Source organism: Marmota monax, unplaced genomic scaffold (assembly GCF_021218885.2).
Source record: "Marmota monax isolate L192 unplaced genomic scaffold, Marmota_monax_Labrador192_F-V1.1 WCK01_AAM20220418_F8-fsc00252, whole genome shotgun sequence".
In the NCBI taxonomy this organism is placed as follows: domain Eukaryota; kingdom Metazoa; phylum Chordata; class Mammalia; order Rodentia; family Sciuridae; genus Marmota; species Marmota monax.
In genome coordinates this window covers 1499960-1572048 of record NW_026692478.1, presented here as the reverse complement: position 1 = coordinate 1572048, position 72089 = coordinate 1499960, and positions in this window count along the sequence as shown.

Below are 72089 nucleotides of genomic sequence, written 5' to 3'. Positions count from 1 at the left end.
GATTTTCTCTCTCTCTCTCTCTCTCTCTCTCTCTCTATATATATATATATATATATATATATATATATATATATACACACACATTACACATATTTATACACACACATATATACACATATATACACATCAACAAGCAAAAGCATTATCTTGCAACAATTTTTAAATAGCATTCATGACAATTAATTTGTAGATCTTCTTTCACAAAGGCAGAGATATAGACAAACCCATGTAGGACACCCAAAAGCAAGTTCATCAGATTAGAGAGAGGCATTTTTCTTGTGTCTACCAAGAAGGCAATACTGTTTTTAAACATCACTTTAATCAGAAAGCAATTTTTTTCAGGTCCATGAACTGGACCTGAAATATAATGGTAACATGAACAAACAAAAAATACTACTCTATTAAATACATAATTCTGAGTAATAATAGTTTTAAAGTACTTGCAAAGGATTGTTACATTGCTTTGTAAAAAGATGTGTGCAAAAAAAAAAAAAGGAGAGTTGTATTCCTACAATTTGTCAAAAGCATGTGTCTGTCACCTTTCTTGATATGTACCAATGCAGGCTATTGATACCCGTCTTGGAAATCAGGATCAGGTCCTCATTCTCCTGTATTGATTATTAAACACGGGAGAAATGCTAAGTCAAGCATAAAACACAAGTTTTATTTAAGAGACAAAACAGAGAGACAGAGATGGACTTCTCTGGAGAAAAGCCAGGCTCCAGAGCTGGTGCCAATGGGAGTGGGGATGTCTTGTCTTTTATAGACCCCACCCTTTCTTTCTTTCCTGCCTAGGTGATTAAAAGCAAGAAAACAGCTGCCTGGGAGGTCACTGCTTACATTGGAAAGTGCTATCCTTCCTCTCCTGTTGAGGTGTTAGCAACCCATTGATGGGGAAGTGCTATCCACCCATTTCCTTTTCTTTGATAATTAGCTACATGCCCTCTGCCCTAGTCTCACTATCAATGTTTATTTTCAATTTGTGTGTTCAAATAAATTTTGCTCCAACCTTGTAACCTGGGCATACACAGAAAGAATACACAAGTTCTAGAGGAAAAATAGGAAATGTTCCAAGGTGACAAAAAAAAATGAAACTTTATTTTGCATGTAAGTATCTAATTATTGTTTTAGGATTGAAAGAATGAGCATAAAATACAGGCAGCAGAGTGAACATGAATTTAGAGTTCACAAAGTTTAACCTCCATGCTTTGAGATAAAAGGCGTTCTTAATGGATATACCTCCTCTCAGATCATCCTCTCTCTTCCTTGTTTTTTAAGACCTGAATCATTCTAGTAGAAGATCTTGTCCTGTCTTCTTTAGTCCCCCCCACACACCCCACCCACCCCCCTTGCACTGCTGTGACTAGAAACTAGAACCTCATGCAAGCTAGCCAAGTGTTGTCACTTAGTTCCTCTCCTAAATTATTTTCTTCTTTCATTTCTTCCTTTGTTGGATTTCTTCTTTCTTTCTTCTTTTCTCTTTCCTTGGGTTTTCAATCTTATTGTATTACATTGTACATAATATTTACTTACAATCTTATAAATTGTAAAAAAAAAAGTTTTAGGATCCCTAAAGTATGGAAAATGACGACATAAAATCAAATACCTAATATTCATATTTGTCAAATGTTCACAATTTTTCAAACATTATGTGACAAAATATTTGCCTGAGAGGACATTCAAGTCACAGCTTAGGGATGATTTCTGCGAAGGAAAAAGGGGTGAAGACTGGGAACTCAGCTTTTAATTGTCTTATAAAAATGGATAACACCAACAAAAACATCCAGAAAACTGGTTCCTGTCTCCCCCTCCTCTGCTTCACCCTCTACCCTCCCACTTAACAATCAGAGTGCTGCTTTTTTCTCTGACTGAGTCTGTCTGGCATTGTGATGCACTGTCCCCATGTCTGAGTGTTATCTCAACAGTCAACGTGATTGCAAGCTTCTGGAGGGTAGGGGCATGTCGTACATCCATTTGTCTTCCATTCAAACCAGAGCCATATGGAGCACATTAGAGACTTATTGTATTAAATTATGCAATTCCTGTGAATATGGCATATGCAGCTCATTTTTTATTTTAATAAGGGTTTCTCTCTCAAATTATTAACTTTGCAATGTCTTCATTTATCATCCCACTCCTAATCTTCCCAGGAATGTTTTAAGTATAGCAAGTTAAATTTACATATGATCTCTAACTTGTTTCCAAGGGATTCCCATTATAATGAGGATGAAAAATTGCTAAAGACCATTTCCAACCCTATCTGTACACACGATGCTTTAGGGATTCATTAGACACATTTTCTTTGCCTATTTTCAATATAAACTATTGCAGTGTCTCCATGGTGGGACAGATGTAATCTTCCCTGGCCTGATCCACTGCAAATGCTTAGCTGCATGGTGGAATTAAATGTCTCAAAGGTCAATAACTCTTTCTCATCATTTTTCATTAAAGTGCTGGGAGCAGGCAGTTCCTGAAGGAATAATTACTTGGAATCTGGCATAGAATTCACCCCAATAAGCTAACCTTCAGAATTCAACTCCAAAGCCAGCCCTTGACAGGTTTTTTGTGGGAGTTTCATCTCACACCTTGAAACAACTGAAATGTTTTAGGAAATTTCATATTTTCAAAGCCAGGGTTTCCAGGCTGGGTGCAGTGAGTGGCATGAAACACAGTAATCAACATGCATGAGAAGGGGCAGACTTGCCAGATGGGGAAGGGGAGAGAAAATGAAGGACAGAAGCAACAATGCTATCCTAAGGGACTCATCATTTCAGATTGCACTTGAACATGACCCATTGCGAGTGCTGGAAAGGTTCTTCTGTCAGAACCTCAGAATCCAGTATGACAACCCAAGGAGACTGGTTCAAGTCTCTGATTACAAATGATCAGATTCCTCTGGTTAGGATGAACTCAAAAGGGAACATGGTAGAAGACAGTGATGTTCAAAGAAGCAAAAAGCTGACTACCTAGGCCTGAGAAGAATGTGAGCTTCTCAACCCCCAGGGCTTCATGGGCCATGTCTCCACAGCAGTGCTGTTGAAATGAAATAGAAATCCAATTACATACATAATTGAAGATTTTATAGTAACCACAATTTTTAAAAAAGTTTTAAAAAACAGGAGGAATTAATTTTAATAATATGTATATTTTTAGGCCTGGGGATGTGGCTCAGTGGTTAAGTGCCCCTGAGTTCAATCCCCAGTACATATATATATATATATATATATAAACAACGTATTCAAAATGTTATTATTCCAACCTACAATCAAAGAATTATCAATGAGATTTCAAGAATCCTGTTTTCATAGCAAGGGTTTGAAATCTAGTATGTATTTTATTTTCACAGTGCCTCTCAATTCAGACTTGCCACGTCAAGCGCACCTTAGCTGTATATGGCCCTTAGAATAGACAAATGCAGTACTAGTGTTGCCATTGATCAGAGGGATTCTCAACATACTTGATACCAGTGGGAACTCAACTCAAAATTCCAGTTTGGGAATAGATAGCTCATGGATAAGGAGTTCTTGAAACAGGCAGCTACCTCATGAAGTGGTAGTTAGAGTGGATTTGGGCTAGGCACAAGGTTTTTGTTGTTGCTGTTGTTGTTTTAATTTTATGGTAATTTATGATGGCACAGGTTCAAAAAGCATCGATCCAGGGGTTGAACTCAGGGACCCTTGACCACTGAGCCACATCCCCAACCCTTTTTTGTATTTTATTTAGAAACAGGGTCTCACTGAGTTGCTTCCTTGAGGCTGACTTTGAACTCATGATCCTCCTGCTTTAGCCTCCCAAGCTGCTGGGACTACAGGCATGCACCACTGCGCCCGACTATCCCTCTTTTTCACAGATTAAGAACTGAGGTTGAGGGGTTGGAGTTGTGGCTCAGTGGTAGAATGCTTGCCTAGCATACGTGAGGCCCTGGGTTTGATCTCCAGCACCACATAAAAATAAACAAATAAAATAAGGGTATTGTATCCACCTACAACTAAAACAGATATTTTTAAAACAACAACAAAAAAGAAGTGAAGCTAAGAGTGTCCATTTAACTAGTTCAAAACCCAGTGGCCCCTTTTGACCTACCATACAGCTGTAGTTGGGGGGTGAGAGTGGACAGCTTTGATGATTTATTTCTCCATTCAGTAAGGTGGTCTCAATATGTTTCCAAAATCCCAGGGAGGGACTGGCCTTCCTGAAATCCATAGAATTGGGACACTTGCGTAATGTATGACTGCATTCCTAAAAGCATCATAAAGCTGCCTAGACTAATCAGTCCTTCTTAGCTAGCCTTCGACTCCAAGCCTCAGGGTACCTTTACTTGGCTTCCCTTCTTTATTTCCAGTCACAGCACTGTTACAGCAAACCAGATGCTGAGGGATCTCTGATTTGCAGTATTTGCCAATATTTGCAGTATAAATACTCCCACTGTGGCCAATTTCAAACTACTAATGTGACCTGTCTGCAAAAATCCTGAAAATTTCATGACCAGGTCTTGCAACCCAATCCAAGCTGGATCCAGCACACCACTACAAAATTATCAAAACATTTTCACCTCTGCATCATGCCCATTCTCCACCTAATTATCTATTCTGTAAAGAAGCAGCATGATAGATATATGTTCTAGCTTCAGACCTATCAGACCATGCATGGTCTGACACCTGGGTCTGTCGCTCCCACCCTAGTACCTTTCTTTGACATTTGAATTCATGTTAACTAACTTACAGGATGTTGGTGCAGATTAGAGAAAATCCCTGTAAAGCCTGTTCAAAGGAAGTACTCCATAAATGCCACTATTAGTACTTTGTTTTTCTTTTCCTAATTTCTAACAACTAAACCCACACAGATAGACTGGACTAGAGCCAGTATTAGAATACAGAAAATCCTTTCAAGGATTCCAAACTAAATCGCTACAACTGTCTTGTTCAGGAGGGTGTGGACAGGTGAGGCACCTTTTAGATCTTTGTGTACGTTGTTGGAGAAAATCAGGGAAAGATCACTGGGAAAGGAGTTGCAGTTGCCACCATTATGAGTTGGGATGATAATAAAATGAGAAATAATATTATGACCTGTGTTTGTTTCCTAGGACTACTATACTGAAACAACAGGCTAGATAACTTAAAACAACATATTTATTTTCTCAATCAGTTCTGGAGGCCAGAAATCCAAATCAAGATGTTGGCAAAACCATGTTGTCTACAGAATCTCTAGGGATAGATGTTTCCTTTCCTCTTTCTGGAAGCCCCTTTATTCTGAGGCAGCTTAATTCCACTCTGTCTTTCTGAGGCAGTCTTGCCTCTCTATGTATACCTTCCATCCTCTTCTTAGAAGGACCCCAGGTGTATTGGATTAGGGCTCACTCTAATGACTCAATTTGACTATACCATTTCCAAATATACTCACAGTTACAGGTAACAGGGAGTTAGGGCTTCAACATATGTGGTGTGTGTGTGTGTGTGTGTATGTGTGTGTGTGTGTTGCTGGGGATTGAACCCAAGGCCTTGTGCATGTGGGCAAGCACTGTACCAACTGAGCCCTCAACATATCTTTTAAACACAATTCAGTCCATTAAAGGTACTTTCTAAAATTTAGAAACAACAACATTAAATCTTTAGAGGGTGTTCTGAACTCTCCAGCCTCCTTTCTCAGCCAAGAGAAAAGCATTTTTTAATATACATGTCTAAGTTAAACTAAAGGATTACAAATCTCTGTTGACAATGTTGGAAAATCTGTGCCTCTCAACTAGTTACTATTGACAAAACTTGCCGCAGTCTGGCTGGGCACACAATCACGAGCCACCACACAGCTTGTAGATTCAAACAGCAACTCTTTATTCCCGAAGGCACACCAGCCGTCTACAATCACGTTCTGGGGAAATCCACGTTCTCTGCCCAAATCCACTGTCACTGGGCTTCTGTCTCCCAAAAAATACTGTCTGAATCCCGTGAGAACTCAAGGGGAACTCAGGCAGCAGGATACGCCCTATTCCCAGCAGGAATAATCTTAAACCTGGAACGCCCTAAACCCTATTATCCTAAACCAGGAACACCCTAATCCGCCCTGGTCCTTGAGCAAGGTCACCTACATGCAATGTCACTGCAACATGGGGTACGCTGGCAAGGAAATTGTCATACCTACTTGGCTAATGGCTCCCAGCAAAAACTTCCATCTGGTAAAATGTAGTCAGTAAGTCTCTTTTTCAGCAGGAAGAGCCTGAGCACCCAGAGACCGAGAGGTTTCCCCCAAGTCACACCCTATTGAAGCCGAGTCGATAAGTTCAGATTAATATAGAGTATTTTTAGTTTCTACTACAGTTTGGGTAAGTATCCCTCAAAGGCCTATGGTTTAAAGTCTTGGGCCCCAGCCTAGCACTATTGGGAAGTTGTAGAACCTGAGATGTGGTGCCAGTGGAAGGTCTTTAGGTCATTGAGGGTATGCCCTTGAAGTGGATTGTGGGACCCCAAACCCCTCCTCTTCCTGTCCCTTTTATTTCCCAGCTATGATGTGAACAGTTTTACTCTGCCATACCCTTGCTGTAATGTTCTGCCTCACACAGGCTCAAAGCAATGGGGTCAGGGTTCACGAACTAGAACCTCTGAAACCATGAGCCAAAATAATCATCTTTATGATGAACTATCTCAAATGTTTATCATGGTAATGGAAAGCTGACTAACACAGATCCTTTACAAATTCTTTCCCCCCTTCCTGTTCCTTGGCTGTCTCACAGAAATGTCCATCCTTCATTCACCCATTCATTCAGCAAGTAAGAATTTGGTGCTTATCACTGAGTGGCAATCTTGCACAGAACTTATGTCCTGCCTGCATTTAAATTCCAGCTCTACTTGCCAATTGTGTGACATGGGACAAGTTACTTCACTTTTCTGTGCCATTTGTAAAAAGGGAATGATAACAATGCTATTTCATGGAGTTAAAAAGAAATGAAAGTTATAAGTTGTATATGGAAAATTTAGGCACTCGATATGTGGTAGTCATCAATGCATGCAGGTTACACTGAGCCTGGACCTGAATCAGATGCTGGAGATCTAGTGACAAAAGACAGACAAGGCCTGGTTCAAGGAGTCACAGTCCAATGGAAACAACCATGAACAAATCAATGTAATAATTTCAGATTTAAACATAAGGTTGTGTAAAATCTCATTTCCACAACTATTATCTGGAACCCATCTGAGTTTTTGTTCAATATTTTCCAATCCTTCCAATTCTATGGTTTGATAATATATCAAACCATATTTGTGCAGGTATGCAGAAAGATGGAGGGGTGGGAATATTCATTTATTTTCCTCATACAGCTTTCAAGTGTGGATGTTCTTAAAGAAAAAAAAAATAAAGAAGTTGAAATAACTGTCCATGTTAGAGCTTCACCAGTGCAAACCTAAAGCAATTTTGATATATTCTATTCATTTTCTAGGAACATTAACAACAAAAGTGAGTGACTGTGTATGTGTTTGTGTTTGTGTGTGTGTGTGTCCCTCTCCACATTCTGATGTGCATATTGATTTGGACACCACTGAGCTAAGCCCATCCCCTCATATGACAGGTAAGAAACTAAAGGCCCAAAGAGAGGGAGAAAGATAGACTTGATACACCATGCAGGGAGTGTGTGAAAGTTGCATTCTCCAAAACTCTGCTCCAGAGCCTTCTGTAGTTGGATTAAAATGTAGAGAGATACCTTCATGAAGACAGATCAGTAATAAATGACAGAAGACAATACCACACAGAGATGAAAATCCCCAACTTTGGAGCTGAAAAATCGTGCCTCAGTTCCTTCCTGGGCCACTAAGCAGTATGTGCAAAGCCACACTGGAGGCAGGTGCCAGGCAATAAATAGAAAGCCTTGTCTCTGCCCCTCCACATTCCCAAGAAGGATTCTAATTAATATCTCTGCAAAACTACAAATGTCACAGGCCATCAAGGTCACTTGTAAATCTTTGGAACCACAAATGTTGAATTCATCCATATAAAATATTGCTGAAATTAACAAGTGTCCAGTCTCTAACAAAGCAGAGTCCAAGGGGCTTTGTCTGAGAATGTAACAAAGCCTCTGATATAAGAGTGGTCACTCTTTTGCAAGTTGTCCTTTGCAAGGTCACATCCCTTCCCTTTGCTCTTCTCAAGGTCATGTCCCCTCCCTTTGCCTGGCATTCTAAATTCATAAGAGAAGCTACCTAAATGATTAAGATGTTAACTGCTAGATAATCTTTCTTTAGGTTGAGAAAACCCAGAACATATGGTGACCTTCAGATAGCACCAGCATGTGTGAAACCCCTCCTTATTCTTCAGTTCTGTGCACCAACTAACACAAAGCATATAAGTGAGAAGCAAATCTTGGTCCAGGGTTCTGATATTTACAGAGGTACAGTAGCTACAGGCTGAACTAGAGGTGGAGTTGGGGTGGGGTTTCCCAATTTCACAGCAGTTTTCCTGGCACTTGTGCAGTGCCCTTGCATGCTGTGTTCTGTGAGAAAGGAGGAGGGTGCAAGGATGCAGGCTCATAAGTTGCTCATTTTGCATTTCCCACAATTCCTGGGCATTCCAACAGTTATCCCCACATTCCTATCTCAGTTCCAGGGGATGGACAAAATGAGTAGTGGCTCACAGGGCATCGGCCAGTGTCAGAGGTCACCTGAAGGGGAAGGCACAAAAAAATCCTATCCTACCCTTTGCCAGGGAGGCTGAGTGGTGAAGTTAGGTGAAGGACTCACTTTCTGTATCTCTTTTTAGCCAGGAAGAAGCTGCAGCACCGTCAGGAGTGCCTCCTTGCAAAACCAAAAGCAGGCAAGGGGGTTTGTGATCTGTGGCTCAGCAGTCCATGAAGAAGGGAAAAGAAAAAAAAAAAAAAGCTTTCTATTTTTATTTACTTATTTATCTATTTATTTGCATGGCTGCTGTCTGACTTTGGGCAAATCATGCCACCCTCAGGCCTCCTGTCTCTCTTATTCCCTCCCATCATCTCCCAGGTGGTTTCTAAGATCCTCTTCCTTGGTCAGGCACTATGGGATGCCTCCATTGTGCCTGGGAGCTCCCTTGTGATAGATTTGTATTTGAAAACTGAATGCAGATCCCTAAAAGAGCTTTCAAATGCAAGGGTCACCCCAGGTTCCTTCCCTTTCTCTCCATATTTCTACCCAACCTCTTGCAATGCCTTTTCCAATAGCCTCCAGATTAGAAAGCTAAAGGCAGACAAAGGTGAGGAAAGGCCTGTTTCTGCTCCTGCTTCTACTCTCATCCCAATTTCCTTAGGCCCTGGAGCATCGCCAGGCAGTGACTAATCACCCCCTTTCCCACTCTCCATTCTCTTCTCTCTGAGGCAGGCAAAATCCTCAGGCTTTCAAAGTTCTTAGAGAGAGCACAGCCTTCAGGGCTTTTTTTTTTTTTTTTTTTCTGTGCAGGGATGAGGATAAGAAAAGGAAAAAACAATGGAGGCCTTTGTTGCTGCTAGAGGCAGCAGCTCCCTTGCTGGGCCCCAGCCTGGGTGAGGTTTGCAGGCATTTTGAAGGGAGCCTACCTCCTCCTTCTCAGCCTCCTATCTTGGGAAGGGGTCTGGGAGGTTAATTGATGGAGATTCTGACAGGCAAGAATGCACAGTCACTCCTCCTTAGCCAACTGTGCTGAGAGAAAAGCACAGCTGAGGGGAGTTCTAGTGATTTCTTTTACTGTTCTAAAATCATCCTTTTCTTCAGGGCAGCTCGTATTGAGCACCTACTGCTGGCAGTTAGGGAGAGAAAACTACAATGTTGGCTCACAAGGAACTCAGGCAGATTAGATCTGCAGTACCTAAGGAAACAGCAATGGCCTCCCTTGCGATTGCCTTAGGAGATTCTGCTGCTTCTCCTCAGGACCCACTTCCAACACCCTTCTTTGCATCTAGACTTATAACTAGATTCAATCCAAAGGCCATTCCTCTAGAACACCAGTTGCAGTACAAGACTAAAGGGTGTGAGCTGGAAAATTCCCTCTCTCAAAAGAGGTCAGTCTTTTGTTCTATTCAGATAGTCCACTGCTTAGGCAAAGCTCACCTATATTATAGAGAGTAACCTGCTTTTCTGAGTTTACCAATGCATGTTAATCTCATCAAAATCTACACTCAAAAACATCTAAAATAACATTTGACCACATATTTAGGTACCATGGCCCAGCCTCCTGACCCATAAAATTAAACACAACAAGACTACTTTAAATCATACTTAATCCCCAAATAAAGACAAAACAGGTCATGATTCCACCTAACATGGTACAGATATCCTGCATACACCCTGAATGTGTTAATTTTTCCCCAGAAAGGGATGCAAAGTCCTTGGGTGATTGCTCTTTTTGATATTCTGTAACTTAATACTATGATAGAAAGTTAAAAATATTTAAACATTATAAAATAAAGTCAATACATCTTATATTACATAAGGAGATAAAAGCTAAAAACCAAGCCATTTGATGTACATACATACACATTTACATATGTATATACCTACATATCTACATATGTACACACCTACATGTCTACATATGTACATACATATATATCTATGACACATAAGGAATACTCATTTTTTAAAATTTATTAATTTTAATGGTTCTTTTTAGTTATACATTAGAATTTATTTTTTAATTTTTAATTTCTATTTATTTATTTATTTGTTGGTTATACATGACAGTAGAGTATATTTTGACATATTTATATACAAACATGGAGATTTCCAAGTATTTTAGCATCTCAGTCTTGTGGTTGTACATGATGTGGAGATTCACTGTGGTATATTTATATATGTACATAGAAAAGTTAAGTCAGATTCATTCCACTATCCTTCCTATTCCTATTCCCATTAATTCTCTTCATTCCCCTTTGTTTAATCTACTGAATTTCTATACTCTTCCTCCCCACCTTGTTGTGTGGTAGCAAATTCACATATCAGACAGAACATTTGACCTTTGATATTTGGGGATTGGCTTATTCCACTTAGCATAATAGTCTCCAGATCCATCCATTTTTCCAGCAAATGTCATAAAGTCATTCTTTCTTATGACTGAGTAATATTCCATTGTGTGTGTGTTTCATTATCCATTAGTCTGTGGCAGGGTACTTAGGTTTATTCAATAGCTTGGCTATTGTGAATTATGCTGCTATGAACATTGATGTGGCTGCATCACTATAGTATTTTCTTTATATATTCATCTGTTGAAGGGTAATTAGGTTGATTCTATAGCTTAGCTATTGAGGGTTGTTTTTTTAACATAATTATAAAAGCATGGAATATAATTTGTTGAAATTCAGTTCCTAGAACTTACCCTTTCCCTCCCCTCTTCACTCCTCCTGTCCCTTCCCTCAACTCTACTTAATCTTTCTATTATTTATTTACAGGTTGGTTTGTTTTTTACTAATTTGTGTCTTATGGATGTGTACATGATGGTGAGATTCACTGTGGTACATTCATATATGTACATAGGAAAGTATGTACATATATGAATGTACCACTCATTCCCCTTCATCAACTCCACTGATATTTCTTCCATTTTCTAACCCGCCCCCCACTTCTTTTGGATTAGTTTCGCTTATTAGAGAAAACATTCAATACTTGACTTTCTGGAACTGGCTTATTTCACTTAGCATCAATACTGTCAAATGTCATGACATTCTTCCTTATGAATATGAGTAATACTTCAGTGTGTATATATGCCACATTTTCATTATCCATTAGTCTGTTGAAGGGTACTTAGGTTTATTCAATAGCTTGGCTATTGTGAATTATGCTGCTATGAACATTGATGTGGCTGCATCACTATAGTATGCTGATTTTAAGTCCTTTGGATATATAACGAGGAGTGGAATAGCTGGGTCAAATGTTGGTTCCATTCCTAGTTTTTTGAATCTCCATACTGCTTCCCAGAGTGGTTGCACCAATTTGCAGTTCCACCAAAAATATATGAATGTACATTTTCCATATACCCTGGCCAACATTTATTGTTATTTGTGTTCTCAATAATTGTCATTCTGATTGGAATGAGATGAAATCTCAATGTAGTTTAATTTGCATTTCCCTAGTTGCTAGAGATGTTGAACATTTTTCATTTTAGTTGGCCATTTGTATTTCTTTTTCGAGAAGTGTCTGTTTAGTTCTTTTGCCCACTTTTAATTGGGTTATTTATTTATTTATTTATTTATTTATTTATTTATTTATTTTGGTGTCAAGTTTTTTGAGTTCTGTGTGTATTTGAGATATTAATGCCTGGAGTAACAGGTGACAAAGATTTTCTCTCATTCTGTAGGCTCTCAATTCATGCTCTTACTTGTTTCCTTTGTGTTAAGAAGTTTTTGAATTTGATGCCATCCGACTTACTGATTTTTTAATTTTATTTCTTGTGCTTTAGGAGTCTTGTTAAGGAAGCTGGTTCCTGTGCCAACATGTTAAGAGTGTTGGGCCTGTATTTTCTTCTAGCAGTTGCAGGGTTTCTGGTCTAATTTGTAGGTTTTTGATTTACTTTAAGCTGGCTTTTATGTAGGGTGAGAGATGAGGGTTAATTATCATTTCACTACATATGGATTTCCAGTTTTTCCAGCATCATTTGTTTAAAAGGGTATCTTTTCTCCAGTATTATTTTTTGGCAACTTTGTCTAAAATCAGATCATTGTATTTATGTGGGTTTGATCTCTGTGTCTTCTACTCTATTCCATTGGTATTTCTCTTCATTTCTGTTTTGGTGCCAGTACAAAACTGTTTTTATTACTACAGCTCTGTAGTATAATTTGAGGTCCAGGATTGTGATACCTCCTACTTTATTTTTTTGCTAAAGATTGCTTTGGCTATTCTGGTTGTCTTATTTTTCAAAAAAAAAAAAATTCATAACTGCTTTTTTAGTTTTGTAAAGAACATCATTGGAATTTTTATGGGAATTGTATTGAATCTATATAGTGTTTTTGGTAGTATGGTCTTTTTGACAATATTAATTCTGCTGATCCAAGAACATAGGAGGTCTTTCCATCCTTTAGGAGATTAATTTCTTGCTTTAGTGCTCTATAGTTTTCATTACAGAGGTTCTTCACATTTTTTTTGTTAGATTGATTCCCAAATATCCTACTTGTGAGGCTATTATGAATGGGTAGTTCTTCTTATATCTTTTTCAATGGATACATCATTGGAGTATAAGAGCATGATTGATTTATGAATATTGATCTTGTATCAGGCTACTATGCTGAATTAATTTATTAGCTCTAGAAGTCTTCTGATAGAGGGTTTTTTTTTTGGGGGGGGGTCTTCTATGAATAGGATAATGTCATTAGCAAACAGATAATTTGAGATCTTCTTTTCCTATTTGTATCCCTTGAATTTCCTTCTCTTTCCTGATTGGCTAGAGCTTCAAGGACTATATTAAATAGGAGTGGTTAAAGTGGCATCCTTGTCTTTATTCTGTTTTTAGAGGAAATGCTTTCAATTTTTCTCCATTCAGAATAATGTTGACCTTAGATTTGTCATATATAGCTCTTACAACTTTGAGGTAAGTTTCTTCTATCCCTAGTTCTCTAGTGTTGTAAAGATGAATATTTTGTCAAATGCTTTTTCTGCACCTTGTGAGATAACGATGTGATTCTTGTCCTTAAGTCTATTTATGTGGTGAATTACATTGATTGATTTCCATGTGTTGAACCCCTCTGGGATAGAATCACACATGATCATGGTGCATTATATTTTTAGTGTGTTTTTGCCAATATTTTATTTAAGAATTTTTGATTCTATATTCATCAAAGATATTGGTCTGAAGTTTTCTTTCCTTGATTGTCTTCATCTGGTTTGGATGGTGATACTAGCTTCATAAAATCAGTTTGCCAGTTTTCCCTCCTTTTCTATTATATGGAATAATTTGAGGAAGATTGGTATTAGTTCTTCTTTAAATATTGTAGAATTTCTCTTAGAATCCATCTAGTCCTAGATTTTTCTTTGTTGGAGGTTTTTTGATACCTGCTTCAATTTTATTACTTGATATTGATCAGCTTAAGTTTATTATATCCTGGATGATTCAATTTGAGTAGGTCATCTCTCTGGGAATTTGTCAATATCTTTGAGATTTATTGTTATACTCTAATGTGTTGGAGTATGAATTTTCAAAATGATCTCTGAGGATCCTTTGGATATCATTAGTATTAGTGGTTAATGTTTCCTTTTTCAACTCAAATTTTGTTGATTTGAGTTTTTCTTTCTTCCTCTTGGTTAGTTTGGATAAGGATTTATTAATCTTACTTATCCTTTCCAAAAAAACTCTTTGTTTTGTTGATTTTTCATATTGTTTTTGTCTTTGTTGTTCTTATTCTCAATTTCATTCATTTCAGCTCTGATTTTAAGTATTTCCTGTCTTCTACTAATTTGGGTGTTGGCTTGTTATTTTTCTAGTACCTTGATATGTAATGTTATTTGTTATCTCTTTGTTCTTCTAATGTATGAGCTCAGTGCTGTGATCTTTGCTCTTGGCACTGCCCTTGAACTGTCCCAGAAATTTTGATATGTTGTATTATTCTTCTCATTTGAGATTTTTAAAATTTATCCCCTTATTTGTTCTGCTGTCTGTTCATCATTCAAAAGTGTATTATTTAATCTCCAGCTGTCAGAGTGATGTCTGCTTTTATTTTATCATCAATTTCTAATTTCATTCCATTATGATCTGATATAACGAAAGGTATTGTATCTATTTGCTAAGATTGGCTTTGTGACCTAAAATATGGCCTATTTTAGGAAATGTTCCATGTGCTACTGATAAGAAAGTTGATTTAGCTATGGATGGATAAAATATTTTATAGATGTCTGTTAGGTCCATATTATTAATGGTATTTTTAATTCTGTAGAATCTATTCTTAGCTTATATTTGAATGATTTATCCAGTAGTGAGATAGGTGTGTTAAAGTCACCCAGTGTTATCGAATTGTGGTCTGTTTGAATCTCTTTTTTTTTTAAATTTTAGTCCTGTAACTCCAGACCTTTTTTTAATTGATTTTTTAAAAGAATGACAGTAGAATGCATTACAAATCTTATAACACATATATACCACAGTTTGTTATATCTTTGTTTGTATATAAAGTATGTTGACACCCAATTCGTGTCTTCCTATGTATACTTTGGATAATGATGTCCATCACATTCCACCATCCTTGCTAATCTCCTGCCCCCTCTCTTTCCCTCTCACCCCTCTTCCATATCTAGAATTCATCTATTCCTCCCATACTCCCCTCCCTACCCCACTATGAATCAGCCTCCTTATATCAGAGAAAACATTCAGCATTTGTTTATTTGGGATTGGCTAATTTCACTTAGTATTATCTTCTCCAATTCCATCCATTACCTGCAAATGCCATGATTTTATTCTCTTTTATTGCTGAGTAAAATTCCATTGTGTATATATGCCATATTTTTTTTTTATCCACTCATCCACTGAAGGGCATCTAGGTTAGCTCCACAGTTTAGCTATTGTGAACTGTGCTGCTATAAACATTGATGTGGCTGTGTCCCTGTAGTATGCTGTTTTTAAGTCCTTTGGGTATAGTACAAGGAGAGGAATAGCTGGGTCAAATGGTGGTTCCATTCCCAGGTTTTACAGGGAATATCCATGCTGCTTTCCATATTGGCTGCACCAATTTGCAGTCCCACCAGCAATGTATGAATGTGCCTTTTTTCCCACATCCTCGCCAACACTATTGTTGTTTGTCTTCATCATGGCTGCCATTCTGACTGGAGTGAGATGATATCTTAGAGTAGTTTTGATTGGCATTTTTCTGATTGCTAGAGATGATGAGCATTTTTTCACATATTTGTTGATTGATTGTATATCCTCTTCTGAGAAGTGTCTGTTCAGGTCCTTGGCCCATTTGTTGATTGGGTTATTTGTTTTTTTCATGCTTAGCTTTTTGAATTCTTTATATACCCTAGAGATTAGTGCTCTATCTGATGTGTGAGGGGTAAAAATTTGCTCCCAGGATGTAGGCTCTCTGTTCACCTCACAAATTTTTTCTCTTGCTGAGAAGAAACCTTTTAGTTTGATACCATTCCACTTATTGATTCCTGATTTTAATTCTTGCACTATAGGATCTTATTAAGGAAGTTAGGGCCTAATCCCACATGATAAAGATTAGGGCCTAGTTTTTCTTCTATTAGACGCAGAGTCTCTGGTTTAATTCCCAGGTCCTTGATCCATTTTGAGTTAAGTTTTGTTCATGGTGAGAGATAGGAGTTTAATTCCATTTTGTTATATATGGATTTCCAGTTTTCATAGCACTATTTGTTGAAGAGGCTGTGTTTTCTCCAATGCATGTTCTTGGCACTTTTGTCTAATATAAGATAATTGTAATTTTGTGGTTTAGTCTCTGCGTCTTCTATTCTGTACCATTGGTCTATCAGTCTGTTTTGGTGCCAACACCATGCTGTTTTTGTTACTATTGCTCTGTGTTATAGTTTAAGGTCTGGTATAGAGATGCCACCTGCTTCATTCTTCCTGCTAAGGATTGTTTTAGCTATTCTGGGTCTCTTGTTTTTCCAGATGAATTTCATGATTGCTTTTTCTATTTCTATGAGGAATGTCGTTGGGATTTTTATCAGAATTGCATTAAATCTGTATAGTGCTTTTGGTAGTATGGTCATTTTGATAATGTTAATTCTGCCTATCCAAGAGCAAGGTATACATCTTTCCATCTTCTAAGGTCTTCTTTGATTTCTCTCTTTAGGGTTCTGTAATTTTCATTCAATAGATCTTTCACCTCTTTCGTTAAGTTGATTCCCAAGTATCTTTTTTTTTTAAGGTTATTGTGAATGGGGTAGCTTTCCTCATTTCCTTCTCAGAGGATTTTTCACTGATATACAGAAATGCTTTTGATTTATGGGTGGTGATTTTATATCCTGCTACTTTGCTTGAATTCATTTACTAGTTCTAAAAGTTTTCTGGTGGAGTTTTTTGGGTCTCCTAGGTATAGAATCATATTGTCAGCAAATAGAGCTAATTTAAGTTCTTCTTTTCCTATATATATCCCTTTAATTTCTTTAGTCTATCTAATTACTCTGGCCAGTGTTTCAAGAATTTTGTTGAATAGAAGTGATGAAAGAAGGCATCCCTGCCTTGTTCCAGTTTTTAGAGGAAATACCTTCAATTTTTCTTCATTTAGAATGATGTTGGCCTGAGGCGTAGCATAGATAGCCTTTACAATGTTGAGATATGTTCCTGTTATCCCTAGTTTTTCTGGTGCATTGAACATAAAGGGGTGCTGTATTTTGTCAAATGCTTTTTCTGCATCTATTGAGATGATCATATGATTCTTATCTTTAGGTATATATTGATGTGATGAATTACATTTATTGATTTCCGTATATTGAACCAACTTTGCAATCCCTGGAACAAATCCCACTTGATAGTGGTACACAATATTTTTGATATGTTTTGTGTATTTGATTTGCCAGAATTTTAGCATCTATGTTCATTAGAGATATTGGTCTGAAGTTTTCTTTCTTTGAGTGTCTTTGCCTGGTTTTGGAATCAGGGTGATATTGGCCTCATAGAATGAGTTTGGAAGTGCTGTCTCTTTTTCTATTTCCTGCAGTAAATTGAAGAGTATTGGTATTAGTTCTTCTTTAAAGGTCTTGTAGAACTCAGCTGTGTATCCATCCGGTCCTGGGCTTTTCTTGGTTGGTAAGCTTCTGATGGCTTCTTCTATTTCATCACTTAATATTGGTCTGTTTAAATTGTGTATATCTTCCTGACTCAATCTGGGCAAATCGTATGACTTAAGAAATTTGAAAATGCCTTTAATGTCTTCTATTTTATTAGAGTATAAGATTTCAAAATAACTTCTAATTATCCTCTGTATTTCTGTAGTGTCTGTTGTGATATTGCCTTTTTCATTATATATGCTGGTAATTTGAGTTTTCTCTCTCCTTCTCTTCATTAGCATGGATAAGAGTCTCTCAATTTTATTTATTTATTCAAAGAACCAACTTTTTGTTTTGTCAATTTTTCAAGTGTTTCTTTTCTTTCAATTTCATTGATTTCAGCTCTGATTTTGATTATTTCTTGCCTTCTATTGCTTTTGCTGCTGATTTGTTCTTCTTTTTCTAGGGCTTTGAGATGTAGTGTGAGGTCATTTATTTGTTGTCTTTTTCTTCTTTTAAGGAATGAACTCCATGCAATAAATTTTCCTCTTAGTACTGCTTTTATGGTGTTCCAGAGATTTTGATATGTTGTATCTATGTTCTCATTTACCTCTAAGAATTTTTTAATCACCTCCTTGATGTCTTCTGCAACCCATTGTTCATTGAATAGCATGTTGTTTAGTCTCCAGGTGATGGAGAAATTTTTATTTTTTATTTTGTCATTGATTTCCAATCATTCCATTCTGATCTGATAAAATGCATGGTACTATCTCTACTTTTTTGTATTTGCTAAAAGTTGCTTTGTGGCATAGAATATGGTCTATTTTAGACAAGGATCCATGTGCTTCAAGAAGAAAGTGTATCCGCTTGATGCAGGGTGAAATATTCTGTATATGTCAGTTAAGTCTAAGTTATTGATTTTATTATAGAGTTCTACAATTTCTTTATTCAACTTTTGTTTGGAAGATCTATCTAGTGGTGAGAAAGGTGTGTTAAAGTCACCCAAGATCATTGTGTTGTGGTCAATTTGACTCTTGAACTTGAGAAGAGTTTGTTTGATGAACATAGCTGCACCATTGTTTGGGGTATATAAATTTATGATTGTTATGCTTTGCATGTATAGTTGCCTTGAGCATATGTAATTTCCATTTTATCCATTTTGATTAACTTTGGCTTGAAGTCTACTTTATTTGATACGAAGATGGAAACCCTTTCTTGCTTCCACAGTTCATGTGAGTGATATGATTTTTCCCAACCTTTCACCTTCAGTCTGTGTATGTCTTTTCCTATCATGTGAGTCTCCCGGAGGTAGCATATTGTTGGGTCTTTTTAAAAATCCAATCTGCTAGCCTATTTAAGCCATTAGCATTCAGGGTTATTATTGAGACATGGTTTGTATTTCCACCCATATTTGTTTATTTTTGTTATTGAACTTGACTTGGTTTTCTTCTTTGATTAGTTTTTCCTTTAGGGTACTACCTCCCTCTGCTGGTTTTCATTGTTGTTTTTCATTTCCTCTTCATGAAATATTTTGCCAAGGATATTTTGTAGTGCCAGTTTTCTAGCTATAAATTCTTTTAACTTTTGTTTATCCTGGAAGGCTTTTATTTCATCTTCAAATCTAAAGCTTAATTTTGCTGGATACAAGATTCTTAATTGGCACTCATTATCTTTCAGAGCTTCATTATATGTTGTTCCAGGATCTTCTAGCTTTTAGGGTCTGTGATGAAAAAAATCTGCCCTTATCCTAATTGGTTTTCCCCTATATGTAATCTGATTCATTTCTCTCATGGCTTTTAAAATTCTCTTCTTATTCTGTATGTTGGGCATTTTTATTATAATGTGACTTGGTGTGGATCTGTTGTGATTTTGTACATTCAGCATCCTGTAGGCTTCTTGAATTGGGATTTCCAACTCATTCTTCATGTTTGGAAAGTTTTCTGATATTACTTCATTGAATCATTCCTTTGATTTGGACCTCTGTGCCTTCCTCTATCCCAATAACTCTTAAATTTGGTCTTTTTATGTTATCCCATATTTCTTGAATGTTCTGCTCATGGTTTCTTACCATTTTCTCTGTGTGGTCTATGTTCTTTTCAAGATTATATGTTTTATTTTCATTGTCTGATGTCCTTCTTCCAAGTGGTCTACTCTGTTAGTGATGCTTTCATTTGAGCTTTTAATTTGGCTTATTATTTCTTTCATCTCAAATATTTCTGTTTGGTTTTGTTTTGTTTTTAGAACCTGTTTCTTCCCGTTGAGGTGATCTTTTGTGTCTTGGATTTGTTTATGTAGCTCATTGACAAAGTGATCTTTCACTGCTTCTATTTGCTGTATTATATCTTCTTTTAGTTCACAGAACATTTTAACCATGTATATCCTGAAATCTTTCTCTGTAATTTTTTCTGCTGTAGCTGCCAATGATTCTAATGATGTGTTGTCTTTATTTGTTTGTGGTACTTTCTTCCCGTGTCTTTTCATGAGTCTTCCTTTCCAGCTCTGTGGATCTGGTGTGTTATTGTTTTTATCCTATATATTTGTAGTGCTCTTGTAGGGTTCCAAGATCCCTCCTTTGTAGGGAAGGACAATGGTAAAAGATCCCAATATCAATAATATATCACCTATAAACAATTTGTTGTTATTAAGACATTTACAGTTTAATCTCAATTCCAGAAATGTTGGATTCAATTATTATTTAAAATATAATTAGTAGTTTTGTAAAAAGGTTTACAGTTTCTGTCAGTGGACAATGAACTGGGGATTGGGCGTAGGATAATATGCTGAGGGGAAAAGATGTGAGGGTATAGAGTTAATATATCTTAGGAAATGTGAAAGAGAACTCGAATGAAGAGGGTTAGTAGCAGGGGAATAGAACACGGAAAGACAGTAGGGTACATAAAACAAACATATATATGTATTTAGAAAAATACAGGATGTAAAAATAGTAAAATTTGGGGGATGAAAGAAGAAGAAAGAAAAAAGAGAAAGAAAGAAAAAAGGAGAAGACAAAGAAAAAAGGGGGAGCTTATGCAACTCCTCTATATTATATTATTCAGATGACTCAGTCCTCAAAGTCCTATTTCATGCAAAGTTCTTAGTTTCACATATGTTGGGAATGTGAGGGCCAGAGGATAGAAGGGTAGAAGAGAAAGAAAAAAAGGAATACTCAAAAGAAGGAACCAGGGTTGTTGGTAGTCTTAGAAATCCATTTCTTTCCTGCTTCTCTTCTCATCCAGTAGGTGGGGTTGTCTGTTTTAAGCTGGTGTCTCTGCTCTTAGGATGGTGTAGGTAACCAGGGTGTGAAGACTGGACCCAGTGTGGAGCATCTGGAAGCAGAGAGTGCTGCCCACCAGTCCCAGCAGAGAAATTGCACCTCACAGGTCTCCTTTTGGGACCACTCATATGACTTGAGCCCCTAGTATTGTCTCTCTCTCTTGCCTGGAGATTTCCCAGATCCTGGTCTCTCTGTTATGCTCCAGAATTTAGTCCTCTTCCCTCTCTTACTTAGCATATTCCAACTTCAGAACCTCTCACCCCCAGGCTCACACCAGGTGGGCGGTGCCCTCATTGCACTGCACACCTGCCCAACTGAGAGCTGATTTTGTGTTGGGTGGTCACTGTACCAAGTTATCACTGCTGGGGAGGGGAGGGGGGATGGAAACCAGGTACCTGGTCAGATGGAGATCCAATCTAAGAGCCACTCCCACCAAATATGGCAAGAAAGGTTATCCAAGATGAAGTGGATATGCTTCCAGTGCCGGGGTGTCAGGTGAGGTGGGGGTAGCTGGGTGATGGCCTTGTGCTGTGAGCAGGTAGCAGTTAAGTAACCTGTGTGGGAGTGGAGTGCAGTTTGGAGTTCTGCAGAGGTGCTGATAGGTGATTCTTCTAAGCTGCTTGAGAGCTGTGCGTGAGCTAGAACTGCGTGCTTTGAGGTCTAGAGTCCGTAGTCCTACTTGAATGCAGAGGCTCTGAGTTCTGCGTGGGGGTCACAGCGCTGGTGATTTCTGTGAAAGATCCATTGTATAGGGGTTGTCTCACATTCTCTGAGATGCTGTATTCTGACTAGGAGAGACCTGGGTCACAGAGCAACACAGGATGCTGACTCTTGTGGCCCACCATCTTGAAGTCTTCTATTTGAGTCTTAATATTAGAAGAATTTGTGTGATATACATAGATGCTCCATTGTTTGGAGTATACATATTTATGATTATTATATCTTGTTGATGATATATCACCTTAAACAGAATGAAGTTACCTTCTTTGTCTCTTCTGATTAATTTTGACTTGAAGTCTACTTTATCTGATATGAGAATAGCTACCTCTTCTTGTTTATGAGCCTCATTTGAATGCTATGTCTTTTCCCATTCTTTCACTTCATCTTTGGATGTCTTTGCCTGGGATATGAATCTTCTACAGGTGGAATATTGTTGGGTCCTGTTTTTAATCCAGTCTGCTGACTATGTCTTTTGAGTGAAGAGTTTAGGCCATTTACATTCAGTGTTATTACTGAGAGAAGACATTTATTTTCTGTCATTTTAATTTATTTTTAGTGTTTAAATTGAATTTGATTCCCCTTTGGTTGACTATTTTTCTAGTACACTTCCTCTCTGCTGGCTTTATTTTCACTTTTTATTTCTTCTTCATGAAATATTTCGTTGATTATGTTTTGTAATACAGGCTTTCTAGTTATGAATTCTTTTAGCTTCTGTTTATTGTGTAAGGTTTTATTTTCATCTTCAATTCTGAAGCTTAATTTTGGTAGGTATAGTGTTCTTGGTTGGCTTCCATTTTCTTTTAGGGCTTGGAATAATATGTTATTCCAAGTCCTCCTGGCTTTTAGGGTCTGAGTTGAGAAATTGGTTGAAATTCTGATTGGATTACCTCTAAATATGACCAGCTGGTTTTCTCTTGCAATTTTTTAAATTCTAACCTTATTCTGTACATTAAGCATTCACATTATAATGTCTTAGAGTGGATCCATTGTGATATTGTATATTTGGAGTGCTATATGACTATTGTATTTGAATTGTCATCTCACTCTTAAGGTTTGGAAAATTTTCTGATATTATTTCATTGAAAAAATTATGCATCCCTTTAGCTTGTATTTCAGAGCCTTCATCTAACCCAATGATTCTTAAATTTGGCCTTTTAATGTTATCTCAGATTTCTTGAACATTCTGTCTCTTAACATATTTTCTTTATGGTCAACCTTATTTTTGCAATTATGTACGTTGTCTTTGAGGCCTGAAAACTTATCTTCAAAGTCATCTAATTGGTGATGCATTCCATTGAATTTTTACTTTAGTTTATTGAGTCTTTCATTTCCAGGATTCCTATTTGCTTCTTTTTCAGAATCTATTTCTTTATTGACATGATCTTTTACTTTCTGTATTTTCTTTCAAATTTTATTCCTTATATCTTCTTTTAGTTAAGAGAACATTTTAACTATGGACATCCTAAATTCTTTCTTTGACATTTTCTCCACTGTGATGTCAGTGAAGTCAGTTGTTGAAGCATTTTGGTCTCTTTGGGATGGTTTCTTTCCTTGCTTTTTAATTATCTATCCATCTATTGGTATAGTTTTTACTTCTTCTTTTGAGCAAGGGATTACTTCGTGTGCTTGTTATTGTAAAGAGTCCTGGGTTGAATGAATATCCAGATATTGAAATTTTATATCAGTGTGTGATCTCTGCTGATCCCAATATCAGGACCACTTTAAGAAATTTGACTGAACCCTATTTGCTATAATCACTTCAGAGCCAAGCCTCATACCACTCAACCTTGTGAGAAACAAAAACTTGTTGCTATTGTTCTCCATAGTTCCTCAAATCCAGATATAAACTTGTAATATCATTCTGGAATAGGTAAAAAATAGTTATTAAATTTAGTAAAATTACTATAACCATAAATGAAGGCTAAAAGAGGGTTGGGGAGATTGGGTAAAAAGGAGAGGGAGGGAGGAAGAAACAGAGAAAGAGAAAGAAAGATAGAAGAGATGTAAAAGAATAATTCACACAAGGTAGAAAGGAGAAATTCATGGGTATTTGAGGTGTAGCAGACAATGCAAGAGGATGAATATGGGTTAGGAAGAGGAAGCACTAACTACAGCTAGGAAAACAAAGATTAGAAGATTGGTTGCAGTTAATGCTTTATACTACTGGATGGAATACATTCAAGTGGATTGAATGTACAATGTCGGCTTTTGAGGTAACAACTATCATTCAAGTTAAAGAGTCATTTATATGATAAAATTTGGCATTACAGTTATTTATTGTAAAACATGCCAAGGGGAGGAAAATTCTTGCTGAATCTGTGTTTGTATTTCATTGGGGTTTGGACATTGAGCAGAAATCCTTCAGTCTGGCTGTGGATCTTTCTTAAGTGGGAAAACTCTTAAGCTTACCCACTTATGGAAAGGCAGACAATTTGTAGGGGCACAGGACCCTATTCAGTAGTTGCTATGAACCTCCCACCAGTTCTGGTTTTTAAGTTCAGGAAGATATAGCTGACTCCTTGGAGGATGTAGTGCTATGGCTTGGTTATTTCTATTGTGTGCAGGAGTTAAGGGTGCAGGCTCTGGAGTGCACCTGTGATTGCTGTGGGTCACCATGTACCTGCTCCCCTCCATAGGCTCCTTTCCAAAGTGGTAAAAATCCTGGTGGCTGTCTGTGAGTACAGGAACTCTGGTTGTGGGTTTTCTGTGGGTGCTCTGTGGAGCAGAAACATTCCCCTGGCTCTAGTTTCCACTGCCCCAGGTTGTGAATTGCAGGCATTGATTCCCTCTGTTTACCATGTCTGATGCAAAGTTCTGTCAGTATCCAAACAATGCTCATTCACTCATTAGTTGTGATCATGGGTCAGGCTGGGCACCAGTTAGGGCTGGGAGCAGCCACTTTCTATTGTGGCTCTGGTAATTTTCTAATTTAACTTATTTCCCTCTGGCTATATTTGTTTGTTCCTTCCACTATATTTGTGGCATAATCAGAGAACTTATTCTAGCAGCCTTCTGTCCTCAGCTGCCACCACCTGAGAACAAGGTCTCTATGTTGCTGGATATTCAGGCAACTTCCCTCCATCCTGGGGACTATCCTTAAGCTTCCTATGATACCTCCTTTCAATATCAGTGGTTGGGGCCTGGTAAATCAATTTTCCTCTGTTCATTGCCAAAGATGCTGCCTTGCTGTCTCTGTCTGAGTTGAGCAGTCCCTGCACAGAGCTTTTCACGCTTACCTTGGGTCACTGAATCTGAGCAGGATTAGGTGCACTTTCTGGCACCAGTCTGACCAACCCTCTTCCCCTTTTCATAGTGAGGAGGAGGAGGAGGGGGAGGGAGTTTCAGTGACTTTTGGCCAGTAGTGGTTCTTCTAGAAGTTCTTTCTGGCCAGATTCTTAAGAGGCCCCACTGCAGAAGACTTCCTTCTGGTTTAATTTGCAATTGTCTGTGCTGATTCAAGGGGATGACTAATCAGCTGAGAGCTGAGGGATGACTAATCAGCTGAGGGCTGATGGTTTCAGACCCCCAAGCTCAGTTTTCTTTTCATGATTTGATGCTGTTTGCTCTATTTTAAGGACCCTGCTGTTACTGTCACACTTTAAAATTTGTCTGCCTTTCCAAAAGTGGGTAAGAGTTATCCCACTCCTTTTCTTTCTCTGTGTCCTTCCCCTCTTTTCCCTGGTTAGGGTTCAAGGTTAGGGAAGTCTGCATTATTTTATACTCTAGTATTTTCAAGTCTCTTCAGGTCTCAGACTTTGTTATATCGTGTCTTAGGTCTTTTATTTTGTCATTGACCTCTCAATTCTGCTTTCCTTTGCTGCCTTCTTTCTGTGTTGTGATATCTGCTGACTAGCTGTCCTCCACTGTCTTCACACTCCCTGAAATACTCATATTTTTTACTAGCTTCTATAACCACATCTTTATAGCTGGTCTTGGGGTGATAGCTTAAGTTTAATTTTTCTTCTACCACCCATTCTGTGTTCCCTATGCCCTCCACAAGAACTTTAGCTGGTCATGGTGGGCCACCCCACACCTTCATTCCCAAAGAGTCTGGGCCATTGTGTAGTCTTTCTGGATTGGGTTGTTGAAATTTTCCATTGAGGGTGTGTCAACACCAAAGATGACCTAAAAGATCTCCTACATTTTAGACATGTTTTCCTTATCTCTATTTTGGGTAGCAGTCCAATTTCTCCTAGTCAACTCTCTAAAAATAGCTAATGGCTGGATTCACTGCAGACAATTTAGGCCATGTCTTTGGTGGTAGGGCCTGGTGACTAATACTTGAAAGTTCTCTCTAGTTGGTTTTAATATGCATCCAGAGTGTGATCAACCTAACCTAGTGGGAGAAGCAGAAAGGGAAGCAAGTAGAAGGAACACAGTGCAGTTAAGTTAGATAGGGAAACACAGCAGGAAAGGCACACCATCCCTTCTATCAATGCCAGGTGTAAATGTGCATATGTGCCACACTACATTGGAGGAAATCCATGGTGGGAAAGAAGGAAGCATTCATAAATGGAAGATCCCCATCAAAAATCTAATCTAGACCATATGTCCAAAGAAATCAACAATATGGGGAAATTTGTGAAAGAGGGAAACTAGCTCTAAACTTGAAGTGTGTGAGAGGGGATGGTACAATTACTGGGACCATGATTTAGAAGCTAGTCCCACATCAGCCCAATAGTTAAGAAAAGATGCCTATAAGCTACATTTCTTCAAGTACAAGGAGCTTCGGTTCTGTTGGCTATAGGACATGGTCTATCTTCTGCTCCACAAGAGATAATTCATTTTCAGAAACTTCTCAGAGTGCATAATGCATGAAACTGTGGTAAATTGAAATAAATTCCCTTTCTGTACCAGTGGCAGATAGTCGCTATGGTAGAGGGTGGTCAACTGCCTTAAGCATGTAAATCTGATGCTGGCTTAATTTACTCTTGGAAATATAGTTTATTCACATCATAAAATGAACATATAATAAAAGTTTAAGAAATGCAGAATATAAAAATATGGGCCAGGTGCAGTCGTGCACACCTGTAATCCTAGCAGCTCAGGAAGTTGAGACAGGAAAATCACAAGTTCAAAGCCAGCCTTAGCAACTTAGTGAGGCCCTGAGCAATTTGGTGAGACCCTGTCTCTAAATAAAATATGTAAAAGGGCCGGGGATGAGGCTCAGTGGTTAAGCGCCCTGGGTTCAATTCCCAGTACAAAAAAAAAAAAAAAGAAAGAAAGAAAGAAAGAAAGAAAAATGGAAATAAGTTCTTGAATAGTATTGCCATGTAAAATGATTTTGTGTAATGTTTTTTCTTTTTTCTAACACTGCATGAGGAAATTTCTCTGAATTATTATTAAACACACTAAACTACTGATACTTTTGCTTGTTTTGAAATAGCCATTGGGTGACTAAGCTATTTTGACAATAATTTCTATATTCCTAGAACATTTTGATTGTTTTTAATTGCTTACTAACAAAAATAAGTGAACATTTTCACTCATGAAATTGGTTTTTCAGTTCCTAGGAAAAGATTCACTGGGTCAAAGTAAATGTCACTTGATGTACTATCTTGTAAAATTGTTTCTCTGAATAACAGTCTCAGCAAATTTCAGTCTCATTTTATAAATTGTAAGTGCATGATAAAAGAATAAGGGGCTATGTTGAGGTGAGGGATAAAAAAATGATAAATAAATAGGCCATACAAGTTAAAGTAAAAAAAAAATGTGCCTAAAGAATAGAGCTACAAAAGGACTTAAAAATAGCATACTATAGGGACATAGCCACATCAGTGTTTACAGCAGCATAATTCCATAGCTAAGCTGTGGAACCAACCTAGATGCTCTACAGTTGATGAATGGATAATGAAGATGTGGTATATATACATAATGGAATACTATTCAGCATTAAAAGAGAATAAGATTATGACATTTGCAGGTAAATAGATGGAGTTGGAGAATATAATGCTAAATGAAGTTAGCCAATCCCAAAAAAAACAGATGCCAAATGTTTTTTTCTGGTATAAGGATGCTGATTCATAATGGGGTTGGTGGTGGAAGGATTAGATGAACTCTAGATAGAGCAAAGGGGAGGGAGGGGAAGGGAGGAGGCATGGGGGTAGGAAAGATGGTAGAATGAGATGGACATCATTACCCTAAGTACATGTATGAAGACATGAATGGTGTGACTCTACTTTGTGCACAACCAGAGATATGAAAAATTGTGCTCTATATGTGTAATATGCATTGTAATGCATTCTGCTGTCATACATAACAAATTAGAATTTAAGAAAATCCAGAAAAAGAAAAAAATAGGGCTACACAGAGTTAGTAAGTGGTTTGCCAAAAGCAGCTGTCTGTGTGGAGAAATTAAAGTTGAATCTTCTGTATCACAACATAGACAAATCTTAGATGAATTAAAAACCTAAACGTGAAAGGCAAAACCAGGACACTGAGAGAATACAATGGGTGGGAGAATATCTCTAAGCTTTCAGGAGACACAGGATTTCTTAAGCTCTCAAAAGTATAAACCATAAAAAGGAGAAACAATAGATGTAATTCTATTTAAAAATTCTTCTTCATCGAGGGCACAATAGACAAAATTAACAAATTGGTGGCCATCTAGAAGATACTTACAATTTATAAAACCAACAAACGATCACATTTAGAGTACAAAAGGAAGTTTTAGAAATCAAATAAGGTAGAAACCCTCAAGAAAGTGAACAACTGGTAGCAGAAAGAAGCAATTCCCAGAAAGGAAAGCCTACCTGACTACCAAGTAGGTGACCTTAAAGCAGTCACAACCTTACACTCATCAGAGTAGGAAGAAATAGAAAGTCAGATAATGCACTCCAGTGTGCTGGTGGATATGGGAACAAGGACAGCCATTTGGAGACACACTCTGGCAGTCCATCACGGTACCAGGAATGCCTACAACTTCGAATTGGAAAGTCCTCTCTCAGTATGCCCCTGAGAGAGCTTGCATATTTCTACAAGGAGTTTATACATATATACTTATCCAAGTATGGGTGTTAAACACATCAGACTAGGTGCATCTGGGGAAAGGAGGTAGGAGTTGGGATAAAGAATAGAGGAAAAAATTTAGAAGACCAAAATAAAGTAAGAGAACAAAGAACCCTATAAGTCTGGTTATGACAGTATCCCATGAACTGAAGTGTTTAATTAAACTAGACACTCTCAATCTGAAGTCCAATTTAATTAATTACTTGTTTAATGAGTTAATTACCTGGACTCAACCTCTTAAGGCCAGATCATCCCTTGGTACTGATAAAAAAAACATGCCTTCAAAGCAGGACTAGTTTTAGTCAAAAACCTGCCTTGGATGATGTCATTATACATCATAAGTGCAAATGATTCCTGAAGGTATTGATATTTTTATCACTCATGAGTGGAAATGGATAAATGGAATTTTGAAAGATATCCAAGGATTTAAGAATTTGATCTTTCTTTAAAAGTCTTATGTATTTCATTTTATATAGAGCAGATTTAGGGCCCCTTGTTAATTCTCCCCAAATCCTTGACTATCACAGGGTAGGGCTTGGTAAATACTTTAGGCCGAAAAATGATCCCCAAATGTCTCAGTCCTAATTCCTGGAATCTGCAAATATGTGACCTGACATGGCAAAAACAACTCTGCAGGTATGACTAAGGTCATGCACCTTGATGGGGGAGATTCCGCAGTATTACTCTGATGGACCCAATGTAATCACATGTTACTTTTAACACAGAGAACCTTTCCTGACTGTCATCTGAGAGGGAGATGTGACATTGATTATTTGATGAACACAGACACCTCTAGAATCTGGAAAAGACAAGAAAACAGATTCTCCCTGAGGGCCTCCAGAAAAGAATTCATCCCTGTGGACACCTTGATTTCAGCCAGTGAGATCCTTTGTCCTCTTGATTTATAGAACTGTTTGACAAGACATTTGTGTTACTTTAGGCCACTGTGTTTGCCATGTTTTGTTATAGCAGCAATAGAAAACTGACACAGTGTATATAACCTGATTTATCTTTACCTAGACAATCCAGAATTCACTTTTTTTTTCTGTTTCTTAACTTTTCCTGCTAACCCCCTCCAGAGTCATTAGCAGTGTGATTCAGGACAGAAAGGACTGTGGGAAGTTCACATTGTTGGCATTAGATATCATAACATGAGCAGCCCAATACAACTGTCCCACTCAAAGATGTAATCTTTCCTGTAACATTTCTGACCATTGGGCATTCAGTCTCTGCTTAAACCCCAGGTGAGGAAGGGACTTCAGCATCAGGTGGGCCCCCATTTGCAAACTGAATTTTCTCTTTGTCACTTAGTTCTGCCATGAGAGAACATTCCTTATGAGGAAGTCCATGGTATTAATGAGAGCTGTGTTAAAATGTTCTCTTTTCGTGCTATGCACAAACGTCTACTACTCTCAAGTGTCCAGGCTTTGACTTAATTCTCGTTTCTAAGGTGACAAAGAACAGAAAATTCAGGCTATATGTAATAGGGCTCGAGATAAAAAGGATCAGAAGAAAAGCTAGGACATTATTGAACTGCCATATAGTCTATTCACCCTGGCCTGGCTTGCCAGGCTACTCCAGAGAAGAGCCAGCTTCACCCAGCACGGTCCTATAAAGAAAACCCTTGTCAATTCCCTGTCCCATCTTGAGACTACAGGACATCCATCCATCTCTGGTGATCTGCTAGAATATTCAGAAGTTCTGTTCTTCCTCTGGCCAACTCTCTGAGAACTCATTCCTCTTAGGACCAAAATATATTGATTTGAATATCTATATAATTAACATTATCCACAATGATACAGGTGGCATTGTTGGTGGAAGCAAGGAATAATATATAATGGTAAAATTTCCCATTTGCTAAGATGGTGTTTAAAATGCACATACAATCACGTATCACTTAACAACAGGGATGTGTTCTGAGAAATGTGGGGGTTTGGGGGTTTTTTGTTGTTATTTTTGTTTGTTTTTCGTACCAGGAATTGAACTCAGGGGCACTCAATTACAGAGCCACATCCTCAGCCCTATTTTGTATTTTATTTAGAGACAGGATCTCATTGAGTTGCTTAGCACCTCACTTTTGTTGAGGCTGGCTTTGAACTCATGATCCTCCTGTCTCAGCCTTTTGAGCTGCTGGGATTAAAGGCATGTGCCACTGCGTCTGGCCCTGAGAAATGTATTTTTAGTTGATTTTGTCAACATGTGGACATCGTAGAGAGTACTTACACAAAGTAAGATAGTTATGACATCACCAGGAAATATAATCTTATAGGACTACCATGTTATATTGACCAACATGTTATTATGGGGCAAATAATTGTATACTTAAATGAAACAAAATGTCAAAATACATGAGTCAATTTTTAAAAAATATTCATTTTCAGAGAGAAATAGTCTACCATCATAATGGAATATATCAATCTATATTCTTTGTTTATGATTGAATCATAAAGGAATAAATTGTCATGAATATAGATGATCTGAAAAACTCAATGAACAAGCCTCGCCTAACAGGGATACACATTTTCCTTCTCAAGAATAGCTGGTATATTTCCAAAAATTGATCAGAAGTGATATCACACACACACACAAAAAAAAAAAATCTCAATAAATTTCCCAAAGTAAGTATGATCTATACCATGATGATCATACAACACAGCTAGAACTAGAAGTTAGTAACATATTGCTCAACTGAAACAACTAAGAACTCATCAAAGAATAAATACAAGATAAAATAGGTTATAGTATGATATGTGGTGAATCAGACCAGGAATCTCCAAAATGGTTCATACTTTGGGTACTATAAGACTTCTGTCATCACTACTCAATTCTACCTCTGCAGTACAAAAGCAGCCATGGTTGGCAATGCATAAAGAAGGGGAATCCCTGCCTGTATTCCAATAATATTTACTTATAGATACTGAAAATTTAATTTCATATATCTCAAAAATTTTTTATTCTTTTTTACCATTTAGAAATGTAAACATCACTCTCAGCTCATGGGCCATATAAAAACAGGCACCAGAGCAGACTTAGACCACAGGCCATCATTTGCTGACCATGATATACATGCATCTTAGTAAAATGATGTTAGATTAGGGAAGTCTCAACATATTATAAGTACAATGTGACTCTTTTGTAAGTTAAATTTTAAAATGATTCAAATAAAACCTCTGCACACATATACACATGCAGGTTTATATAGATACATATATTGCTCTAATGCTTCTCCTTTCTCATCCACAGTCAACCCACTGATTGCAAAAAGAAGATTGTTTCATACCGGTAACAAGGATCTTGGGTTACAAATTGCACATAGGAACACACATAGGTATACATTTTTTTTAGGAATATATGAGACAAGAAAAAGAAAAGGGAATGATGAACACAAGATTTGTACGTACACACACACACACACACACACACACACACGCCCAGTTACTACAGGTGGAGGGAAGCAGGGACAAGAGATGGAAAGACCATAAATATGGGTTGTTGTCAAAAGCCTGGCTCTCGTTTTGTTTAGTGTGTGCTTTTACAGTCTTAAAAATGACTGTATAGGGCTGGGGCTGGGGCTCAGTGGTAGAGCGCTTGTCTAGCATGTGTGAGGCACCAGGTTCAATTCTCAGCACCACATAAAAATAAATAAAGGTCCATCAACAACTAAAAAATAAAAATGACTGTATAAAAATAAGCTGTGCATGGACAAATGGTGAAAATGTAAGTTAGAATAAAGATTATGATTGACTCTGTGTATCTAGGACCCACTGAGGGGGCATGGAGAATTATGCAGATATAGGCCAAGAAGTATGTGGGAGAGGTAGGAAAAATGGTTCAGCTTTGTCCGTGGTCAGTACAGACGGTTAACTGTTCGGTCACACAGGGAAATTCTCAGGGAGTTTCCAAATGAAACACAGACACACAATTTTACCTTTAAATCAAAGCTCCGGGATGGCTCCTACCTTGCTCCCTGCCTCAAGCTCCCCAGGGGGGAAGCGAGGATCTACAGGAGAGGCCAGCGAGAGAGAGCGAGCACGCTTGGGAGTGGGCTTTTATTGGGGAACTCTAAATTCTGGGGAAAATCCCGTCCAATGAGGGTCAAGGGGGGCAGTGTTGCAAGGTCAGGTGAGGTGATTGGGTCCCTGGGGTAGTGGAGAGACACGCCTCTACACAGAGACACCGTCCTCGAACCCAAGAAGGGCAGGGCAGTCTGGCTGCATTTCTGTTACTGGACGCCTCAAACACCCAGCCAGGGAGTAACTCAGTCATGTGCGAGGGTGGTCTCCCCCAGTTCAGGTAGATAAAATCATGTGTACAAGGAAGCCTGCATGACTGCTTCTAAGAGGCAGAGGAAAGAGATGAGGCGCTCTAGTTAGGGTGGTAAATGTCACCTAAGGAGCCATGGGTTCAAGGTTTGATACCCAGGGAGGTGCTGTAAGAAAAGAGTGGAACTTTTAGGAGATGGGCCTTAATAGAAAGTCCTTAGGTCACTGAGACCATGGCCCTGAAGGGGATGTCAGATTCAGCGCCTTTTTCTTTCCGTCTTTATTTCCTAGCTGATGAAGTGAGTGTTCTTTGCCCTACCACATGCTCCTGCCATGATGTCCTCCCTCACTACGGTATCAAAGCAATGGGATCCACTGATAATGGTCTAGAACCTCCAAAATTGATTGAAAATAAGCCTTTCCTTTTTATCAGGTAATTGTCTCAAGTATTTTGTTGTAGTGACAAAAAGCTGATTAATTCAGTGAATAAGAGAGTAGAGGGGATGGGGCAAGTTCACACAAGATTTTACCAGCATTTGGGTTTGGATTTGGATTTGAGTTTATGTGCTAAGATGGAGGGGAAAACCAGCGAAGGGTTTTAAGTAGAGCGGTAACATGATCGAATTTACACTTGTTCATGGTCCTAATGGCTGCAGTGGGGGAGCCAATCATAGGGGCACAGGAGTGGGTGAAAGTGATTAGTTGATAAGGTCACAGGCTCATGGTTTTTCTTTTTCTGGAAATCCTTGCAGCTTGGGTATTTAGTGGATGTTAATGGGATTTTTCTCTGCTCAGGATTCCTCTGACTCTGAGGAGAAGAATGACCTTCACTAGGTATAGACCTTGGAATTATAGGGCACAGGGAACAAATGGTATGTGGTAGACCAATTCTAGTTTCCTCTTTCTCTATTAGCAATGGCAGTATTCTCTCCTCAATTACTTAGAGACAACAACCCATCTCACTAGTGTGAGGTTAATTTCCTTTTAAAGGCCATGTAGTCTAATACCCCATAAAACACGAGAAATATATGTCCTTCATATTCATGTACTTGGATTTCTTACAAAATCTTCACTTTACCACTATTGTTCTGAAGGTACTTGATCCTCCTTCCTGGCCTCTTTTCTGTACACAGGCCCCCAAGTGACCCCAAAATGAAAAAGTTTATCATGTCAGAGATACCCCCAGGTAGTTTCTCTTTGCTCCACAATTTTTTTTTTCTCTTGTAAAGGAGGAGTAGGAGCTATTTTTGCTCATCTCATTGTAAGGAAATTCTTTTTTATAAGACCTTCAGACTCAGAGGAGGATTAGGATTTATTGATGATGCCAAACTGGATTGAATACACTGAACACTGATAAATGCATACAGATATCTAAAACAAGGAAAAGAAAAGCCAACCACACCTCAGTGGCAATTGACATGGAAATCTAGGGATGTTCTTTGCCATCCTATAACAGGTAAAATTGTTTCTAATAAACCATTTAAGTAGGATGGAGCTAACTGATCAGCAGTAAGTGTTAGTGGTCACAACTCATCAACATTAATGTCTGGGAACTTGGTAAGGCCTTCAAAGGGTCTCCCCTAAATGAGACTACACGTAATCAAAGTTGACAGCTGGTAGGTAAGTATAGGGAGAAGTTCAGAACTAAATGCCCAAAGTTCCCTGGAAGACTATATATATAAGTTCCCTGGAAGACTAATAAAGTAATAAGAACTGATTTATAGATTTAAGGGGAAAAGATTTTCTCCAACACTCCCTTCTTCAGCACTGATCAGAATAATTTATAGGATACAGACAGAGGCTCTGTGCTTTGAGAAAAAAATGATATGAGTTGGTTGGGGAGCCACCACCACGATTCCTCTTGCCTCACAGAAAAGAGTCAAAGAGGATTTTAACCTTTGACTCACTTCCTAAAGAAGACCATGGTAGTGTCTCTGCCCCGGTAGGTAGTGCAGTTGAGGGAGCCTCATTGGAAAGGATCATCAGTGAGAACTGGATAAGTAAAACAATATCTTTTGCCATGTGTAGGGCAATAAACCATACTATCTTCCAAATAAAGCAGCACCTAACCAGACAGGTGGTTAATAATACAAGTGGTCAGGGTCTGATTCCAGGGAATAATAAGTTGCTTGATATTAAATTATAGCCCTCTCTTTTATCCTGATGACTCTCCTTGCTCACATTCAATCCACAGATTGCAAAAAGAGGACTACTTTATTACCAGCCATGGGTATCAGGTTACAATTTATGCAAAGGATATAAAAGGTCAAACTGATCCAGTCTTCATGCATTTACTAGCTTATATCCCCTACCAAAATGGTCCAAAATGGTCCTTTTACTAGCTTATATCCCCTACCAAAATGGTCCAATTTATGACAGCTCTCCCTCTCCCCCCTGAAGCCTAGTTATGCAACCTGGCTCTTGGGGATACCAAACACCCCTAGCTGGGCCCAGACTCACCTTCAAGTCCACATCTGAGCCTTCTCTGCTGCTCCCCAAGCACTAACCTCACTGTCCTCTCCTTTCCTGAATTCCACCAGAACCACTTTCTTAAGCGTTGCACCCCAGGCCATCTCAATGTATCTGCACCAATTTACTTTCAGTGTCTATTCCCTTCCTTTAAGTCTTTTCTAACTGCCTGCTTCTGGTCAATTAATGTATTAAAAGCTACTCTTACACCAGTTTAGTTTGCTTCAATCCATCCTCCTGTTCAATTTTATTTCTTCTAAAGCTTCCTTTTTTTGTTTGTTTGCTTCACTCACACTCCCATGAGTTCACAAATGTGGATCTCCACCATTTGCAGAGGCATTTATGACCCATGATGAGATGAGTGTGCTAAAGAGTAGTGTCATCCACTTGGGTCCCTCCCTGGTCCACAGACCCATTCTGAAGAAATTGTCCCTGGCCTCCAACACAGGCCTCTACCCCAGGAAGCAGCCTTGCATGGTTATGTGTGTGTGTGTGTGTGTGTGTGTGTTTTCCACATTGGTAAGCCCTCCCTCCTCCAGGTGGGCACCTGACTTGCGGGTGGCCAACCTGAGAAAGCACCAACCAAAAAAGACAGAAGGGGAGCAATACAATTAATTAGAGCCTCTTTCATGAATGATAAAATTGGGACATACAGTTAAGTTGCATTGTTTGACAATTATTTTTTAAAATTTGTTGCAAAAACTAAATTAGCCAACAGTAAACCATTGCTCCTAGAAGAAATTCAGGGTTAGTTTGCTGTGAGCCACTGGTCACAACATTTTTGTTAACAATAGCCTCATTTGATATCCGTTTCCCTTTAAAGAATCTTATTTAATAATATGGGTTAGTGACATGAGCAAGATGGAAAGAGAAGTTTTCCATCTTCACTCTCCCTCACAGAATTCCACCCAATAACCCACAAGCAAGAATCATTCTGAATAGCTCAAAACTCAAGAGTGGGTGTCTGTAGAAAGGCCATGATCACATGGAAGGAGGAATGGTTGTCTCTGACTACGCCACTGCTCTCCCAACCCTGTGCAGCTCCACACATAGAGAATTCCTCTGAACTCACAGTTTCCACAAAATTTGCTTCCAAAATGTAGGCTTTCTGTTCACCTCATTGATTGTTTCTTTTGCTGAGAAGAAGTGTTTTAGTTTGAGTCCATGCCATTTATTAATTCTTTATTTTATTTCTTATTCTTTAGGAGTCTTGTTAAGGAAGTCGGGGCCTAATCCAACATTATGAAGATTGGGGCCTACTTTTTCCTCTATTAGTCACAGGGTCTCTGGACTAATTCCTAGGTCCTTGATACACTTTGAGTTGAGTTTTGCGCATGGTGAAAGATAGGGGTTTATTTTCATTTTGCTCCATCTGGATTTCCAGTTTTCCCAGCACCATTTGTTGAAGAGGCTATTTTTCTCCGCTGTTTGTTTTTGGTGCCTTTGTCTAATATGAGATAACTGTATTTATGTGGGTTTGTCTCTGTGTCTTCTATTCTGTACCATTGGTCTACATGTCTCTTTTGGTGCCAATACCAGGCCATTTTTGTTACTATAGCTTTGTAGTATAGTTTAAGGTCTGGTATGGTGATGTTTCCTGATTCACTTTTCTTGCTAAGGATTGATTTGGCTATTCTGAGTCTCTTATTTTTCCAAATGAATTTCATGATTGCTTTTCTATTTCTATTAGGAATGATGCTGGGATTTTAATTGGAATTGCATTGCATCTGTATAGTGCTGTGGGTAGTAGGGCCATTTTGAGAAAATTAACTTTTCCTATCCAAGAGATCTTTCCATCTCCTAACATCTTCTTCAGTTTCTTTCTTTAGTGTTCTGTAGTTTTCATTGTAGGGTCTTTCACCTCTTTTGTTGATTTCCAAGTTTGTTTTGTCTTTTGTTTCTTTGTTTGTTTTGCTTTGTTTTGTTTTGTTTTTTGAGGTTATTATGAATAGGGTAATTTTCCTAATTTCTCTTTCAGAAGATTCATCACTGATGTATAGAAATGCATTTGATTATGGGCATTGATTTTATATCCTGCTACTTTGCTGAATTCATTAATTAATTCTAGAAGTTTTCTGGTGGAGTTTTTTGGATCCTCTAAGTATAGAATCAGGATGTTAGCAAATAATGATAGTTTGAGTTCTTCTTATACTATCTGTATTCCTTTACTTTACTTAGAGAAATACAAATCAAAACTACTATAAGATTTCATCTCATGCCAGTAAGAGTGGCATTTATCAAGAATATAAACAACAATAAGTGTTGGTGAGGATGTGGGGGGAAAGGCACACTTATACATTGCAAATTGGTGCAATCAATATGAAAAGCAATATGGAGATACCTTAGAAAACTTGTAATGGAATCACCATTTGACCCAGCTATTCCACTCCTTGCTCTATACCTAAAGGACTTAAAATTAGCATACTGTAGTGACACAGCCACATCAATGTTAATAGCAGCTCAATTGACAATAGCTAAACTATGGAAGCAACCTAGATGCCCTTCAATAGAGGAATGGATAAAGAAACTGGTATGTATACACAATGGAATATTACTCAGCATTAAAGAGAAAAAAATATGGCATTTACAGGTAAATGGATGGAGTTGGAGAATATCACGCTAGGTGAAGTAAGGCAATCCCAAAAAACCAAAAGCTGAATGTTCTCTCTGATAAGTGGATGTTGATCATAATGTGGAGAGGGGGAGGCATGGGAAAAGTGAAGGGATCTTGGGCAAAGGGGAGGAAAGGTAGAGAGGGTGCATGGAGGCAGGAAAGATGGTGGAATGAGATGGACATCATTACCTTAAGTGTATGTATGACTGCACATATGGTGTGATGCTACATCATGTACAACCATAGAAAAATAAAGTTGTGCTGCAATTGAATCAAAATGCATTCTGCTGTCATATATACCTAATTAAAATAAATTAATTAATAAAAACTTTTTTAAAAACACACATCATAACCAAGCACCAAAAATCAAAGACAAGAATACTGAAAGCAGCAAAAGATAACAAACATATAACATTCAAGGGAGCTCCAATACAACTTCTAGCAATTTCTTAGCAGAAGTCATGCAAACTAGGAGACAGGAGGATGATATATTCAAAGTGCTGAAGGAAAAAAAAAAAGCTGACAACCAAGAATACTTTACCCAGCAAAATTGTCCTTCAGAAATTAGGGAGAAGTAGGGGGAATACAAAATGGCAGAATAGAGAAGGTTGCTCTATGGTGTGAAACCAAGAAAGCAGACAGGCAGCTTCTCAGCAAGGAGGATGGAAAAATAAGTGGGGGGTGGCCTTTCCAGGGAATTAAGTCTGGACATTTAAAGCAGATTGGGGACTCAGATGGTTGGATATAATAAAATAAAAAATAAATCTCCAGCACCACCACAGCTGCTAATGGCACCTGCCAGAAAGATTCCCCCACCCCCAAAAAAGTGGAGGGATAAGTCAACTCAAGGAATCCAAATTTGTAGGAGGCCTGAGGCATGACTGGGTACTGGGAGATCAGAGATAAGAAACATTGCCCAACTAACCTAAAAGTTATGCTGCAAAATATCCTTGTGCAGGAAAGAAGCTTCATCTCTCCTGGCTGCCCTCAGAGAACAAAGAAATGAGCCATTTTAGCAACTAGGGGTCTGGGCTAGGGAAACCAATTCAGGGAAACTGAGCCTGGCCTGAAATACAGGCCTGGCAAACCCACACCACATAACTTTGAATGTGCCTTAGTGATCAGGAGAAAATCAAACATAGAGAAGGATTCAAACAGGGGAATATAGGTCATGGGAACCTACCTGGTGCCACCCCTTACCCTCAACACCAACCACTTGAAAGACCAGCTCTAAGAGAGATGCACCCAGCTGGGAATTCAAAAGAGCAGGGGCATGATTGATTGAGTTTGGAGATGGAACCAGAGACTAGAAACATGAGGTTCATGGGTGACTGAGGGGTCTAAGGATTGGCTCCTCCAGTATAAGAGTAGAACCCAGGAAAGCTCCCTGGGGGGCAGATTCCCAGCCTGTACCAGCAATAGCTTGACCCTGGAGGGGCACTAATTTAAAATCTTTAGACCAATTGCCATTCAAAGAAGAACCTGGAGCCTATCTAAATCTAAACCCTGCCTCCAGAAGCTCCACCTATGGGTTTTCCTCTCATACTCCAGCAACCCCACCTAACACAGCTGAGAAGGGAAGTTGAGAATCTTCTGAATTCCAATGGACAAAATTCTTTAACTTTTCATCAAGATATGTTTTTTCTTTCTTTCATTTTATTTCCTCTGTTCAATTGTGACCTGAATCATTCATGGATAGTTATACATATTCATATATGTTTCTTTTTTCTCATTTCTAGCATTTTTTGAAGGCAGTTATTTTTCTTGGATCAGTATTTTGAGGATTAGGATGTTTGATTAGTATAATTTGGTTTTGTTCTTATATTCTTTTATTTTAACTTTTTTAAAATTTTTATTTCATACGTTTTTTTCTCTCATTTGTTTTCCTTGATACTCTTTTCTTCTGTTAACAACCAATCTCTTGTTCTATCTTTCACTCTTCCTTTAATTTTTTTACATCTATTTTCTCTCCTCCTCCTTCATAATTATCACATCTTACATCACTTCTGTTTTGTCCCTGTCTACTACTTGAAAGTGTAAACATTTTCATAAACTTTCTATTATTTTACCATGGGAAATAAGAGATCATATCATTTCTGTTTATTGTGTCAACTAATTGCATAGCAGCAACTATAGGGTTTAATGCTTTAAATTGTTTTTATTGATTATTGTTATTATCTGTCTCCCATTAAACTATGAGGTACTGGAAACCTTCAAGGACACTCTAAGTCCACAGGGTAGAAACTCTACTGCTGCAAATTCATACTGTTAGATAGATTCACAAATAACATGAAAAATTAAGGGAAATTTTTGCTTAAAACAAACCAAAATACTTCAATAAGAGAATCCATTGAACACAGTGGAAGAAATGTTTAGGACATTCATAGTTAAATTGATCTGTGCAGTAAAGGATGATGTAAGGGGTGACATCAGAGAGAAAATACAGGAAATGAACGATCACGCCAATAAAGAGATATTAAGAAAAAAAACCTCAAGCAGAAATACTCAAAATGAAGGACTCAATAAACCAAATTAAAAATTTAATGGTAACCATCATCAGCAGACTAGACCACTTAGAAGACAGAGTTTCAGGCAATGAAGACAAAATATGCAGTCTTGGAAATAAAATTGACCATGGAGAAAAGATGTTAAGAGAGCATGAACAGAAACTCCAAGACACATGGAATTGCATTAAAAGGCTGAACTGAAGATTTATCAGGATAGATGAAGGCTCACAGAGATAAAACAAAAGAATGCACTATATTTTCAATGAAATAATACCTGAAAATACCCCAAACCTTAAGACTGAAACGGAAAATGAAATATAGGAGGCATACAGGACCCCAAATATACAAAAGTACAACAGACCCACACCAAGACAGATTGTTATGAAAATGAAAAGAAAAGGATAGAATTTAAAGGACGAAAAAGAAAAATGACATGTCACATTTAGAGGGAAACAAATCTAGACTTTAACTTATTTTTAAACCCAGACCCTCACAACTAGGAGGTCTTACTTAGAATAGCATATAGCAATCTCTGAAAGAAAATAGATGCCAATAAAGAATACTATACCCAGAAAAATTAAGCTTCAGAATTGACAATGAAATAAAAACCTTTTATGATAAACAGAAGCTAAATAAATTTTTAACTAGAAATTCTGCACTACACAACATACTAAATAAAATATTTCATGAAAAATAAAAGTGAAAACCAGCAAAGAAAGGAATTACACTAGAAAAATAGTCAATTAAAAGAGAAACTAATTCAAATTTAAAGCCAGAAATAAATTCAAATGACAGGGATTAAAAATCATTTCTCAAGGGCTAGGGATAGAGCTCAGTTGGTAGACTATGTAACTCACGTGAACAAGGCCCTGGGTTCTAATCCCCATCACTACAAAAAATTATTTTTCAATAATAACATTGAATGTAAATGATCTAAATACATTAATCAAAAGATACAGACTGGCAGCTTAGATTGAAAAACAAGACCCCAAAATATGCTGTCTCCAAGAGACTCACCTTATAGGCAAAGACATCCACAGACTGAAAGTAAAAGAATGGGAAAAATTATATCATTCACATGGATCTCATAAATAAGCAGGGGGTTTTTATCCTCACATCAGATAAAGTGGACTTTAAAACGAAGTTAACTAAAAAGGACAAACAAGGTCATTTCATACTACTTAAAGGAATTATACATCAAAAAGACATAACAATCATAAATATTTATGCCCCAAACCATGGAGCACCTATGTACATCAAACAAACCCTTCTCAATTTCAAGAATCAAATAGACCACAACACTATAATACTGGATGACTTTAACATGCCTCTCTCTCTCTCTTATTACTAGATAGATTCTCAAAAAAAAAAAAAACTAAAGAAGATATAGAACTAAAAAAAATACAATTAATAATTTAGACTTAACAGACATTACAAAATATTCCATCCATCAGTGACTGAATACACTTTCTTCTCAGTAGTATATGGAGCCTTCTCTAAGACATGTGGCCATGTCTTAGGCCACAAACCACTTCTTAGCAAATACAAAAAAATAGAGATAATACCTTGCATTCTATCAGATTATAATGGAATGAAATTAGAAACCAATGGTAAAATTAAAAATAGAAGCTTCTTTAACACCTGGAGATTAAATAATGTGCTATTGAATGACCAATGGATAGCTGAATAAATCAAGGAAGAACTAAAAAAGTACTTACAGGTAAATGAGACAAGCAACACAACATATCAAAATTTCCAGGACACTATGAAGACAGTTCTAAGAGGAAAGTTCATTGCATTGAGCTCATTCATTAAAGGAATAGAAAGACTCCAAATAAATAATCTAAAATTACAACTCAAAGCCCTAGTGAAAAAAGAACAAAACAACACCAAAAGCAGTAGAATGCAGGAAATAATTAAAATCAGATCTGAAATCAATGAAAAACAAAAAAATCAACAAAACATAAAGGTAGTTCTTGGAAAAAATATATAAAATTGATAATCTCTTAGCCAAGCTAATGAAGAGGAAGACAGAAAAAATTCGAATTACAAAAATTCAAGATTTAAAAAGGAAATATTACCAAGGACATGCCTGAAATACAGATGATAATCAGAAACTATTTTTTTTTATTGGTTGTTCAAAATATTACAAAGCTCTTGACATATCATATTTCATACTTTAGATTCAAGTGGGTTATGAACTCCCATTTTTACCCCAAATACAGATTGCAGAATCACATCGGTTATACATCCACATTTTTACATAATGCCCTATTAGTAACTGTTGTATTCTGCTACCTTTCCTATCCTCTACTATCCCCCCTCCCCTCCCCTCCCATCTTCTCTCTCTACCCCATTTACTGTAATTCATTTCTCTCCTTGTTTTTTTCCAATTCCCCTCACAACCTCTTATATGTAATTTTGTGTAACAATGAGGGTCTCCTTCCATTTCCCTGCAATTTCCCTTTACTCTCCCTTTCCCTCCAACCTCATGTCTCTGTTTAATGTTAATCTTTTCCTCCTGCTCTTCCTCCCTGCTCTGTTCTTAGTTGCTCTCATTATATCAAAGAAGACATTTGGCATTTGTTTTGTAGGTATTGGCTAGCTTCACTTAGCATAGTCTGCTCTAATGCCATCCATTTCCCTGCAAATTCCATGATTTTGTCATTTTTTAGTGCAGAGTAATACTCCATTGTGTATAAATGCCACATTTTTTTTATCCATTCATCTATTGAAGGGCATCTGAGTTCGTTCCACAGTCTAGCTATTGTGAATTGTGCTTCTATGAACATCGATGTGGCAGTATCCCTGTAGTACGCTCTTTTAAGGTCTTCAGGGAATAGTCCAAGAAGGGCAATAGCTGGGTCAAATGGTGGTTCCATTCCCAGCTTTCCCAGTAATCTCCATACTGCTTTCCAAATTGGCCGCACCAATTTGCAGTCCCACCAGCAATGTACAAGAGTACCCTTTTCCCCACATCCTCGCCAGCACTTGTTGTTGTTGGACTTCATAATGGCTGCCAATCTTACTGGAGTGAGATGGTATCTTAGGGTGGTTTTGATTTGCATTTCTCTGACTTCTAGAGATGGTGAGCATTTTTTCATGTACTTGTTGATTGATTGTATGTCCTCCTCTGAGAAGTGTCTGTTCAGGTCCTTGGCCCATTTGTTGATAGGGTTGTTTGTTTTCTTATTGTTTAATTTTTTGAGTTCTTTGTATACTCTGGATATTAGGGCTCTATCTGAAGTGTGAGGAGTAAAAATTTGTTCCCATGATGTAGGCTCCCTATTTACCTCTCTTACTGTTTCTCTTGCTGAGAAAAAACTTTTTACTTTAAGTAAGTCCCATTTGTTGATTCTTGTTATTAACTCTTGTGCTATGGGTATCCTATTAAGGAATTTGGAGCCCGACCCCACAATATGTAGATCGGAGCCAACTTTTTCTTCTATCAGACGCAGAGTCTCTGATTTGATATCAAGCTCCTTGATCCATTTTGAGTTAACTTTTGTGCATGGCGAGAGGAGGGGATTCAGTTTCATTTTGTTGCATATGGATTTCCAGTTTTCCCAGCACCATTTGTTGAAGATGCTATCCTTCCTCCATTGCATGCTTTTAGCCCCTTTATCAAATATAAGATAGTTGTAACTTTGTGGATTAGTCTCTGTGTCCTCTATTCTGTACCATTGGTCCACCTGCCTGTTTTGAAAATTTATACTGCAATAAAAGAAAATCTGGACGACATTGACAAATTTCTAGAGACATATGATCTACCCAAATTAAATCAAGAGGACATAGAAAATTTAAACAGATAAATTTCAAACAGTAAAATTAAAGATGTCATCAAAAACCTACCAACATCTGAAAGCCCAAGACCAGACAGATTCTCAGACAAGTTCTACCAGATCTTCGAAGAACTAAGGAGGGAACCCTTTCAAACTCATTCTATGAAGCTAGTATTATCCTGATAATAAAACTAGACAAAGACACATCGAGGAAAGAAAACTTCAGGTCAATATCCCTGCTGAACATAGATGCAATAATTCTTAATAAAATACTCATAATTCACATACAAAAACATATTAAAAAGATAGTGCACCATGATCAAGTTCACTATCTCTGAGGATGCAAGGAATACAAGGTTGGTTCAACATACAGAAAACAATAAATGTAATTCATCACATCAATAGACTTTAAAAAAGAATCATATAATTATCTTAATAGATGCAGAAAAGGCATTTGACAAAATATAGCATGCATTCATATTCAGAACACTAGAAAAACTAAGGATAGTAGGAACATACCTCAACATTGTTAAAGCTGTCTATGCTAAACTCAAGGCCAACCTCATTCTCAATGAAGAAAAACTGAAAGTATTCCCTCTAAAAACTAGAACAAGACAAGGATACCCTCTTTTGCCATTTCTATTCAACATAGTCCTTGAAACTCTCTCCAGAGCAATTTGGCAAAAGAAAGACATTAAGGGGATACGAATAGGAAAAGAAGAGCTCAAACTGTCTCTATTTACCAATGATATAATTTTATATTTAGAAGACCCAAAAAACTTCACCAGAAAACTTCTAAAATTCATAAACAAATTCAGCAAAGTAGCAGAATATTAATTTAATACCCATAAATCAATTGCATTTCTATACACTAATGATAAATCAGCTAAAAGAGAAATTAGAAAAACTATGCCATTTATAATTTTCTCAAAAAAATAAAATAAAATACTTTGTAATCAATCTAACAAAAGAGGTGAGAGACCTCTACAATAAAAACTACAGAACACTAAAGAAAGAAATTGAAGAAGACCTTAGAAGATGAAAAGATCTTCCATGTACATGGATAGGCAGAATTAACACAGTCAAAATGGCCATACTACAAAAAGCTCTATACAAATTTAATGCAATTCCTATTAAAATTCCAATAAATTTCTTCCTAAAAATAGAAAATGTAGTGATAAAATTTATTTGGAAAATAAGAGGCCTAGAATAGTTAAAGCAGTCCTTAGTGAGAAAAGTGAAGCAGGAGACATCATAATACGAGTGCTTAAATTATACTACAGAGTTTTAGTAACAAAACTGACATGGTATTGGTATCAAAATAGACATGAAAAACAATGGAACAAAATAGAACAGACAAACACAGGGACAAACCCACATAAATACAGGTATCTCACACTAGACAAAGGTGCCATAAACATACATTGGAGAAAAGATAGCCTCATCAACAAATGGTCCTGGGAAAACTGGAAATCCATATGTAGCAGAATAACATTGAACCCAACACTCTCACCTTGCACAAAACTCAACCCAAAGTGGATCAAGGATCTAGGAATTAGACCAGAGACCCTGCGCCTATTAGAATAAAAAGTAGGCCCAACTCTCCATCATGTCAGCTTAGTAGCTGAAGTCCTCAACAAGACTGCTAAAGCGTAAGAAGTAAAATCAAGAATCAATAAATGGGATGGATTCAAATTAAAAAGTTTCTTCACATCAAAGGAAACAATCAAGAATGTGAAAAGAGAGCCTACAGAATGGGAGAAAATCTTTGCTACCTATACTCCAGGATATACAAAAAAAAAAAAAAAAAAACTCAAAAAATTTAACACTAAAAAAAAAAAAAGCCCAAATAACCTGATCAATAAATGGGCTGAACAGACACTTCACAGAAGAAGAAATACGGATGGTCAAAATATATATTCTAGCAATTAGAGAAAAGCAAATTAAAACTACATTGAGATTTAATCTCACTCAAGTCATCACGGCAATTATCAAGAGTACAACTAACAATAAATGTTGGTGAGGATGTGGAGGAAAAGGTACACTCACAAATTGTTGGTGGGACTGCAGATGGTGCAAACCACTCTGGAAAGCAGTATGGAGTTTCCTTAGAAAACTTGGAAAGGAACCACCATTTGACCCAATTATCCCATTCCTCAGTATATACCCAAAGGACTTAAAAATATTACAGTGAGGCAACCACATCAATATTTATAGCAGCTCAATTCACAATAGCTAAGCTATGAAACCAACTTAGGTGCCCTTACAACAGATGAATGGATTAAAAATATGGTATAAACACACACTCACAAACCAAATGACACTTCAGTCCTGGAGAACATCTTGATTGCAGCCTTGTAAGAGAACTTAAGGCAAAGGAACCCAGTTAAGCCCTGCATGTTTTCCAGTCTCAGAAACTATGAGAGAAAGAAGAAAAAAAAAGAATGAGTAGATAGTTTTGAAGAAAAGGAGACCTACATTTAAGAAAAAGAGAAAGTTTTGTGGAGTTGTGCTAGGCAAAGTCAAATCAGGTAGGGAGCCAACATGGCGGCCGGCGAGGAAGCAACACTTTCAGTATCTCCACATTAACGGGATCAGAAAGACCCATTAAAACAGCTACATTCTACCTACTGAGGAACTTCTAGCAAAATTCCACTGAAAGGAGACCTGCTGGGAATTAGTAAGTTTATTAGAGGTGACAGTTCGTCCCAGACAAGTGAATCTTGGCCGGCCACGTGGGCGCAGAGGTCCAATCCCGCAGCCACCACCCGCCCGTCTCTGCAAGCCGCCCCCGGGGGCCTGGCGCAGCATGGCGAGAAGGGTCCCACCCGGCCCGGCAGACGGCCCCCGCCATCCCGGCTCTCCTGGCAGCCCCGCTCGCTCTGCAAATGGCCACCCCGCCCGCCCGGCTCTACAAGCGGCCCCCCGGTGGCCCGGCGTGGCGAGAAGGGTCCCCGCCTGGCCCGGCAGATGGCCAGCGCCCTCCCGGCTCTGCTAACGGCCCCGCCCGCACGGCCAATGGCCCCGCCCGCCCTGCTCTGGGGACAGCCCCGCCCACCCGGCAAACGCGCCCCCCCCCCCGCCCTCCCGGCTCTGCTGGGGCCCCACCCGCAGCCGCCGCCTGCCCGGCTCTGCAGGCAGCCCCCCGGGGACCCGGCGCAGCTAGAAGGGTCCCCGCCTGGCCCGGCAGACGGCCTGCGCCCTCCCGGCTCTGCTAACGGCCCCACCCACCTGGCAAACGGCTCCCCCCCCCCAGACGACGTGAAGGGAATCTAACCAAGCCTTTATGAAATAGCGAACTGGGAACTAAAACCAGAGATTGTGTCAGACCAGAGACAAGCCAGTTCCACCCCTCCCTTCGGACACTCCGGCAAGGAGCCAGGGGCCTGCCGTAGCAGAGAGGGGAACTCACCAAAGTTCGGCCAAAGAGATTCCTTCCCAGCGGAATCTAATTTAGCAGGTGTGTGACTCCCACCCACATCAGATACAAACAACCGGGAAACTTCAAAATCTCTCCGTGGGCGTGACCTTAAGGGCCAAAGGACTCTTGACCCCCAACTCCCCCTACTGCCAGTGACGTGGGCGTGACTGTAGGGGCGGAGGGAAGCAGAGAAGACTCCCCACCCCCAACTCCCCCAACCGCCAACTGAGAGGGCGTGAAGGTAGGGGCGGAGGGAAACAGAGGACACTCCAGACCCCCAACCCCTCCCACCGCCAGCGGAGTGGTCGTGATTGTAGGGGCTGAGGGAAGCAGAGGGGATCCTCGACCCCCAACTCCCATTACCACCAGCGGCAACACCAATGGTCTTAGCCACCAGATTCCGAAGGTGTGCCCACCAAAGGGGTCCGGAAAAATTAAACTATTGACTCCCAGACCACAGCTCCACAGCACTGGGGCTTAGATGAATGACAGAGAGAGTGCTCAGTCATTAGGGAAATAGAGCACTCGGTGGGGCTGAAAGTGTAACCAAATCCTTGGGGAACTGCCTCCGGTGAGCAGGACCTGGCTGGCTGGCAGGAGGAAGGGGAGGAGGGGCCATAGAAGTGAAACGGCTCTGGACCAACAGGATTGAGAGACTCCCAGGAGCCGCCTTACAGGGATTGCTGTTGACACATTGAGGGCAAAACTCAGCCCGGAGGGCACAGCTTTGCCTACGGGAAGAGAAGAAAATGGATCTCTAAGACCTAATTTTATTTCTTATTTTATTTTATTTTTTCTCTCCCTTTTTCCCTCTTTCTCTCCCCTTCCAAGTTTTATTGTTCTTTCCATTCTCCTCTATGCTATCTATCTCCCTCTCCTTCTTTCTTTTCAAGAGCACCTTCCTTCACCTTCCCCCCAACTTTCATCCCATGCATTACGTCCTCCACTTCGTGTAACTGTCTAAATGCAAATAGGTGAATGTTTCGAGGCCGTCTATAGTGCTCCTAAATACCTAGCTACTACCAACACCCTGATCCAATCGACGGTTAGTATCCCCCTTCAGTAGAGCAATCTTCTAAAGTAGCCAAGACATACTAACCCTTATACCTTCATAGCACCTAACCTAAAGTCCTAAGAACAAAAAACAAATCACTATATGCATACAAAATCCGTAAGCCCTTTATAAATTGAATGAATCAGCTCTAAAGTACAATAAAGCCCAACATCTATAGGCATAATCACCCACCACAAAGGAGAGACAACAGAGATAAACAAAGCCAAAACAAATGTATAGGAGAAAGCAGTTACAAAGCAGTCAAACAGAGCTGGAAAGTAATGTGAACAACATGAAAAAACAAGGGAAAAAAGGATTACAGATAATGCAGGACAACTTAAATCTACAGGAGGACCTAGAAGCATCAGAAACATGGACAGGGAAAGAAATCAAGGCATACCTAACTCAGATGGAACGGAATTTTAGAGAAGACATGAGACAGCAAGTCCAAGAATTGAAAGTATATTTTGAAAACGAACTAAACAAACAAATTCAAACTGCAAAGAACGAGCTTTACCAGAAGATAGAGATCTTAAAAAAAAACAAACAGTAATTTTAGAAATGCAAGAAACCATAAACCAGATTAAAAATGCTAACGAGAATATTACAAATAGACTAGATCAAGTAGAAGTCAGAACATCATATAATGAAGACAAAGTTTACCAGCTTGAAAAGAATATAGTCAACACTGAAAAGATGCTTAAATCTCATGAGCAATCTATCCAAGAGATATGGGATCTCATCAAAAAACCAAATTTGAGAGTCATTGGGATAGAAGAAGGCACAGAGGTTCAAACCAAAGGAATGGACAACCTATTAAATGAAATAATCCTAGAAAACTTCCCAGAGATGAAAGATGGAATGGATTGCCAAATCCTGGAAGCCTACAGGACCCCAAACATCCAAAACTGTAATAGACCAACTCCAAGACATATAATTATGAAGATAGCCAACATACAGAACAAGGAGAGAATATTAAAAGCTACAAGGGAAAGGAGGCAGATTACATTCAGCGGTAAACCAATTAGGTTAACGGATTATTTTTCATCACAGACTTTGAAAGCGAGAAGATCCTGGAACAATGTATTTCAAATGCTGAAAAATAAAGGATTCCAACCAAGAATACTGTATCCAGCAAAATTAAGCTTCAGATTTGACAATGAAATTAAAATTTTTCATGATAAACAAAAGCTAAAAGAATTCGCAGCCAGAAAACCAGCACTGAAAAGCATTTGGGGCAAAATTCTACAAGAAGAGGAATGGAAAAATAGTGCCCCAAACCAATAGCAGGAGGTATCTCAGTAAAGGGGGACGAAAACAACCAAAAAGTAAAAACTAGCCAAACTAAAATAAATAAATAAATAAACATGACTGGAAGTACAAATCATATTTCAATTGTAACCTTAAATGTTAATGGACTAAACTCACCAATCAAGAGACACAGGCTAGTAACCTGGATCAAAAAAACAAATCCAACAATATGCTGCCTTCAGGAGACTCATATGATAGGAAAAGACATACACAGGCTAAAGGTGAAAGGTTGGGAAAAATCATACCACTCACATGGCCCTCGGAAGCAAGCAGGAGTGGCCATACTCATATCGAATAAAATCAACTTCAAACCTAAGTTAATCAAAAGGGATAAAGAAGGACACTATATCCTGTTAAAAGGAACTATCCACCAACAAGACATAACAATTATCAATGTATATGCACCAAATAATGGTGCAGCAACGTTCATAAAACAAACTCTCCTCAAGTTCAAGAGTCAAATTGACCACAACACAATAATTATGAGTGACTTCAACACACCGCTCTCGCCATTAGACAGATCCTCCAGACAAAAGCTGAATAAAGAAACTATAGAACTCAATGACACAATCAATAACCTAGACTTAACCGACATATATAGAATATATCAACCATCATCAAGTGGATACACGTTCTTCTCAGCAGCACATGGATCTTACTCAAAGATAGATCATATAGTATGCCATAGGGCAACTCTTAGTAAATATAAAGGAGTGGAGATAATACCATGCACCATATCTGATCATAATGGAATGAAACTGGAAATCAATGATAAAAGAAGGAAGGAAAAATCCTGCATCACATGGAAAATAAACAATATGTTACTGAATGATCAATGGGTTACAGAAGACATAAAGGAGGAAATCAAAAAATTCTTAGAGATAAATGACAATTCAGACACAACATACCGGAATCTATGGGACACAATGAAAGCAGTTTTAAGAGGGAAATTCATTTCCTGGAGTTCATTCCTCAAAAAAAGAAAAAACCAACAAATAAATGAACTCACACTACATCTCAAAACCCTAGAAAAGGAAGAGCAAAACAACAGCAAATATAGCAGAAGACAAGAAGTAATTAAAATCAGAGCGGAAATCAACGAAATTGAAACAAAAAAAACCATTGAAAAAATTGATAAAACTAAAAGTTGGTTCTTTGAAAAAATAAATAAGATCGACAGACCCTTAGCCATGCTTACGAAGAGAAGAAGAGAGAAAACTCAAATTACTAACATACGGGATAAAAAAGGCAATATCACAACAGACACTACAGAAATACAGAAGATAATTAGAAAGTATTTTGAAACCCTATATTCTAATAAAATAGAAGACAGTGAAGACATCAATAAATTTCTTAAGTCATATGAGCTGCCCAGATTGAGTCAGGAAGACACACACAATTTAAACAGACCAATAACAAAGGAAGAAATAGAAGAAGCCATCAAAAGACTACCAACCAAGAAAAGCCCTGGACCGGATGGGTATACAGCGGAGTTTTACAAAACCTTTAAAGAAGAATTAATACCAATACTTTTCAAGCTACTTCAAGAAATAGAAAAAGAAGGAGCTCTTCCAAATTCATTCTATGAGGCCAACATCACCCTGATCCCGAAACCAGACAAAGACACTTCAAAGAAAGAAAACTACAGACCAATATCTCTAATGAACATAGATGCAAAAATTCTCAATAAAATCCTGGCGAATCGAATACAAAAGCATATCAAAAAAATTGTGCACCATGATCAAGTAGGATTCATCCCTGGGATGCAAGGTTGGTTCAATATACGGAAATCAATAAATATTATTCACCACATCAATAGACTTAAAGATAAGAACCATATGATCGTCTCGATAGATGCAGAAAAAGCATTCGACAAAGTACAGCATCCTTTTATGTTCAAAACACTAGAAAAACTGGGGATAACAGGAACTTACCTCAACATTGTAAAAGCTATATATGCTAAGCCTCAGGCTAGCATCATTCTAAATGGAGAAAAACTGAAGGCATTCCCGCTAAAATCTGGAACAAGACACGGATGCCCTCTCTCACCACTTCTATTTAATTTAGTCCTTGAAATACTAGCCAGAGCAATTAGACAGACAAAAGAAATTAAAGGCATAAAAATAGGAAAAGAAGAACTTAAAATATCACTATTTGCAGGCGATATGATCCTACACCTAGAAGACCCAAAAGGGTCTACAAAGAAACTACTAGAACTAATAAATGAATTCAGCAAAGTGGCAGGATATAAAATCAACACGCATAAATCAAAGGCATTCCTGTATATCAGCAACAAAACTTCTGAAATGGAAATGAGGAAAACCACCCCATTCACAATATCCTCAAAAAAAATAAAATACTTGGGAATCAACCTAACAAAAGAGGTGAAAGATTTATACAATGAAAACTACAGAACCCTAAAGAGAGAGATAGAAGAAGATCTTAGAAGATGGAAAAATGTACCCTGTTCATGGATAGGCAGAACCAACATCATCAAAATGGCGATATTACCCAAGGTTCTCTACAGGTTCAACGCAATGCCAATCAAAATCCCAACGGCATTTCTGGTAGAAATAGATAAAGCTATCATGAAATTCATATGGAAAAACAAAAGACCCAGAATAGCAAAAGCAATTCTAAGCAGGAAGTGTGAATCGGGAGGTATAGCAATACCAGATTTCAAACTGTACTACAGAGCAATAGTAACAAAAACAGCATGGTACTGGTACCAAAACAGGCAGGTGGACCAATGGTACAGAATAGAGGACACAGAGACCAATCCACAAAATTACAACTTTCTTATATTTGATAAAGGCGCTAAAAGCATGCAATGGAGAAAGGATAGCATCTTCAACAAATGGTGCTGGGAAAACTGGAAATCCATATGCAACAAAATGAAGCTGAACCCCTTTCTCTCGCCATGCACAAAAGTTAATTCAAAATGGATCAAGGAGCTAGATATCAAATCAGAGACTCTGCACCTGATAGAAGAAAAAGTTGGCTCCGATCTACACATTGTGGGGTCGGGCTCCAAATTCCTTAATAGGACGCCCATAGCCCAAGAGTTAAATACAAGAATAAACAAATGGGACTTACTCAAACTAAAAAGTTTTTTCTCAGCAAGAGAAACAATAAGAGAGGTAAATAGGGAACCTACATCCTGGGAACAAATTTTTACTCCTCACACTTCAGATAGAGCCCTAATATCCAGAGTATACAAAGAACTCCAAAAATTAAACAATAAGATAACAAACAACCCTATCAACAAGTGGGCCAAGGACCTGAACAGACACTTCTCAGAGGAGGACATACAATCAATCAATAAGTACATGAAAAAATGCTCACCATCTCTAGCAGTCAGAGAAATGCAAATCAAAACCACCCTAAGATACCATCTCACTCCAGTAAGATTGGCAGCCATTATGAAGTCAAGCAACAATAAGTGCTGGCGAGGATGTGGGGAAAAGGGTACACTTGTACATTGCTGGTGGAACTGCAAATTGGTGCGGCCAATATGGAAAGTAGTATGGAGATTCCTAGGAAAGCTGGGAATGGAACCACCATTTGACCCAGCTATTGCCCTTCTCGGTCTATTCCCTGAGGACCTTAAAAGAGCATACTATATGGATACTGCCACATCAATGATCATAGCAGCACAATTCACAATAGCTAGACTTTGGAATCAACCTAGATGCCCTTCAATAGATGAATGGATTAAAAAACTGTGGCATTTATACACAATGGAGTATTACGCAGCACTAAAAAACGACAAAATCATGGATTTTGCAGGGAAATGGATGGCATTAGAGCAGATTATGCTAAGTGAAGCTAGCCAATCCTTAAAAAACAAATGCCAAATGTCTTCTATGATATAAAGAGAGCAACTAAGATCAGAACAGGGAAGAAGAGCATGAGGAAAAGATTAACATTAAACAGAGACGAGTGGGGGGAGAGAAAGGGAGAGAGAAGGGAAACTGTATGGAAATGGAAGGAGACCCTAATTGTTACACAAAATTACATATAAGAGTTTGTGAGGGGAAAGGGGAAAAAAAAACAAGGGAGAGAATTAAACAACAGCAGATGGGGTAGAGAGGGAAGATGAGAGGGAAGGGGAGGGGGGATAGTAGGGGATAGGAAAGGTAGCAGAATACAACAGTCATTAATATGGTATTATGTAAAAATGTGGATGTGTAACCGATGTGATTCTGCAACTTGTATTTAGGGTAAAAAATGGGAGTTCATAACCCACTTGAATCAAATGTATGGAAGATGATATGTCATGAGCTTTGTAATGTTTTGAACAACCAATAAAAAATAAATAAATAAATAATTTAAAAAATTAAAAAAAATATGGTATATACATGCAATGAAATATTACTCAGCCATAAAGAAGAATGAAATTACGGCATTTGCCAGTAAATGGATGGAACTGCAGACTATCTTGCTTTGTGAAATAAGCCAATCCCCCCACACACATACACACACAAAGTCTGAATGTTCTCTCTGATATAGAGATGCTAACACACAACAAGGGCAGGGCAGGGTGTTTTAGTCAGCTTTTTCACTGCTATTACTAAAGACCCAACCAGAACAACTGTAGAGGAGGAAGAGTTTATTTGGGGGCTCATGATTTCAGAGGTATCACACTATAAGACAGCCGGCTCCATTCCTTGAGGCTTGAGATGGAGCCAAACATCATGGCAGATGAGTGTGTGTGGTAGAGTGAAGAGGCTCATACAATGATCAGACAGCAAAAAGAGAGATTCCACTTGCCAGACACAAAATATATATCCCAAAACCACACCCACAATGCTCACCTCCTCCAGCCACACCCTACCAGCCTTCAGTTAGCACTCAGTTAATCCCAATCAGGAGATTAACTCATTGATTGAATTAAGGCTTTAACAACCCAATTATTTCTCCTCTGAACCTTCTTGCATTGTCTCACTTTTGGGGAGATCTCTCATCCAAACCATTACAGAGGGGGAAAAATAGAAGTTCACTCGATTAGTCAAAGGGAATGAAGGCAATGTAGGGGTACGCAAATAGGACAGACAGTAGAATGAATTGGACATAATTTTCCTATGTTCATATATGAATACATGACCAGTGAAGCTTCACATCATGTACAATCACAAGTATGGGATCTTAAGTTATGATATGTCAAAATACAGTCTACTGTCATGTCTATGTAAACAGAACAAATTTTTTTAAAGGGGAAAAAAAGAAGAAAAAAATTAGGAAGACAAAAACTAAAAGAGTTCATTGTCATTTACAAAAATTGCTAAACAGAGTTTTTAAATTAAAAAAAATCTGCTAATTAATAATAATAAACAAGATCAATGGTATAAAATACATAGTCGTATTCAGTATTTTCTAATACTGAAAGGGAGTTATGTGAAGCAATTTTACACCTATTAAGGGAGATTAAAAATGGACAATTAAAAATAACAATAGCTATCATCAAGTCTGAATCATGATATAACAGACTGACATATACAAACTATATGTGTGTGTGTTTATATATATATATATATATATATATATATATATATATATATACAAACTACAACAAGTATAAATTCTGACTTAAAATCATAAAATGGGAAAGAGTGAAAGTATAGTGGTTTTGTATAAAATTAATGGCAAGTTGTTATCAGCTGAAAGTAGCTTGTGATAAGGAAAAGGTATTTTATATATGTCTCATGGTAACTATGCCAGAAAACCTTATAGTATTTGCTCAAAATATAAAAAGAAAGATTCAAAACACTATCACACACAAAAAAAAAATTTAAAAAAAAACTTGCCAAACCACAAAGAAAGGCATTAAGAATGAAAGAAAAAAAAAAAAAACTAAGAACCTACAAAACAATCTGAAAACAATTTACAAAAATGGTAGTAGGCAGTCCTTATCTACCAAAGATTATCTTGAATATAAATGGATTAAATTCTCCAATAAAAAAATATGGAGTGGCTGAATGGATGTGTAAAAGAAGAAGATCTAATCATATGCTGCTTATAAGACACACACTTTATAAGCAAGGACACACATAGACGGAGAGTGAAGGGATGGAAAAGATATTTAATGCAAATGAAAACTGAAAGAGAACAAAAGGCAGAATTTTAATATCAGACAAAATAGACTTTAAGCCAAAAACATTGTGAACAATGAAAATGAGATAATGATAAAGGGGTTATCTTACCACAAAGACATGACCATTGTAAATACATGTGCACCCAACTCTGGAGCAACCCAGTACATAAAGCAATTGCTAAATGATCTGAGATAGAGTGCCAGGGAATAATTAATAGGAGACCTCAAATAGCCCACATTCAACACTGGGCAGACCATCTTGACAGAATACTAGCAAGAAATTACTGGGCTTGAATTTCACTTTAGACTAGATGGACTGGACATGTGAAGAACAGTCCACTCAACAGCAGCAAAATACACATTTGTTTCAAGTGCCCAAGGAATAGTCTCCAAGACAGATCACATGTTAGGCCACACACACATACACACACACACACAATTATAACAAATTTAAGAGTATTGAAACCACATCAAGTATCTTTTCAGATCATCATGCCATAAAACTAATATCAATTACAGGAGAAATCTTGAGAAATACACAAATATGTGGAAATCAAACAGCATGCTCCTACAATCAATGGGTCACAATAGTCAGAAAGGAAATTTTAAAAGTAGCCCAAGATAAATGAAAATGGAAATATAACATACCAAAACTTATGGGATGAAACAGAATAAATCCTAAGAGGAAAAATGTATAATGATAAAACCCTAAATGAGAAAAGAAGAAATATAAAAAATAATCTAATGTTATATTTCAAGAATCTAGAAAAAGAACAAACTAAGCCTAAAGTTATCAGAAGGAAAGGAAAAAATAGATAAGAAATAAAATGAAATAGAGACAAGAAAAATAACAGAAAAAAATCAACAAAACTGTAATTTATTTTTTGTTTTGTTTTTAAAGATCAACAATATAGACCAACCCTTAGCTAGACTAACAAGGGACAAAGAGATACTACTCAAATAAGAAAAAGGAAACATTACAACTGATGCCTCAAAAATGCATTAGAAATTACTGAGAGCAATTATGTACCAACAAACTGGATAACCTAGAAGAAATGGATATATTCCTAGACACATATAACATAGTAAGTCTGAATCATGATATAACAGACTGACAATGAGTTAGGAGATTGAATTAATAGTAGTCTTCCACCAAAGTAAATCCTAGAACTGGATAGCTTCACTGTTAATACTTCTGAATATTTGAAGAACTATTATCAATTAGCTGGAGGCATAACTCCTTGATTTCAAAATATATTATAAGGTATTGTAATCAAAACAGCATGGTACTAACATAAAACAGACACAATAACCAATGAAATGGTATAGAAAACATTTACCACATATTTATCATGAACTGATTTTGAAAACCATGGCAAGAACACGTAATGGACAGCCTCGTCCGTAGGAAAACTGGATACCCAATTAGACTCTTACCTTACACAATATACAAAAATCCCCTCAATATGGGCAAACAACTTATAAATATAAGACCTGGAACCATAAAATTACTTGAAAAAGACAGGGGAAAATGTCCCAAATATTTCTCAACATTGTTTATTACAGAGAATGGGTCATCTGTTTGGATATGACTCCAAAAGCACAGGAAACAAAACAAAAATAGACATGGCATCCAACTAAATAGCACATGCAAAACAAACGAAAAAATTATCAAAGTAAAGAAATATCCACAGAAGGGTAGAAAATATTTGTAAGCCATACATCTGATAAAGGGTTAATTTCAAATATATATATGGAACTCAAGCAACTCAATAGCAAGAAAATAAATAACTGAATTTGAAAATGGGCAAAGGAATGGAAATGGAAGGAGACCCTCATGGTTATACAAAATTACATACAAGAGGAAGTGAGGGGAAAGGGGGAAAAAAAACAAGGGGGAGAAATGAATTACAGTAGATGGGGTAGAGAGAGAAGATGGGAGGGGAGGGGATGGGGGATAGTAGAGGATAGGAAAGGCAGCAGAATACAACAGACACTAGTATAGCAATATGTAAAACAGTGGATGTGTAACCGATGTGATGCTGCAATCTGTATACGGGGTAAAAATGGGAGTCCATAACCCACTTGAATCAAAGTGTGAAATATGATTTGTCAAGAACTATGTAATGTTTTGAACAACCAACAATAAAAATTAAAAAAAAAAGAAAATGGGCAAAGGATATGAACAAACATTCCTCAAAAGAAGAAACAAATGGCTAACAGGTACATGAAAAATGTTCACCATCACTAATAAATAGAAAAATAAAACTAACATGAGACATCACCTTACAGTTGATTGAATGGAATTTATCATGTTCAGAAAAGATGTAGAAAAAGTAGCATTCTTAAACCTTAGTGGCGGGAATGTAAATTAGTATAACCATTATAGAAAATGGCGGAGACACTCATTAAAATATTAAAATGGAACCACCAAACAATTTAGTAATACCACTTTACTGATGTATATCCAAAGGAACTGAAATCAGTATGTTGAAGGGATGTCTTCACTTTCATGTTTGTTATAACATTGCTCACAATAACCAGGATATGGTAACAACTTAAGTGTCTATCAGTGGATAAATGGATTTAAAAAAAAACACCTGGGATATACACATAGTGAAATACTACACAGTCTTAAAGAGGGGAAATCCTGTCGTTTGAGACAACATGGATGAATCTGGAGGACATCATGTTAAGTAAAATTAGCCTGACACAGAAAGACAAATGTCACATGACCTCACTTACCAATGGATTCTAATAAAGTTGAAGGAGAGAGTAAAACAATAGTTCCCAAAGGCTAGAGCGGTGAGGAGAGAAAAAAATGGAGAGTTGTAAATGAAAGGGTGCAGTTTCACATTCACAGAAGGTTTTAATATCTGTTCTATAGCAGGGCAATTATGGCCAAAAAAAATAATAAGGTATTACATATCTCTAAAGAAGAGTAAATCTCAGGCAGATTTTCTTTGTAAGGCACATTGCAGCCATCCTGGGCTTAAGAACACTAGACAGCACTGCAGTACTGTCCTTGTGGGCTATTTTAAACAGTGAACTCATCAATGAAAAGCAGAAAAAATAATCCCTCAAAACATGTCAATTAAATATTTTGCAAAAATCCCCTTATTCAACCTCAGCTGGGAATATGCACATCAAGCAACTCAGATTGTTCATCCCTCTGCATATGGCCATGAGTGACTTGTGAAAACATGGCAAGTATTGATTAGGAAGGGGTTACAAATAAGTTTCAGCAAATAGAAGAATTTGCAAATATGGAACCCACAAATTATGAGAAGAGGCTGTGGTTGTTGCTTGGTCGGTTGATTGTCTGATTCATTGATTAACAGCAGGAGAAAATTCTGGGAGATCCACAGAGAAACAGAAGTTTGCATATTCAAGGAGAACTACAAGTAAGTCACAAGGATTAGAAAGCTTTTGGGGCACCTTGCTACGTGGTGTCACCTGAAGAGTCTCTGTTCTTTGCAATCATAAAGCAACCAGTCAGCATATATCCTTCCAAATGTTATTTTTTATTTGTCCTGAGAGTTTTGATGAGTGATGATTTATTTTAAAAGGTCCTGTTAGAATAGAGCTTGTACCTATTTATACCACATCAGCTCATTAGACTGAATTCTCTTACCCAGTTGTTTCATGTAAACAATGTGCAGATACATGCTCTGCAGCTTCATGGGGTTATTATGAGAAGGACCATGTGAGATCAAATATATGTAACCATTGTCACCTTTTGTCATTTTCTTATCCAGCCTCTCATTCTGTAGACATGAACTCTAGGCTTATCAGGGGAAGCGATTTGCAAAGATAGCCAACAAAGGAAATTTCAAAATGTTGACACCTCCCTAGGGTGAATTCTAAAACCTCCAAAGTTATTTCTACCCAGAGAAATAACACATTCTCCCAGCAATTTGGACGGAGCTGTCCTGTTGTTCTTATGGGACAGAAAGTCCGCAGGCAACTCTGGTGGAAATAAAAAACTAAAGCAATTTGCTTTTCTTGCCCAAGGAAATAATATCTTTATTTTCCTGCATGAGCATAAACTGTCCGGACAGTGGGGGGCAGGGGGGCAAGTGGAATCACTGTCTGCAGGGGTGGAAGAATCCAGACTTTTCTCTCTGCAGCTGCAATTCCTTTGAAGAAGTCAGATCAACTTTAGGATTAAAATAAGCAATTTGGATTTGGAAGGTGCCATGAGGTTGGTATAAAGAATCAACACTATTATAGCATTTCCCCTGTGACAATTCCTGGGAGATCCAGGCCCAATGTTTGGACTTCTTTTCTCTGGCACCAGAAATCAGCATTTTCTCACGTTACATCCTGAAATTCAGATCCTCTGCAAAACAGTTTATCTCAAATTGCTCTCATCTCTAAGAGCTCACTCCAGGGAGGACTGTTTGAAACAGAGAAGATATTTCAGCTTGAGAGGAGAAGAGCAGACCACCCATTTCTTACACTTCATTTGATGATTACAACTTAATGTCTCCAGTGCTATTATCACCATTTTTTAGGTGAGGCTCAAAACAGGTACCTGTCTAGAGTCACATTACTTGGAAGAAACAGGATTAGGATTTAATTTTTCAAAGCATGGGTTGTTCCCAGAAGTGCTTAAATTTTCTCTGCCTAAAACTTCCATAGCAATAGGGATAAATGAATGCACATTCCTGAATCATCATGGAGGGGCTCAGTATACCCAGCCCATGGTACTCAATTGAAAGAGTTCATTTTCTTCCTTATCATTCACTGAGAAAACCCCTCTTCTTCAACCAGACATCTTTTGTTCCAGGGAGTTATTGTTGAGCTCCCAAGTCTGGGCTCAGTTTTGCTTCTATGTGTTCCAATTTGGACCTCCTTTGTGAGAGAGCTCAGCCTGTGCTGTACAGTTTGTTGATTTATCTGTATGCCCCCATGAGGTCAGGGACCACATCTGCCTTCTGTATTTCTATGTCCCCAGCAACCAACAAACTGCTCAGCATAGTGTAGCTGGTCAATTAATAGTTGTTGAGTATGTATTGATTCTAGCTAAACCTTCTCATTCTCATGCATGAATTTCCTCTGGGACAGATCTATAAGCGACAAACCAGACACTGCAAGCACAGCACCCATAACAGAATATTCATAAAAATGATCTCAGATCAGTCATAGTTCATGTTATTGCAGCACTATTTGCTTCCTTCATTAGTGTTTAGCATGTGATTCCTGTCTGGTTATCTTTCACACTGAAAGATCAGCTCAGGACCTGTATGCTTGTCCTCCTACTTGCAGCATGAGCAAGAGTGACTGGCATCTAGCTGAAACCCAGTATGTTGTGCATGAACAATGAAGTGACATTGAAATTGAAGGCTCTGAAGGGGAAAGAGTATTCTAGGCAGGTAAAAGAGAGAAAAGCCCTACAGAAAGAGATATCATGTTGCATTTAAAACAAAATAAAGTCAACTGTGGATGAACAAAAGAAAATGAGGGAGAGAAAGAAAGTGGTAAACTACAGAGAGGTGGGCAGAGCCTCAGGGTGCAGGGTCTTGCAAAAGGTATGTGAAGGGGTTTGACTTGATCCTGAAAGAATGGCGGGAACCCAGAGGTTTTAAGCAGGGTGATAAGGAGCCCTACTGATCCTCAATTTCATGTCAGTGCACTTGTGAAGTTGGTCTTTTGAGCCAGAGGTCCACATTTTACATGCACACAAAAATGTGTCACCATGTTCGACTGAGTCTATTGATCAGCCGTCTGAGATCATTTTGAGCCTCCATGCTAACTTCCAGTTTGGCATGATTGGCAATTTGGGGCAATAGAAGTTCTTGTTATCAAGAAATATCAGAATAAAAAAAAGGCAGGTAAGCTCTATGGGTCCTTCCCTCCATGGACAAATCCTAGCTCTGTGGTATTGTGATTGCCAACTGCCAGCATCTTGGACTGTGAATGACCCTCATCTGTCATGAACTACAAATCGGCCTGGATCACCCCTCCATACATTATAGTTTTATGTACACGTTCTTCTATTTTACTTTTTAACTTCCTTTTCTGCTCCTTTAGCCTTCCCTAAATCTAGTCCCATGGAACATCATTTTAGGACAAGAATATTTGATAAGAAGTTAGAGAAGAATCATTTCCTTGCTTACTCTAAGCATATAAACTGGATTTGCCACCACCACCCCCCCCCCCGCCAAAGGAATTCGTTTTGTTTTTTCCTGCTATTGGATATTTTCAACACATGACTTGTTTGTCTTTTGTTTACATGTATTCCCCAAACTGTCAGAAAGCTAGGATGGATCATCATTGTGAAGGAAGGGAAAACCCCAGTTGTTGATTCTTCAAGTCATGGTGTTCTTCTCTGGTTTGAAGCAATTGTGACCAGAAAACATGACAGTCCTGCTCTTCCAAGAAAGCTCACAACAGGGTGGGTTGCTTTAATAGCTTTTTGTTATAGGTTGTATTCTTGGCGATTTTTGTCCATTTGCTTGGGAGTTTGGACTTTTTTTACTTATTGTTCATTTGCTTGTGGTATATGATCACATGTACAAAAACATTTCCAAAATCACCATTTCTACTTTTATCTATTCTGACCTATGTGACGTGTCTCGGACATTGAGAATTCAATGTTTTAAATTATTTCCCTGAATTTGCAGATCTTAAAATATCAAAGCAAAGAGTTTTTGTATTTGTTTCCTATTTAATTCATATTTGTAAGAAAACCAACACAAAGAGAGGAAGAAGAAAGAAAAGAAAACATATTGAAGGACAAACATTTATGCCTTTTCTACAGTTTTAATTCCAATCTCAAAAAAACACTAAAAAAACCCTCAAAACTGTAGATTTGCTTTATCAAATTGAGACTAAACAAAAATGACAGCTCCTCCAAAATAATCAATAAAGCAGTGGAATAAAGTGCTGAGGATGAAGATGGTGGCCTCCTGTTGATAATGCCCAGGAGCTCCCTCCAGGGTCACCCTGATGCACTGAAGTGATTCCACTTAGTTGTAGGCACGACTGGCCCTCTTTTCTCCACCTTGCCTACCATGAGATGAATAGAGGCCACCATCAGAAAGTTCTGCTGAAATCCAGAGATACCATGCCATGACCACAATAAGGTATTCAACAATTCAAATTTCAGAACAGAAAGGGGCCAAATCTATGCCTTCTGCTTAGAACTCCCATCCGCATTTAGTGGTCTTTGTTGCCCTTTCCAAATGCTTACAGAAACAACTGGCTTTATAACCTTATCAAGTGTAGATATGAAGTTCACCGTCTATCACTTGTGGAATCAATCACCTTTTCCTAAAACTCTGGCCAATTAACCCACCTTCGGCATTCATGAATTCCAGCAGAGCCCAGCACCCGCTGCCTAGGGGGAGCCTGTGACCTCATTTCAGGATTTGAGCAAAACAGCAAACATCCAAAAGCAAAAAATTGTATTTGGAAGAAAACAAACTTATTCCTGAAACATTGTTTGAATTCAAAGAAACTGCCAGAATGTTTTTAGATTCATGGTTCAAATGTGGTTTGGGAAAGATACTCAACTGTCCAGTGGGAACTTTATGCTAATGTTTCCCATGCCAAGCGCTGTAGGGCCTAACTCAACAGCCCCCACCCTTTAAGGTCACCAGGCTCTAGAGAGCAGGCTGTGAATACCACAGAGAGACCCTTGGGCCAAAGTCGGCTCTACGCTGCTCTTTAATAACAATTCCACAGGCCTCTCCTTGACGGGCTTTCTGCTTGCTCCTGGCCTCGAAGCCCTTACCTGGAGGTGGGGACGTAAAAGGGGGACTAGGAATCTGATTCTGTTACCAGTTGGCTGATTAAATCCAGGTGCTCTGTTTATTTTGGAGTGCAAAAAAGCACACCAAGAGCTTAAAACTTACATTACAGACAGGAAATGTCCCCCAAGAGACCCTCATGTCTGTAATCTGAAGACCAAGACAGGCCTCTTCCCAAACTGGAGCTGTTTCTTCCAGGCCAGGGCCCAGGCCTGTGCCTCACTGTGGAAAGGGTACTCTGCCTGCTCACCCTGGGTTGCTGGAGTCTCAGTTGGCTATAAATTACATATTTTAACTGTACTTAGTCTGTCCTTCCTCCTTACATTTAAAAGCAGATGTTCAAACTTGATCCCAGCCATGCTACCTCAAAAGAGACAGTCCTTGTAAACCAGCCATTAAAATCTCCCTAAAAATGTATTCTTAATGCAGGGCAAGAATCAGGGTGGTATCTGGGCAGCCAAAGAGAAGAGCTGGGGAAGGAAGGGAGGATTTTGAGGGCCATAAGAGCTTCATTAAATCTAATTACCTTCCAGTGCATATTGAAACCCAGGGACTGGAAGGAGATTTGTGGACGAGCTTCTTGAAACCTTTGTATTAAAGTGATCCCAACTCCCTCCCCATATCCTTGCTCATCACGTGCCTCTCTCCGCACTTTCTGGCTCTTTCTCACATTAATTTGGAGGCCTTTTTATAAAAAGCAAAACTTCTTTTTCTTGTGTGACATATTAGAAGTCTCTGCCCCTTTTGTCTTTTCCTTGGTGGTATAGATGAGAAAGGATTAGATCCTTTTGTAGCCTTCCAGTTTTTATAAGACATTAAGCAGACATTGTGTATATTAATGTACTTGCACAGAGAGATCCCTCGAGATTATGCAAACTGGGGTATTAGCAACAGAAATCAAGTATTGCTTGTTAGCTTGTGCAAATCCAGTATGAGCAACAAGGACACCTACGTACAGAAAGCAAGCTGTGCAGGGGTAGCTGAAACACTTCTGTATGGCCACCTTAGACTCCTCAGGCAGAGCACGGGGAGACCTCCCAGGACTCTTCATTCCCTCTCCAGAACCACGAGTGCCAGGTTCTTCTCTGCGCAAAGAGGTTACATGCCTCTGAAGGCTTTGGTTTATGCTCTTTGGTAGTCTACCGGAAAAAGAATAGTCGAAGAAAAACCAGAAGGAATCAGACTAAAATATCACAGGGATGCAGCCACTTCAGAGACTCTGGTTGTAAGTTTTTAATAAAGCAAAAAGGAGAGTTGGTTGGACCAAATTTTTTAAATGCTGATCCACAAGGCTTTGGGAGGACAGATACAAATGTAGATTTGGAGAATTGGGGGAGAGGAGGCTGTGAACTGACCTATTACATCACTGATATCAGATTGACTATCTCCAGCTGATTTGTTCCTGATATTGTCACTAAATATTCCGATTTCAATTCCTAGAAGAAAAAAGAAATCATTGGGGTCCATCTGAATCACATACCTACTCCTTTGTCTAGATGGGCAGGGTCAAGTGGCTTACAGGATCACAGAGAGAAGGAAAGAGGGAGGCTCCCCAACAGTCCCTGGCCTTCATGGGAGATCAGGCCCTACACAAATGACAGCTGTGAAAATTCCCTCACAGTTACCTTGTTCTCCTCTCATGCTCCCAACACTTTCATATCCTCACCCCGGGGAAGGGGTTCAAGAGTCAACGTTCTTGAGTAGCTGTTTTAAAGATTCCTCCAGAGTAAGGTACCCTCACTCTGCGTTGTACATCTACTGTTTTACAACTTCAGTTTTAATACCCTATAGTATTCATGTACTTGCAGCTTCTATATATATAACTATCACACTGAGTCTGTTTAACATTCCTGTGGGATTTTTACTCCAGTTTATGGATGAGAAAACTGAGGTTCACAAAGTGATACAAAGTGATTGACATCACTTAGCAAGTGGCTGGGAAAGGTCAGATCAAAACCCACGTTCTCACTCTACCCCCCTACATTATATCAATCTGGTCTTCAGAGAGGAGGAAAAGTTTGACCTGCCCTGCTCTATAGTCTGGGTGTGATTTCATCAACTCCTGGTAGATAATTCTGGCTACTCCTGGTAGATCCAAAAACAAACTTTCCCTTAAGCATGTATTAGGCACTCAATTACTACTGTGGGGGTGCTAGGTGCCAAGAAGAAAAAAAGAGTTCACCCTGAAGCCAATCTTCAAGTTCTTCACATACCCATCCTAGAAGTTAGACTATTTTAAGTATGTTTGGCTTTAGGTAAACTCGGAATCCACATTGACGCAACACCGTAATGAGGAGATAATACTACTTGTGCTATAATAATAGTCAACTAGTTTCCTTTAAACAAGGAAGTTCTCCAAGAAAATTCAATATGATGTGGCCTACCACGGTCTAACAACTGGAAGCATCTCTTCATAAAGGGAGGGACGCCTGTAGGGCAACTTCCCCTGCCCCCGTCCTGAACCTCACACCCAGTGCAGCTCAAGGCCATGAGAGACATTTTGGAAAGAAATTTCTCCCTTGGTCCAAAAGGGCCAATTCACAGCCACCCTTGAGATAATTTCCTGTGTGGAAAACCTGCACAAGGTGGCCCAAAATTCCTTCCGGGTGATTGACGTCAGTGTCATTTCTTCAGGGGAGTAACCATTGCCAAAACAGAGTTGAAAGTCTGGCTTGTTTTTAAGGAATTTGAACTTTGCTTTTCTCCAAGTCAAGTACTTGGCCAAGACAGGAATTTTTATAGCAAACAGTCTAAAGAAGAGAGGAAAGAGATTTGAAAGATGGGAGGGCGAAAGAACAAGCAGGCATCAGAAAGGGAAGGAAATCCTCCACCTGCCCAAAGATGTCCATTTTCTGTTCCCAGATCAGCAGCCTCTGACTTGTGTAGACAAGAACTCTCTGGTCTCAAAGCTGCCCTTGGGTGCCTTGACCTAGAACACCACCCCCAGCCTCACACCATTACTTCCATCAATGCAGACCTCATCTGCCCTCCAGGGCTGCCCCTCCAGCCCTACCAAAGATGCTCAAAAACTCAGCCATGTAGAGAGAGTCTGTTTCCTTTAAGCACATTCTTCAAAGCCATAGCCTTTTCCTTTTATAAAGAGATTCTTCCAGTGGTTAGACCTAGGTAGACCAAATTATATTGAATTTTCTTGGAGAATTTCATTGTTTAAAGGAAACTGTAAGCAAATTCTTAATAACATGAGGGTTATTAATGTTATAAAGAAAATACATTTGAAAAAAGCAAGACTGTGACACCCAGGCAGAAGATCACTAACTACTGCTAGTTTTTGTCAGATTTTGAACTTTGCTTTTTGAATTTGAACTTTGATTTTCTCCAAGTCAAGTACTTGACCCCAGTGGTGTGTGACCCAATTCCTATTCTCCACGCAGCCCATGTCTCCTCTAAGTACCACGGATTGTTTCTCCTCTTTCGTCTCCCACTCTGGGAGTTACCACTGGCCTTCCAGACTGCAGCAGCATACATCCACATTTAATTGCTTCATCTTGATGTCAGTTTCCATGGTCACTCTAGTCTCCACAAGTGGAGAGTAGCCTCACTGAAGTCAAGAGTTATAGCCTGCTCTTTGATTACTCTTACACACATTCTATGCCCCTCCAACCAGGTAGAGTAGACCTATGCACCAATTTGGAGTTGGTTCCCTTCAAATATCTTCTGAAGGATTCAGTTTCAATCTTCTCCCACACTGCAGTCTATGCAGACAGGAGTTTTAGGGCTGCCTTCTCATTCAGAGCTATGGGGTGGGGTCTTTAAGCCTGCCAAATCGCAAGCCCCATCAGAACTGGGGGGTCACCTTAGTTGTCTGCACTTGTCCCTCATTGTGTCCCCAGTTCATTCCCTGTCTTGGCCATCAGAGGGCACCACGGTTCCACCGGTCATCCAGGAAGGCATGCCAGGTGACTGGGAAGGCACCTTTAGATCCTGCAGCTGCCTCTCCCATGGAGGAATATGGCTTCCTTGTGCATATGACTCCCAGACCCCCAGCTCACTGGAGGGAGCTTTCATATGTCTGTGGTTCTGTCCTCCTGCAGGCTGGAGCTGAGTTGGCCTCTCCATCTGCATGGTACATGATACATTGCCTTGAACATGAGGCCTCAGCCCTTTCTGTGTGCTGAGGACGATGGGCTTGGCAAGGTCCTCCAGTGGCTCTCAACTAGGGAGATTCAGGGTGGTCTGGCTTCATCACTGAAACACCAGCTTTAAAGAATGTTCACAATTCCCCCAAATCCAGTATCCCTTCTCTACCTGCCCCCACCTCCATTCCTGCTTTCCTGATTCAAACAGGAGATTCAAACACCTGCTTAATATTCCCTAATGAAAGTCAGAGTAGACAAAGGAGAGAATGCTCCTGGAGGACGCTCTGTCCAGAAAGCCACATTTCCCCCAAATCCTATAACATTTTCTTCCTAAAAGCCACTTAGATTAACGAGTGTTTCTGGCAATTCTCAGTAAATAGATCATTAAATTTTTCCCAATAAATTTATTTTTGCCAGTAGCCTTTCTTCCCCAAAGGCATATGAATTGGAAGATGTTGAATAATCTTGATTTCAAACAAGTGCAACCAGCCCCAAGACTTGTCATCATCTAGCACAAGTATTTTTTGCATCTGACCTTGGCTGAGTCTGGGTTTCATACCTTGTCATATACTTATGGCATTGTAAGCAAACTGCAGGGCCCCTAATGGCGAGAAAGAGGAAGGACAAAGGAACACAGCTTGAAACAATTCAGTAACAGCTTAAAAATTACTAGCATTTTGGCATAAAAAAAAAAAAACATGGTCAATCCACTATGTGTGAACTATATGGCAGCAATCACGTGACAACACACATCAATCTATAAGTCAAACTTTATTTTGAGTTCATATAATCCTCAAGACAGATTTTGAATTTTAGAGTTCTGTATGTGTATATATCTCCCTCTTTCCTATCCTCACCATGTCCCTAAACACACACACACACACACACACACACACACAGATGCTAGGAACTAGACAGGAAGGGAAATCTCTAGGAGCTCTCCTGGGATCAGCAGCTCTCTGCCCAGGCTCATAGGAATGCTTTCCCAAAACTTAGGTTATAGAGAAGGAGAAACATGTAGACCTAAGCTTGACACCAAGTTGATACCAGCAGACTACAGGCTGCAAACTGAGGGTTGGGGTGGGTGTGTATACCACCACACTAACATTTCTACTGACATTAAGCCAGTAGAAAACTGATTTGAAAAAAAAAATGCCATGTGAAAGTTCTCTTCTCTGGAGAGCCAGGAACTTTCTACTTCTGACAGCCACCCCTGCAGGAACAGCTGTGGGAAGCTGCTGAGCTTGTCAGGGCTTCAGTGCCTGGCTACTTCATCCCCTGGTTTATTGTTTGTTCAGTCCAGCTAATCAGAGCAGCTAAGATGCCTCCAAGTAGAGCCAAAGTCATGGCCCATGCTCCATATTCTCCTGTCTCCTTCCAAAGTCTGTATCTATAATCTGCTCCATTTGGGATTTACCCTTTCACCAAGGTCCTACATTTTCTGGGACTGAAAATAAATCCATAAAATTCTTTAAAAGTAGAGAACTTGGAATCCTGTCCTACTCAGTATTTTCTATTAGCCCAAATGAGTAAGAGATTCTTGCTTTCTGTCCCTCTTGGATGGATAGTGAGCTAGAGAGGACAACACTGCTTTTGGGACATGTTCAGATCCTTCATGGTTTCCAAGAGATCCTACAGAAGTTAAATCTCCACTGTGGCAATGGATGCCTTCTGTATACACTCTCTAGTACGGTCTCCCTCTCCCTTCTTATCTCTGCTCTCTCTCCCTTTCCTCTGCTTTCTTTTTCTTTATTGCATATAAATCTATATGAATTGCACTATATATTTATTCTCTAACTTAATCATGCTCTATCATCTCCACTAGGATATAAACTTTTCAAAGGCAAAGACTTGGTCTTACTTACTATTATAGCTGTAGAGTGTGGAAGAGTTCCCAGAACCCAATAAAATGAAGTTTATTTGGTAGGTGGGTGGATGGATGGATGGATAGGTAGATGGAGAGATAAATGGATAGGTGGGTGGGTAAGTTGAGGTATGGATGGATGGGTAAATGAGTGATTATTTATTATTTATTATTATTTACTCCTCTGTACCAATAACTGCTTCCCCCAACACCATTGTACTCCCAGTTCTGAGTAGTGTCCAGTACATAACCATTGATTAATACATATTTACATTTCATATTTACTTTATCTAACTGAGCAAAAATTTCCCTCAAACCCTTGAGGTTGTGGGTAAAGAGTGTGATATACAAAGATAGATAAAAGTTATGAGCCAGGTTACCAAGAAGTTTTTAAAAACTTTTCTGGGCAGACTTCCCCCAGAGTTTCCTACATTTAGAAACCAAACCACATAGGATTGGACCATCTGTTTTCAGCTGCATACTGGCCATGATTTTCTGAAATGGGTGCTCAGAAGGATGGGGAGGCAAGGTCAGGAGTGGAGAGAGGAGTGGTAATAATGAAGAAAAAGGTGGGTTTGGGGCTGGGGATGTGGCTCAAGTGGTAGCACGCTCGCCTGGCATGCGTGCGGCCCGGGTTCGATCCTCAGCACCACATACAAACAAAGATGTTGTGTCCGCCGAAAACTAAATAAATAAATAAATAAATATTTAAAAAAAACAAAAAAAAAAAAAGGTGGGTTTGCCCAAGTAAAAGTCAAGTTACCAGGTAATTCTTTTTTTAAAAAAAAGAGAGAGTGAGAATGAGAGAGAGAGAGAATTTTTTAATATTTATTTTTTAGTTTTCAGCGGACACAACATCTTTGTTTGTATGTGGTGCTGAGGATCAAACCTGGGCCGCACGCATGCCAGGCGAGCGGCTACCGCTTGAGCCACATCCCCAACCCCATTACCAGGTAATTCTGAGCAGTGTTCTTTCCTCACTGTGGATGACTTTCCCACCTCTCACCCCCCCAGCACCATCATCATACTAAGAATAAACAAAAAACCAACCACTATCACAAAACGCTTCATCAGTTAAGATTGTGAATATGTCTGCTTCTACTTATTGCCATCTGATTAGCAAGACGACCTTGAGTCCAATTTTATAGCATCTTGGAAGAGTTAGGTATCTAGGGAATCAAGCAATCTGACCCTCTAATTTTAAGATAAGGAAACTAAGGTTCACAAATTACCAAAATTCACAGAGCTTGAATTAGAATTCCTCCCTGTTGCCTAGAACCATATGTCGCTCTCTTCATTGCGAATCTTTGTGTTTTTTTTTTTTAATTAGCTAAATTTTCCAACATTGTTTGTTGTAGCAGAATATGGTAAGTAACACGAGGCAGATGATTGCTGACAAGAACAACATGTGTTTATTAGCTACATATCATGTCTTCATTTGAGCTTCCCCCAGAGCAGCCTGGGAGACAAGAAGTTGATTGGGGAGCTGATTTCAGGAAGTACAGCCAGGGAGTGGAGAAGTGAGACAGCAGGGGGAAGAAAACCCCAAACCTAGGGCTAATGAGCAGTTTCCTGCAAAGGCAAGGGGGGCTTTATCCCACTGGGAAAATCTCAGATTTGTGCATTGGGGGTTATGGCAGCAGCTGAGTTAGTTAGCTACCCACCACCTCCCATCCTGATTCAATCAAGGGTGACTGTTTCCCAGCCCCAGCAACTCAGAGGAGGAAACACTGGGGAAGCTGGAGGTACAAGCAAGCCTTCAAAGATGGAGCAAAGGGTATCCACATCCACAGACTTTTAACTACCACTTTCCTGGACTGTGCGAAACACCAAGTCATAGGAGGCACAATGCTCAAACTACATCCCCGCAGCTGGGAGGAACCTTAGAAATCATCTAGACCAGAGGTTAGCAAACATTCTCTGTAAAGGGCCAGAGAGTAAATATTTTAGGCTTTGTGGATGCGAGGGACGCTGTTGGGAAAACTGACTCTGCCCCTGGAGTGCAAAAGCAGTCATAGACAGTAGGAAAACAATTAAGCCGGACTTTGTTCCTTTGAACTCCATTTACAAAAGAGGTTGGCGCTGGCGCAATGGTGCACACCTGTAATCCCAGCTGCTTGGAAGGCTGAGGCAGGAGGATGGTGAGTTCAAAGCCAGCCTCAGCAACTTAGGCACTAAGCATCTCAGTGAGACCCTCTCTCTAAATAAAATTTAAAAATAGGCCTGGA